Genomic DNA, 72,089 nt, shown 5'->3' with positions numbered 1-72,089 from the left:
AACAAAAAGTATTAGCTTATCTTAATCATAAGTGGACTCCTGAGAGGGAGCATTTTAAAAATTCTAAAATGGTGCTGAGTAGGGTAGAGAAGGCCCTGAGAGTGGCTTCTCCTCACAATCATACTGCCATATAAAATACTACTGCTTTCATATGAAGTGACATTTTTGTTAAATCTGTTTTTACATACTAAATTTAATGTAGTATAAACAAAGATGCTTATGTATCTAAGACCACTTTAAGTTTATGTCTTAATCAGAATTGTGTTGAATTTTCTAACATTCCACAGAGGATGTGATTAATTCTATTCAAATTTTTAACCATTAACACATTATATATATGAATATTTATATTTGTTATTCTAAGAATATAAGTGTACATGGATCTATTTGTGTGTGTTCGTGTGTGTGTGTGTGTGTGTGTGTGAGAGAGAGAGAGAGAGAGAGAGAAAGAGACAGGGAGGGGGAGAAGAAGACAGAGGGAAAGAATGCAAGTATGAGCACATGCAATCACCAAAATATCGATGAAAAATAATTGAGCCTATGGTCAAATTTTTGCTTGTCATTATTTTGTATTTCAGAATGTAATTCATCCCCTCTCTTTATCTACTTGTCACTCTTTCTCTCCATTCCTCAGTATGTTTATCCTCAGATGGTGATAATAAAAACAAATTTAAAATGCAGACATCCTGATGATCAGGATTAATGGAAGGGAACAATATTTCAGATGATCTGATATAACAGTGAATTTGCTTGAACTTGCCAATATATGAATATATTGGACTTAAGTGGAATTCTTGGTACAGATGGAGTTCTTTTTACATAGAGTGAAGCCGCTTTATTTGTATTATATAAAAAATACATTTTTATATCATAATTATGTTTTAAATCACTATACATTTATTCAAATGATTCGATATTAAATAAAAGATTGTGCTAAATTAGACATTAGATCCAGAACCCATAAAGAAAAATATTAATATTAATAAATTTGATTACATCAATTTTACCATGGACACAAGTTTTAAAAAAAAATATGAAATTAACATTTAGGTGTCAGACTAAAGAAAAACATTCAAAGTATATGACATTTATAAATTTCCAAAATATAAAAAGAACTATAAATCAATATGAAACAAACACAGATTCCAACAGAAAAAATATTCATTAAAGTTAGGAACTAACAGTTCAAAGAAGGGAAAATACTTATAGCCAATAAACTTCTTAAAGATACATAATTTTGTTAGAAGACAGAGAGTTTTGAGTTTCAAAAAATAGGGGGGCATCATTTTCCAACCACCAAAGCAGAAAAAAAATGAAAACCACTAATAGCAATGCACTAGTAGAAAAGGCATGAAAAATGAATATTCTCATATACATTGTTTATCATCTTGGAGGACAATTTGACTGTAATTATTGAAAGTTAAAATGTAATTTTTTATCCACTAATTTCATTTCTATGATTCTAATGTAGAAGCAATAATGTAAATGCCCATGAATAATCAAGTACAAAATAACTGTTACATACCATAATCTGATTTAAGTCTTCAGCTTATGCTTATTTACCTACCTCTCACAAGAAAACCTATAAACTGGTAAAAATAGTATCCCAAATTTATATTTTAAGAATGTCCAACAGGACTGAGAACTTATTTTATTGCATCCTTGAACAGAAAAAAGAAGCTATCAGTTGAAAAACCTGTGAAATCCATAAGAAATCTAGAGTTAATATTTCATCAATGTTAATTTCTTAGTTTTGATAAATGTACCATGTTTACATAAGAATTTAACATTAGAAGAAGTTGGGCAAAAGGTATACAGGAAATCTCTGTACTGTCCTTGCAAATTTTCTGTAAACATGTTATTTTTCTAAGAAAAATATTTTTAAAATATCTGTAATATTCCACAGTTAGTAAATGCAAGAACTTTTAGGCCAGCAGAAGAATAAATAAAACCTCTATCTCCATTAAGCATCCTTCGCCTGCCTCCATTACCACGTGAACTGAATTTCTTCATTTAAATGTTTTAAATTTAGTTATGAACAAATATATATAACACACCTAAGTGCCAGAAGCTGTGAAATAAAAAAAAAAATGAGAAAGTACTTAGGTAGACCTGTAGGCTAGTTAGACCTGTAAGCTATAATTACAAATTAAAAGAAAAAAAGAAATGCTCCTTGAAGTTCATAAAACAAAAAAAAGAAAGAAAGAAAGAAAGAAAAGAAATTCCATAGGAGATATCACCAGGATCCTCATTTTGTTGTTGTTGTTGTTACCAGGAATTGAACCCAGGGGGCCCTTAACCTCTGAGCCACATAACCAGTCCTTTTTTGTATTTTATTTAGAGACAGGGTCTCACTGAGTTGCTTAGGACCTCACTAAGTTGCTGAGGCTGGCTTTGAACTCATGATCCTCCTGCTTCAGCCTCCCAAGCTGCTGATATTACAGGTGTGGGACACTGTGCTCAGCCTCATGTGGTATATTAACTTCTATTCACATATCTTGATTGGATAATCAAAATTAAAAATAGCAATATTAATAATATTATTTTTTCATTTTAAAGTATTCTATATTTAGATAATTTAGGGGCTGAGGAGATAGCTCGGTCGGTAGAGTGCTTGTCTTGTAAGCACAAGGCCCTGGGTTCGATCCCCAGCACCCCAAAAAAAAAAAAAACCTCTATATTTAGATAATTTTATATCCCCATCATTATCTCTATACTTATCTCTGTGAAGCACACTATAATTTTCCTAAAGTCAATAATTCACTTTGTTTATTAGATGATGGAAATAATTTTCTTATAGTATCTTCCTTTTTTATTTATTTTATAATTTTTAAATTTGTTCTAATTAGTTATATATGACAGCAGAATGCATTTATGCATTTTGATAGATCATACATAAATGGAGTATAATTTCTCATTTTCCTGATTATACATATTGTAGGATCACATCGGTCATGCAGTCATATATGTACATGAGGTAATAATGTCTGATTCATTCTACTGTCCTTCCTACCCCCACACCCCTTCCCCTCCCTTCACTTCTCTCTACATAATCTAAAGTAACTCTATTCTTCCTTAGGGACCCCCCCATTGTGAATTACTATCCACATATCACAGAAGACATTCAGTCTTTGGTTTTTTGGGTTTGGATTATTTCACTTAGCATGATATTCTCCAATGCCATTCATTTACCAGGAAATGCCATGATTTCATTCTTCTTTAAACCTAAGTAATATTCCATCATATATACATATGCACACATATACATACACATATATACATACATATATATATACATACACACACACACCCCACATCATTTTTATCCAATCATTTGTTGAAGGACACTTAGGTTGGTTCCATAGTTTAGCTATTGTGAATTGAGCTGTTATAAACATTGATGTGGCTGCATCACCATAGTATGCTGATTTTAAGTCCTTTGGGTATAAAGTGAGGAGTGGGATAACTGGGTCAAATGGTGATTACATTCCAAGTTTTCTGAGGAATCTCCATACTGCTCTGCATAATGGTTGCACCAATTTGCATTCCCACCATCAATGTCTGACTGTACCTTTTTGCCCACATCCTCGCCAACATTTATAGTTGCCTGTATTCTTGATGATTGCCATTCTGATTGAAGTGAGATGAATCTTATAGTATCTTCTATGGAGCAAATACTTAAGCATACCTTGAATAAGCAATGCCAGTGTCTGAGATTTTCATATCTATATTATCTTTGCATAAAAATGAAAAACTAAAACCAGAATTTTTATCAACATGAATATTATTAAGTATATCACATCACATTGAAATATTTTGTGGCGATTAAAAAGGGAATATGTCTAAGATATTTTGTGAGTGGAGAAAAAGGAAATTTGGAGAATAGTATTATTGTGAGCTGGTGAGCCTCTGGTAAATAAAACTTCTAATAACTCTCACAAAGCTAACCTGGCCCAATCCAAACCTGTCAATAAGATGAAATACCCCTCCTGCAGTTATGTTATGATATGATATATGGCACAGTTAACCTTAAGATAAGATTACCCAGATGGGTCTGCTAATCACTTGAGTAATTCCTCCAGCTGACTGCAGAAGTTAAAGAGATTTAAAACATGAAAAGGACTCAACAGATGGTACCATTGCTGATGTGAAGACGGAGGGAGCATAAAGATAGAATCAGGATGTCATATGGAGGTAAGAATTGTACCCAGCAAGTCAGCAGGGACCTCAGACTTACAACTGCAAATAACTGAATGTTGTCAATGATGGAAACAAACATGCAAGATCCTGAACTTCAGGTGAGAACACACATAGCCAACACTTTGATTTGGACTTCTGAAACCATATATACAGCATCTAACCATGATGTGCCTAATTGCTGACCAAAAAAAGTGAGCTAATTAATGGGTGCTGTTTTAACCCAGTAAGTTTGTGGTAATTTATTATGGTAGCCATATAAAACTAAAACAAAGCCTATCCTTGCAGAGCATACAAAAATTTCATTTCTTACACAGAAAAAATACAAGTGGTTACTCCAAATAGTAGAAGGACTGAGAAGGAAGGGATTATTAATTTTTTTTCTAGAATTTCACATTTAAATATTTTGCATAATGAGGATGAATTCTTCATATTTAAGAAAGTTATTTTGAAACATAAAGCAAATTATGGAGAACTAATTTTAAAGAAACATAGGGTTTTCCCATTCATTCAGGATTCTGCACATATTTTATATGATTATATAATAAGAATAGAGTTAAGCTTATATGGGGCCAAGCAGTGTTAGTTCCTGAGGATAGTCAATGATCCCTGACCTGCTGGAGGTCAGAGTCTGGCAGAGGATATAAAGTAAAGTCAACTTTGTTAAGTTCTGTTTGTTAAAGGGCCAAGAATAGAGTGCTAGGCAGACAGAAAGATTATTTCTTGGGACAAGGCAAAAGAAGCTAAACAAACCAGGGTGCAAGGAATGCAACGTAAGGAGTGCTAAAGAGTATGAACTTTATTCTTAGCATAATGGGAAGATTTTAAACATTATCATGAGCAACAGCTTAATCTTACAACTCAAGTACTACTTTGGCTGCTATATGGAGAATGCATTGGGTAGGGGAATAGAACTGTGCTTGATTTATAATAACGTATTCTATTGTACAGGTATCTATATTTCTTCATTTGTGTGAGTGTGTGTCAGTGAGCTCACAGCTTCAGAAGTCTTGGTACATATATGGCTGACGCCATTCTTCAGGGGCTTAGATGAGGTAGAACATCATGGTAGAAGGGTGAGGGAGAGAAAAGGGGCTCAGAACACTGCACCAGGAAGGAGAGAGGGGAAGAGGGAGAAGGGAAGGAAATCCTTTCACCACGGACAAAATATAAATCCCAAAGGCATACCCTCAGTGACTCGCCTCTTTAAGTCATATTCTACCTGTCTAGTTACTACACAGTTAAGCCCTATCAGGGGATCAATAAACTGAGTAGGTTAAATCTCTCATAACCCAATCATTTCATCTCTAAACTATCTTGTATTGTCCTGCACATAAGCTTTTGGGGGATACATCATATCTAAACCATAACATTAACAAAAAGCAAAACTAACAATTTTAAAGTGCCATCAAAATATCACATTTTAGGTTTCTATCTCCTATACCTAAGAGGTTGGTTGGTTTGTTTTTATTCTTCTTTCTTTAAAAAAAAAAAAAAAATCCTTTCCTAGTTTCAGTGTCTTTTTGCTGCCTGAGATCCAGGCCTCATATGCAAGTTCAAAGGATGAAAAGGGAAGGGATGGTTCCATGCAACCAACAAGTTTTTCTCTTCTTTCATCCAAAATCTGTCCAACAGATTTCCCTTAATTTTTGTTGCCTTTGATATGGGAATTGGGAAGGAATAAAGGAAATTAAAAATAGTAGCTGCATCAGTGGAACAATAAAATTCACCTGCCCAAAGTGAATAACATTTCAGTTCACAGCAGAAGGTCCAGGGAAGGTGTGTAGAGTTAGAAGTTCATGGCACAATCTCCAAGAAACAGCCATTATTTAAAAATTAAACACCAATATTTAAAGATTTAGCTGAGAAAAAAATCTACAGAGTTGATTTGTAAGGAATGGTGAGAGAATTAAGACATCTGTTGCCATGAAGGCCAAAGAAAGGTAAAAAATTAAGAAAGAAGGAATTTTTAACAATATCAAATAATGCCTAGGAATCAAATAGGAAAAAGCTGAAAAAAAGTTTCCATAAGATTTCAATTTGGGTGATATTAGAAAGGGCAGCATCAGTGACTTAGTAGTGATAGAAACTAAGTTACTGTAGGCTCAGGTGTGAATGGAAAGTGAAGAATTGGACATGGGGGGAACATAGCAGAAACTTTAAGAAATTTGCCTCATGGAGATAAGGAAATAGGGTGGGTGTTGGCAAGCAGAGAGTGAACAGAGATCTTAAGATCGTACTGAGAGTTTTTAAATCTTGAAAGGGAAAGAAGCCATGAAGAGGGTAATGCTGATGATTCAGGTGAGAATGGATGACTGAGTGAGGTTTCTGAGAAAGTAAGGGCTAACAAATGCCAAAAGATGGTGAAAGATGGAGGGAACATCTTATGTATGAGCTGGGACAAGGTGAAATGAGATGTAAACATACAGATGAGAAAATACATAAGATACTTCATTTAGGATGACTTGTGTTTGTTGCATAAGAGGTGACATCTGCTAATGACCAACTGGGAAGCTTTAATACATGTGGAGGGAAAGTTTGAAACAGCTTTTATATTGGAGAAGGAAATGAGAGAGAGAAAGCTGACTAGAAAACAGAATTTGGGAGTAATACTGAGGTCTTAGTTGAAGTGTGCATACATAAATGTGTAGACATATCATTATGTGAGGTATATAATATTTCCCATTACTGCTTAGCAACCTGAATGTACATTGATTCTCTAATACTTGTATAAAATGCTATCTGCTCTCTTGATCCTCAGAGAAGTATCTAAATCTTTGCATACAAACTAAAATTATAGAGGTCTAATATTAATGTAGAATAGAATAAACTCTGCAAGTAAGATTTTAAAAAATAGTATTCTCCTCCTTCCTTTCATTTATTATTAGGGATTTTATCATTACCTTAAGTGTAGAAAAGCTTGCATATCAAGATATCTCTATATAGATTTTCTTTTCGTTTCTTTAGTCTAACTCAGGAATTCTCAAAGCTTAATTAGCATGAGAAAACAGTATTGCTATAACTGTATGCAATACTGGGTAATAGGTATTTAGTGAGAGGTGTACTGTATGCCTAAATTTCACCTTATGCTCTGACTTGGTGATTGAACCACTAAATAACAATAGAGTGTACGGCTTATTCTGAAAAAAATCTATGTGTTCTTATAAATCAGCCTATGTGTTTTATAAGTCAAACTTAACATACATTCTCTCAGGAGCTAGGAAAAATAATAAAGAGCTTAAAATTAAAATAAAATCAGAATGATAAATTATTTGGGAAAACTGAAATCAGTAAAAGGGCATTTATATGTCCATTTATTAAGATACCAATTGCTACATTTGTACTAGGCACTCCACTAATCATTGAAGAGTCAGCCTGCATTGATAACACAAGATGACAGGAACCCAAACAAATGCCTCTGGTCCCTCTTTAGTGCCAGTAACAGACATCACCAACTGATTCCAGACCTCTTTCCCACTCATGCCAAACATTACCTCAGAGTCATTATCAATGCAACCCAACAGGCCACCATAAGCCATTGATCAGAACTTGACATGTAAGATATAATATATTTGTCATTCCTGTATATATATGCCAGAATTTAATAAAAAATGTGAAGAATATAACTTTATTAAAATAATTCAGAACTCTTATTTAAATGCATAAATGTTTTAATTAAAACACAGTAATCATATGTGCATTACTACATTATAGTAGTCTCTGTCTCCTGCTTTAAGATACATGCTAAATGTGCCAATATTCTCTTTATTTTATATCCATCTATTTACAAAAATGCAGAATGCAAAGTCATCGACATGATTAATGCAGTTTAAAAATTTCCCAGAATGTATTCTAATATATATTCCAACAGATAAACAAAAATGTAGGAATATACTAGGCTTTAAAAATTACTGGAAAATATTTCTTAAATATGACTATCTTTTGGTGAAATATACTGACAGAACAGTACCAAAGTAATGCTCTTACACCCAAGTTACTGATAACCTCCTTAATATTGTGCAGGTCTTTTTAAGGTAAAACTTAGTTTCTGAATTCCCTATTTTCTAGTGTGAATCTCTGAGTGGAAATATAACACTTTACTAGTATTGTAGTGCTCTTCTGAGGAGTCAGGGACCTTCTGAAACTCCCAGGTTTCATCATAAAGAGGATTACAATAGATTTATTGTACATAGGAAGTGAGTTATGAAGTGTTTTCTGTTAGGCATCATTTTAACAGAGAATCTTTCTTGAAAATTTGGTGTTGGCAGAAAAGAACACTCTCGCTTGAATGAACAAATTATTTTTCTGAGCCCAGATTTTCCCATAAACTCAGTCTTCCTTGAAGAGTTATCGATTTACTTCTTGGCTTATGAATCACTAGTAAGACTAAGAGAATCAAAGGGAAAATTAAAAACATATACTTCAAAGTGAGCAAAGAGGTGAATCTTTTTTAATCCTCTTTGATATGACTATGGCTAGAGAAAGCCCAGAAGTAGCTATGTGGTCATTACTTAAATAATGTAGTTTGGGGAATAATCAGATACTTCCCACACACACACCCAAATAATCACTATCAATGACAAAATAAAATGTGAGCAATAATTTGTACTTATCTATGCCCAATATGGTTCTCAGAACTTAAACATGTATTAAAATGTTATTCATAATCAAATCAGGAAATGTATTTAATCCCAAGGCTATGATAGTATCCAGCCCAGAACAATTTTCATAGGCCTTAGAAATGAAGAAAAAGACAAGCACACATCTTTCATGTACAAAGCTTCTGTAAAGCAACTGCATTCATTTTATAACAGAATGGAAAGTGCACAGGTTGTTCTACTTCTTGAATATGCCTTCCCATCTTCAGGATGTTTTCAAATCTATTTTCCTCTCCCTGGAATGTTTTATGACTAAATATTTCTTGTCTTCAGGTTGTGACTTAAATAACAGATATTTATGAAAATATTTTCTAAGTCATTGTTGCCACCACACACCTAGCCCCATTCTTATCACATTCATTTTTCGCTCATGTAACTTATAATTTTGTGTCTATTCTGCTTAGTTGTTTTGCTTGTTTAAGTTCTGTGAATTTCTTTGGTATATAAGGTCTATGAAGCTATTGTAGCTCAAGTGTAGGTTGATTTATCATGAAGCTAATGATGTTTAAACTTCAGAGATGCCTGCTTGACTTACATTTGTGAGTTTACCTTGTTTGCTTCAAGAGGAAAGCCAAGTTTAATAAATACTGGGGCACAAAAGTCTGAATTTGCCTTGACCACAGACAAACACACACTAAAGTTAGCCTTAACAAATCATGCCTGTGTATATATCTTCCCCCTGTGGTGATATAAATAAATATAGGCTTTGTGGGAATTTACAGTTGAAGAGATCTGAAGTTGAACCATGGTCATTATTCTTCTGAGTTAAGTAAAGCAGTGTAATAAAACTCCACCTGGGAATCAGTTTCCACATCCACGAAATTGAGTTAATATTACCTTGGGTAGTCATATAAATTAGTTACATATGAAGAGATCAGCATTATCAAGTATTTATATATGTTGCTGTTATTCTTATTTGTCATTATTATTATATGAGTGATGAAGAACAGTTTTCTAGCACGGTATCCTATTTCCTTCTTGCTAGAGTCCTTTCTATAGAGAACGGGAACTGAATGACTAGAAAAAAACTGATACTTTTCTGTGGGATTTCAAATGACTGTAAGGCACTCTGGACTTATGTTAGGAGCCTCTTAAATGGGAGAAAATTTTAGAGAATTAAAGATAAACTTGCACACTCAAAATTTCAAGCTGTCTCTGAAAGAAGTAGAAACTATTCATCTTCACCTTCCTTCAGTATAGAACTGGGACAATATCCTGAGAGGGAAGATGTAGGACAGTATAACACAGAAATCCTATCAAATGCTTTGGTGATATAAAAAATATATTGACATATAGTATTTGTTATATTATAGAAATACAATTACTTAAAATTGAATCTCCAATTTGAAACAGTATATATTATATATATAATAAATGTCTTATCTGATATTACAAGTATATGCAAATGCATATATTAAATATGATTCATTGTTAACCTCCCCAAAGACAATGATTTATTATTTTCATTATATTATAGAAAGGACATTCTAAAAGCAGCTTCCATATAGCATATATTTTGATCAGAACCATCTTCATAACCACATCAGCTGTGCTGTTACAAAGGGATTCACATTTTTATGGATTCATGCTTCCTTTAAACATCTACTGTCACCATATTGAAATCCTTAATGATTATTCAACAAGCAACCCTATATTTTCATTTTACACTGAACCTGTCAAATTATAAAACTGATCTTGACTTAAGCATAATTTTAACTATGAAATCATAAATTTTGACTAGAAAATTTTAATATGGTTATCATTATGTATATATGAGTACATATACACATACATAAAATATTCATAGAAAAATGTCATTCAATCATTCAATAAATATTGAGGGCAGATTTATATCTTTATTAAGAATATATTACATTATTCCTTTATTATTTATTACCATAATATTATATATTATCAGAAAAAGAGAAAAATCAAGAAATTTTGTTACTCCTGAGAGAGATGTACTGAAGAATGCCTTTTTTCCACAGTACTTGGGATTCAACACAGGACCTAACGAATGCTAGGCAAGTGCTCTACCACGGAGTTACATCCCCAACCCCAAATAAGGTTTTTCTCTAAAGTTCCTTATTAACTGTTCAGAGGAGGGTTAGTGACGTTTAGAAGCATTCTCCCCATTGTCAACCCTGAAGCATTTCCTTCTCTCATTATGTGGTCAATTCAGTACTCCATGTGGCTCATCCAGTCAAAAATATACCTTTACTGTCAGAAAAATCATTTTCATTATGCAAAATAAGTGATTGAACTGCCAACAGCAATGCTGATGAAGAAAAACAGCAACTCCCTTTGTATAAATAAAGCTAAGTATAATAACACTATGTTGAGATTTAGAAATTTTGGAATTCTATTTCTTTGTGTTGTTTCAGAATTCCTTTGGTTAGCAATTTAGAGTACAAAGGATCATTTTGACATAAAACATAAGGTGATCACCAGAAACTTACATAATTCAAAACTTAAAAAGATAAAATATAAGCAAGTGATCAAATTAAGCACTTCAATAGAGGCTGTGATAGTAAGGGAAGTCTCATGTTTCCAAGTGGCTTTCAAAATAAAAAAGTAGTAAATCAAATTTCATTGTGTCCTCACAGAAAGCATCATGATATCTCAGTCCCTATGCTAGAACTGGGATTACCAAATGTTTGCTTCTAAGCAATGATGGCTCTGGCAAGAAAATTGCCAATCTTCAGCTTATTCAAAAATTCTGTGTCTTTATTAAGCCCAATCAACACATCTACAGTTTGAATTCTATTTTTGCATCTTCCTGAAAAATCCCTGATAAAAAATACAATGATTTCAAATATTATGATAAAGCAGTGGATTATAGTTTATGACTTTGAATTTCTAATATGAAAATTCAGCATCTATAGTCCTGCCTATACTTTATAAATGTTGATAAAGAATTCCATAAAAAGACTATAACAAAAATGTCTGCATTTATTTGAGAGAACCTTGATGAAACAGGTGTGTTGTGTATACATATATATTCAGATTTTTGCATAATTTATAAATAAAAACAGCTTAATATTCTCCTGATATTAATACATTTTTAACTACTATTTTCTTAGGGTAGCAACAAGTAGAAAATAGTTTGTATTCTGGAAATCCATAATAAAAATCTTAAAGGCAGACTGAATTTTTATAATGGTATAGATGGTGGATTAGATTACTGTTGTATATATCAACCCCTACATCATTCACTCGAACTTACACCAGGAGAGTATACAGTAACAATCGACTTATGTTCAGTTTGGCCATATGACTCGCTTTGGTCAATGGGATACTTGTAGACGTGACATGAGACCTGAAATGTGCTTGTGGACTTAAGCTTGTTCTCATTCATGTCATGAGAAATACATGCAATAGGTAGAACATCGTACAAAGACCATGAGAGATACATTCAGTGAATTTGGACCCCTGCATCAGTTTGGAGCCAAGCCCAACCAAACTCACTCAAGAACACAAAATACCACCTAACCTGTAATAATATGAGAAATAAACACTCACTATATGCATTGAATTGGGGTGCGGGATATACACACACACAGAGTACGGTTATGGCAATAGTTATCAACTCTTCATAGAACTACAGGTGTTTAAAACTTCTTCCAGGATAATATCTGGTTCAATATCTACACAATGTATACTAGATTGTTAGAATTGTTAAACAGCAACTATACGTTCATTCTCACATTTAGCAAATATTTAGTTATGCCGATTATAAGTTAGTAAGCACATATGAGCATTACCTATACCCCAAACCAGATGCGGACATGGAAATGACAACAGGCCAACAGACACCGCAAAAAAGGTCCACCTGTGAGCTTTCTCATTACCTTTATCTAATGTTACTATACCCTTCTCACTTGGCTACTGCAGGAATTTTTATTATTACGATTTGATCTATTTTTCTACCTCTTCTTTAAAACATTGTTTTCTTAGCATTTTTTAATAAAGTGCTATCAAGAAGAAAATGACTCTAGAAAATCCATCTTTATAAATTAAAGTACTTTTGCTCCTTGGAATAGGAGGAAATAATGTTATGATATTCAAACTTTCATACTATACTTTGTGAAAATGTGTTTTATCAACTTAAAGCAAATTCTTAATGTGTATTTCTTTCTTCATCCATGAAATGAGGAAATTACACTCACACTCTTCAGCAATGAGATGATCAAGTAATGTCTGAAAACACTAAGTAAGTCATTTGTTTTCTTTTTAATTTAGAAGCCATCTTCAGCCACACTAAAATTTGCCTTTAAAAATAAACTACCTTTTTTTATTTTAATAGTATATCTCTTTTACAGATTTTTTCCACTAAATAAAAATTTCCTATACCTTCAAATATGTACAATGTTTATGATTTTATTTAACTGTTTAAAATAACTTTAAAAAAAACTTTTAAAATTTTAAAAATTACTTTTTTAAGTTTCCTCTTTAAAAAGGCAAGGAAAAATGTTTATGTAGGAAAACATTTTAATTTAGCACTAATATTATGCATATGCTTCCAAGTGAGTTTTACACAATGGTCCAAAAAATTTCATCAATGAGCAGATTGCTTTTAGGCTTAATTTTTTCACACCAAGGTCGTAAATGTTTCATAAAATATGTAAATGGATTTTTATTTGATTTTGTTAATTTTTTTCTCCATGATGTCTTTGAAGTGGAGGGGACTAATTTAGCTACAGCTTGATTATTATTACATGAATTTTCTTTCCTGTTGTCTGTCCTTTGACTGTTAATCCAGTCATCAGTCCAAGAACCAGAGGAAAAAAAAAAGATCAAATAATTCCACTCAAATGATCATTTTTAATTTAAATTTAACTGGTACATAAAATTGTACATATTAATGGGGCAATGTTTTATTTCAATATATGTAAACATAGTGTAATGTTTAAATTGGTCCAAAGCTATCCGTCTCCTCAAATGTTTATCATTTCTTTTTGGGGGAAATATTCCTATATTTTAGTATAAGGAAAGCATGAAAAGGAACAATTAGCTAAAATAATTTTTCAAATATTCTATCCATATTGTATACATCTATTAATTTTATTATATACATATTCTATATCTCACTGTCATTATTTCACAGACTTCTTCCTTTTATTTAAATTCATGTAAAAGTGTCAAATACAATTGAATTTGGAAAATATTTGGTTGCTAAGACAAACAGATTAAATAAGAAGTTTAATAGGAAATATTTCTTTTCACCTAAAATATGAAGTCATTTATGAATAACTAATTTAAATGACAATAAATGCACACATTTCAACAGTTATCACAATTAACTTTAAATGCATATGTAATGGAACCTGAAATTCATAATCCTGACAAGAGTTTCCTAAGTTATGGAAAAGCATGACTGTAGCTAAGCATTTAAAAAGTTAATTACTTTGAAGTTTGTTTATTCATTCTGAGAAAATAATTTTTTAAATGCCATGCTCATTCTAAGGCATAGCTAGTGTTTTACATCATACATATTACAACAGACAACATAAAATATGTACTGAAAGAAAGGAACTAATGTAAATTGCAAATATTTTACATCAATAACAATAAATAGCATTAATAATGGAATTTACTATCAAGTTGACATTTATATATTGCACACAACCATTTTCTTTTAAATGAATTCTAGGTGCATTGTAAGCTGGGTGCAGTGGCACATGCCTATAATCCCAGCAGCTGGGGAGGCTGAGATAGGAGGATCCAGTGTTCAAAGCCAGCCTCAGCAAAAACAAGGTGCTAAGCAACTCAGTGAGACCCTATTTCTAGTTAAAAATAAAAACAGGGTTGGAGATGTGGCTCAGTGATCAAGTGTCCCTGAGTTCAATCCCCAGCACCCCCCATACAAACAAAATTATACTTGTAGAAACACTATATTTTTAAAAGCTATTCAAGTTAAAATCAAAATAGAACATTTCAGTTAATATCCATGTTAATAACAGCACAAAAAGACTTAGTCTAGGAAAAAACAATGAGTTATTCTATTTGGCCATTCTAATGTGCATTTAATGTGTTGTCCTTCATACAACACCAAGATGCCACCATCAGAACGTATGCTTTGTGCTGTTTTTCAAATGGTGAGAATCATTTTTTCAGAAGCAAATATAATATAGAACTCCACATGTTGAGCTATGTTTAACCAAATTCTCTAGATGCCATAGAAAAAGGAATTGTTATATAGGCCTAACACTTTATAGAATGTATTTATGTATTTATTCATCACTTTATTGCATTTGTAATTTAATAATATCCTACATGGATTAATTTATTCATTAACATGAAATGATCACATATCTCTGCTAATGAAGACTAAAATATTTATTGGATATTAACAAGGACTATAAACTCTTAAAAATGTTTATATATATATATACATATACTGTTATTGTAAATAATTTAACTCTTTTCTACATGCTCTAATTCCTCTATAATTAGTATGATTCCCTATGCATTCTTCAAATAATTGATTTCCTTTTATATTTATTATATCACTGTGTATTCTCTTTCTTGTCAATCTTATTGATATCCATTGCTTCCATTTTCAAATACTTGCTCATGACTTCACATATATGTTTCAGGCCCAGACCTCTCCTGTAATATTCAGCTGTATATATGTTTATGCCCACCTGTTATCTTTACATTCATCCAAAAATCAAAAGTGCTTCAAACGCAAATCTTTTTAAATTGAATTCACAATCACACCTCCAATATTACACCCATTCTTATTGCTCACACCTTCCATAGACTGTAAACCCACAGAATTCTCAATTTCAGTAGGTGATAAAACCAAATTCAGTCAAATGTGCTAATATACAAACAGATGACTATGACATTGTTCCCTCCTAAGCCATCCATATCAAGACAAGACCATAAGTCCTGAAAATTCCACTCATACATAGCTTTCTCATCTATTCAAATTTTCTCATTTAAGATGTCATCATCTAAGAATACTATAAGTACATCCAAATTATTTCTCCTACACAGTTGTATGTGTGTGTGTGTGTGTGTGCTTTAAATCTGTTTTCTACATTACATCTACAATGGCCTTTATGAAATGCTTTTCTAATTAGATCATTCTCCCCTTTAAAAGCTTTAGTGGATTTGTTTTGTATCTATACAATGCTTATTGGAGTCTCCTAATTTTTACTCATGCCAAAGTGTATCAGGTTAATTCTTCAATGAGACCATTCACAGACTGTTCCTTAAAAGGAAAAGTCCTCAAACCTCACCTTATCTGTGTCAATCTATCTAGGTTTAAATACTAATTTTTTAGGATGACCTACCTAAATTAGTTGAATCAGATATTACCCCATAATTCCATCTCTGTCCTTTTCTTCCATAACCTTTAACAAAATGTGTGTATATTCAATTTGCATCTGTCCTTCCCACAAGATATAAGCTAATAAACGCCACTGAAGGCAGTGTCTGCCCAAATTTTGCTCATGTTATCTTTAGCTCATGGTCTAGAGCATGGTCAAATTATATTGCCAACAAATAACTATTGATATATGGATAATTTACTGTTGACATATGGATAATTTATTTATTATATATTTAGAAAAAAAATAAATGAGAAAAAATTAAAAGGGCGTAAATACATGAAGTTTTATTCAAAGTATAGGATAAGACTGTGCTCACTTCCTATAAAGATATATTGTGGTATACATACACAATGGAATATTATTCAGCCATAAATAATAATAATAGGCCTGACCCCTCTGCCGAGGTCAGGCACCATCACTGGTAGGTCACAGTCACAGAGCGAGTGGCGGGTGAGTCAGGCTGCCTGCATTGCAGAGCTAGCTCAGGCACCCAACCTGCCTACATTGCCCAGCTAGCCGGCGGGCAGCCAACCCACCCAACCACCAGGCTGAAGTTGGACACCATCATTAAGCAACCTCGCACCAAGGTTGCTTATAACACCTGCACCAAGGTTGGGTGCCATCACTGAGAGACCCTGCCCGACCACCACGCCGAGGTAATTCACTATTGTGGAGCAAGCTGGCAGACGAGCTAGCCCACCTGTATTGCAGTGCTAGCCAGAGGGTGAGCTGCCCAGTGAAAGTTCCCCACCCAGTGAGTCTTCCCCACTGGAAAGGCTTTCCAACCAGGGCAGTAAAACCAGAGACACAGGCCCAGAACAGATGTGCCCCAATCTGCAGTATAGTCCCCTTTTGGCTGACCATCGGTCAACAAGAGGAGGCTCCACTGCCCACTGACAGAGAATATACCCCACCTTACGGCCACCACCCCTAGAGGGGCAGCTTCCTTGTGGAGCACTGCATTATCAAGTTCCTCCAAGACGTCAGGCTACTGAAGGCTAAGAGGTGAGATATTGGAAATCTACAGAGAAAATATTAGTCAATAGAGGAAATCTGCAATATATCAGAGTTTCACTACTAGAGGAGTAGATACCTGAGCAATATGAGAAGACAAGGGAAGAAAATGTCCCAAACAAACCTAGATGGTATAGCAATAAAATCCAAAGACAGCATGGCAGAAGAAATGTCAGAAAGGGAGTTCAGTATATACATAATTAAAATGATCAGGGAAGCAGACGAGGAGATGAAAGAGCAAATGCAGGCTTTGAATGATTGTACCACTCAACAGTTAAAAGAGCAAATACAGGAAGCAAAAGATCATTTCAATAAAGAGTTAGATATACTGAAAAAAAAACAGAAATGCTTGAAATGAAGGAAACAATAAACCAAATTAAGAACTCCATAGAAAGCATAACCATTAGGATAGAACACCTGTAAGACCGAACCTCAGACATTGAAGACAAAATATTTAACCTTGAAAACAAAGTTGACCAAACAGAGAAGATGGTAAGAAATCATGAACAGAATCTACAAGAATTGTGGGTATCATGAAAAGGCCAAATTTAAGAATTATTGGAATTGAGGAAACTTAGAGAAACAAACCAAAGGAATGAACAATCTATTCAATGAAATAATATCAGAAAATTTCCTATATCTGAAGAATGAAATGGAAAATCAAGTACAAGAGGCTTATAGGACTCCAAATATACAAAATTACAATGGAACCACACCAAGGCACATTATAATGAAAATACCTAACATACAAAATAAAGACAGAATTTTAAAGGCTGCGAGAGAAAAGAATCAAATTACATTCAGAGAGAAACAAATACGAATATCAGCAGATTTTTCAATCCAGACCCTAAAAGCTAGAAGGGCCTGGAACAACATTTTTCAAGCCCTGAAAGAAAATGGATGCCAACCAAGAATCTTATACCCAGCAAAACTTACCTTCAGATTTGATGATGAAATAAAATCCTTCCATGATAAATAAAAGCTAAAAGAATTTACAAAAAGAAAGCCAGCACTACAGAACATTCTCAGCAAAATATTCCATGAGGAAGAGATGACAAACAATGATGTAAATCAGAAAAGGGAGGAACTACCCTAAAGGAACAACCAAATAAAGGAGAAACTAAGTCGAGTCAAAAAAAAATTAACCAAAGGACTAGGGATACAAATCATATCTCAATAATAACCTTGGATGTTAATGACCTGAACTCAGCAATCAAAAGACATAGACTGGCAGATTGGATTAAAAAGAAAGATCCAACAATTGGCTGCCTGCAAGAGACTCATCTCTATGAAAGAGATACCCACAGACTAAAGGTGAAAGGATGGGAAAAAAACATACCATGTACATGGACATAGCATAAGAGCTAGAGTATCCATCCTCATATAAGATAATGTGGACGTCAAACCAAAGTTAGCCAAAAGGGATAAAGAAGGACATTTCATACTGCTTAAGGGATGCATGAATCAGCAAGACATAACAATCATAAATATCTATGCCCCAAACAGTGACTCATCCATATATGTCAAACAAATCCTCTGCAATACCAGAAATCAAACAGACCACAACACAATAATATTAGGTTGATTTTTAACACACTCTCTCACCACTAGACAGATCCTCCAAACAAAAAATGAACAAAGAAACCATAGTTCTCAATCACACATCAATAATTTAGACTTAACAGACATAAATAGAAATATACCATCCAACAAAATGCGAATACACTTCTTCTCAGCAGCACATGGATCCTTCTCTAAAATAGACCATATTTTATGCCACAAAGCTACTGATAGCAAATACAAGAGGATAGAGATACTACCTTGTATTCTATCAGATCATAATGGATTAAAATTAACAAATGGTGCTGGGAAAACTGGAAATCCACATACAACAGAATGAAATTAAAGCCATATCTCTCACCCTGCACAAAAATCAACTCAAAATGGATCAAAGACCTTGGAATCATACCAGACACCCTGCATTTTTAATTAATTTATTTATTTTGTGTAGTGCTGGGGATCGAACCCATGGCCCTTATGCTTACAAGGCAAGCACTCTACCAACTGAGCTGTATCCCCAGGCACCCTCCATCTTATAGAATAAAAAAGTAGGTCCAAATCTTCAACATGTCAGCGTAGGATCAGACTGCCTTAACAGGACTCCCATAGCACAAGAAATAAAAGCAAGAGTCAATAACTGGGATAGATTCAAACTAAAAAGCTTTCTCTCAGCAAAGAAAATTATCAGCAATGTGAAAGAGAGAACCTACAGAGTGGGAGAAAATAGCTTTGCCACTCATACTTCAGATAGAGCACTAATCTCCAGAATATAAAGAACTCAAAAATCTCTACACCAAGAATAAAATAACCCAATCAACAAATGAGCTAAGGAAATGAACAGACACTTCACAGAAGAAGATCTACAAGCAATCAACAGATATATGAAAAAAGTGGTCAACATCTTTAGTAATAAGAGAAATGCAAATCAAACAACACTAAGATTCCATCTCACCCCAATTAGAATGGCGATTATCAAGAATACAAGCAATAATAGGTGTTGGTGAGGATGTGGGGAAAAGGGAACATTCATACATTGCTGGTGGGGCTGCAAATTAGTGCAGCCACTCTGGAAAGCAGTGTGGAGATTCCTTAGAAAACTTGGAATGGAAACACCATTTGACCCAGCTATCCCACTCCTCGGCCCATACCCAAAGGACTTAAAATCAGCATACTACAGAGATACAGCCACATCAATGTTCATAGCTGCTCAAATCACAATAGCCAGATTGTGGAACCAACCTACATGCCCTTCAATTGATGAATGAATAAAGAAACTGTGATATAATCTATATATATATATATATATATATATATATATATAGCACTGTATATATATTATACAGGGGAATATTACACAGCCATAAAAAATAATATTATTACGGCATTGCAGGCAAGTGGTTGAAACTGGAGAATATCGTGCTAAGTGAGATAAGCCAATCTCCAAAAATCAAATGAGGAATGATCCTCACTGATAAGCAGATGATGACCATAATGGGTGGGTGGGAGGGAGGCAAGAATGGAGGAGGAGGGACTGGTATAGAGGAAAAAAGGGGTGAGAGGGATGAGGGGGAAGGAAAAAATAACAGAATGAATCAAATTCCTTACCCTAGGTAAACATATGATTGCACAAATTGTTTGCCTCTACTTCAGTTACAAACAGAGAAATAAGATGTATCCCATTTGTTTACAATAAAAATAAATTTTAAAAAATGAGAATATTATGGCTTTTGCAGATAAAGAAAGGAATTGGAGAATATCATGCTAAGTGAAATATGCCAATCCCAAAATACCATAGGCCAAATGTTTTCCCTGATAAGTGGTTGATGATATTATCATAGGGGTTGGGGAGTGGGGGGTGAGAGAAGAATGGAGGTACTTTAGATTATGTAGAGGAAAATGAGAGGAAGGAGGGAATGGGAGTATGAAAGATGGTGGAATGAGACAGACATCATTACCCTATGTACACGTATGATTACATGAATGGTATGAATCTACATCGTGCACAACCATAGCAGTGAAATGATTGTAACCCCACTTGTGTACAATGAATCAAAATGCAGTCTGTAAAAAATGAAAAATAAATAAAATTTTTAAAAAAGAATATATTAATTTGACTTTGAGAATTCCAAGACTTGTTGTAAAAGAGATTAACTGCCCACTAAATAATAACAACAGAATTTCTCTTACAAAAGAGCTAAAAGTATATGTCCTGAGAGTATTTTTTCAAATCAATGCTATGATTCTATCATAAACAATATATTTATAATAAATATCACATTAACTTTTCCATATAGTGACTTTATTACTAACTTTATAGTTTGGACAAATTTTTAAAGCATGATTTTTATTATTAAAGTAACGAGTAATATTATAAAAAAGCAAAAAATACTAAAACAGAAAGAACTGAACAGAGTTGAGAGTAATACATGAAACAAAATTATGTTATGTATGTTAAAAATCTTTCCCATTTTTGAGCAGAGATAGCTGGTAACCCTCTTCCTTATCTCTTGTTTCAGCCTTTGCTATTTTCATGGCTTTGGTCAAATTCCAGTAAATATAAACCATATGGATGAAATGAAAGCTTCCTATTTATACACTTCAGTTTGTCTCTATAATCCATTTAATAAAACCCATGCGACAGGCCAAGTAGGACAATGCACATAAAATACTTTCTTGTACAATATGAGGTCTCAACAAATTAGTTATTATTTTTTAATATTTTCCCTACCTCATTAATCTTTTCTCTGTGTTCTCATGACCCATTAACAAAAAGATACTTAGAGAATGGAATAGGAATACCTGTGGGCCCTCTTTATAATTCACTCACACCTTAGATCTCTATAAAGTAGTCTGGGGGAACTAAGCTAATTAATATTTTTTCTCCCTTAGGACTTATCTTGTCTGTGGCAGTTGCTAACTTGGCTTCCCATTACCTCTTACTGTCCTATGTGTAATATTAAATCACACAACAGCGGGTTAGTTTTAAACAGTCTACTAAAGTTAAAATAAAAGAAAACAAATGAGGAACAAATAAAAACCTCTTAGCGGAACAGATTTTAAATGTTTTCCTAATAGTATCAATTTCATTTTCAAACAATACTTCCTAATTAATTAGAATTTTATCATTTTTGGAAGGAGTTCTTACATTTTTTAAATTAAGAGTTTTCTAACAATACTCTTCCTTAGAGAAAAAAAAAATATATGCCTCTAGTTTTAACTCAATTAAACTTATCTGTTTGTTTGGCATTCTTCCCTTCCCGCCCCCCCTTAAATTCATATAACTTTCATTTTTTTCAGACCAGGAAAAATTTAGCCCCTAACCAATCACAACTTATCATTATTAACGCATTGCTAATTTTTTTTGGCAAATTATTCCTTCCAAGCAAATTAATGTCATATTACTTGAGGTTTCTTTTATATTATTTAAGTTTTCTAGAGAATGTAAATTAATATTTTTTTAGTTTTAGTAAGCATCAGTGGAAAAGAATAAATACTCAGACAAACAGGGCTAGTCCAGTAGAAAAACCAGGCCTAGGAAGGTAAATGTTTGGTCAAGTTCCAAGGCATGCTGGAGCTGAGCCACCACTGAAATTCACATGTCCTAGTTTCAGTTTAGTATTCTCTGTATCACTCTTCCTTATGTTATATTATCATTGCTATGCCTTTGAAAATACTGGAAGTAAGAGCAATTTGTTTCTTTTATGTTGAAAGTTACTGTAAATGGAAAGAAATTTGAATTGAACTGTAAACCCTGTTGATTTCCACTTAGGGCACTGAAGATATAATAGATAAGCTCATTCATACTGCATACACATTTCTAGAATGGTACTTACTTAATACATGTATTCATTAAATAATTATAAGCAGGAAGAAAGTAGTCCCTAAGTTGATTAAAAAAACAAAATATTAATGATTGAAACAACATTGTGAATTTTAATGTCTGAATGTGGCCTTGTTGGTGGGGAATTACAGAACTTAATTTTGCCTACTGGGGCAAATATTCTATTGAAGCTGCCTATTCAATGGATGCTAGCACTCAGGTACAATCATTTCAAATAGGATAAAAAAAACTATAGTATTTTGAGACTTTAAACCTTTTGCTCTAAATTAAGTACAGTATATACAACTTGGTAACTCCAGCTAATATTATGATCAGGAATTATGCAAGAATATATTTTCTAGGTGTAAATTTAAGATTCCAGCTGATGACAAATATCTCTGCATAATCCCCTCACCATTGAAAGCAGGAAGAAATACCCACTTCTATGATTAGGTCACTATTACATGTCATGTTTGGTTATAAGAAAGGAGACTGTCCATGGTAGACCCTAACCTAAGCAGATAAGCTCTTAAAAGTGACCACCAATCTTCCTGATGAAAGGGATTTAAATTTCTGGAGATTCTTCACCACATGCTTTGAAAACGGACAGGGTTATATGGTGATGAAAACTGCAAATTCTAGGAGCTAAGAGTGGTACATGTCTAGCATCTAGCAAATAAAGAACTGAGGACCTCGGTTTTACAACTATATGAAACACAATTCTATCAACAAACTGAATCCTTAAAAACAGATTCCCTTACCCACATCCTCTTGATAAGAATGCTGCACATCACACAGGATACCTTGAGCCTGAGAACCTGAACAGTAAACACAGCTAAGCTGCACCCAATCTACAGAGAGGAAATAGGTGCTATTTTGAGCTACCAAGTGTATGATAATTTTATAGAAAACCAGGCACTCAGTATCTCAAAGAATGGGTAAAGTACTTTCACAAAGTTTCATTCCAATAAATATTTACTACAACTATAATTTTGTTACAAAGTGTCTTCCTTTATGTACTTTCATTCAACTTTTCCATTAACCTCAGTAAGAAGAATTTGTTTATACTTCACCCTGAATTTTCTTTTTTTTAGAATAGGGACCCATGCAGAGTATTTTATTGCTCAAAATCATAGAGGCAGACAATGAAATAATGCCTAAAATTAAATCAAGGCAAGGTATAATTCAGTAATCATGCTTTTAAAAGTGTGAGGCCTGGACTAGTATTAAACATTTAAGATTCACCAGGGCTGAGTCTAGGATAAGGCAAATGAAGGTATTGGCCTTAAATTAAAAATTTAGAAGTAAGAAAGAACCTAAAAAGATCTCTTTTATCAAACAGAATGAAGCTCAAGAATGAGAAAGCCATCAAAACGTCAGTTGTTCATTGGCAGCATGAACATTGAAATGATTGCAATGATATTGGAAACAATTTAAAGATGGACAATTAGTCCAAATTGGACTGGAGCAGAATTGGGGTAAAATTTTTGCCAGATCTGTATGATACCTTCTTCTGCTTGAGAAGATTCTTATTATATCATTCAGGGAAGAGGGAAGATTCGTGCAAGACAGGGAGAGAGGAAATTATATCCGATATTAAAACCCTTAAATTTAGATATAATAGTTAAATGGTGATAAACCTAAGCTCCCTACCCATAATGGAGTGTCTTTGCTGTATGATATTATATATTTCCAGACATAGTAGGTCTAGAAATATGCTCCAAAAGTTATATGCTTAAGAAAGTAACTATTCACTGCAAAATCTGAACATTTAAGTTACTAACAAGTGAAGTGAGAAATTGGAAATTTTCTTTTAATAAAACTATGAAAACATTAGCATACTTTTCAAACAAATGGAGTATTTCTGCATTCACAAGTAATGAATATAATTCTGACATAAACTCCATTACAAGAATCTATATTGAATATGTTTGTCACATCAGAAGAAGAGGGCCACATTTATATTTTAGGTTACATGTGTACCAGGATAGATAATACCAACACTTATTACTTGCCAAATCATATTAGAACTTGAAGAAAACAAAATAAAACCCAATTTGCATGCTGACTCATAAGCTGTGTGGAAAGAACACAAAGATTAGGGCCTGAACATAGATTATTCTAATAATACTCATTAATAACCTTTATTAATAGATGAGTAATTCAACCAATTATCAACTGGTTTAGGTTGTTTTATTTAAAATTATAAAAATAATAAAATGTTGTTACATTTTAACAAAGAATTTATCTAAATTTTTCCCATGCCCTGAGACTTTCTGTGAGGTTGACTTTAAAGAAGATGGACTAATTAATCTGGTGGAGGAAATTTCAAAGCAGTATAACATTCAGGCAGTGGAATGAATATTGTCAGCAGTTTTTAGCCAGGTTCACTGTGAAACTGGAGAGTAGAGAGCAGAAAACAGAGGAAGGGGAAGTTAAAAATTTGCAATTTGCCCAGAAAACCACATGTAAAATGGGCCAAGAGAGGTGTGGTTGTTGAGATTACAGTCACTAAAGAGATGTTAAAATGCAACAGAGAGCACAAGAAAGATGCCTTGAAGGAATCTTGGAAATTGGAAAGACCATACCCACTGCAGGTTCAAGGATGTAAAAGTAAAAATACCTTTAAGACGAGACCATGGGAAAACCCTGTTTGCACTGGATAGTCTAGGAAGTTATTTCGCTATGCCCAGCTGCACAGGCACTCGGAGTACACTGCAGCCCTGTTCCCAAGGGACTCATCTACTGCTCAAACTGGTGGTAGACCTTGGCATTGCACACTTGGTATTGGTTCTGCAGGAATGCAGGATGCTGGAGTTAAGGCATCATGAAGGCTTCCATTGAGATTTTAAAAGGAAGACCTGGAAGGCCAGGCAAAGTGTGTCAGGGTTGAAATACCTGTAGGTTACCACTGAGAGGGAAATATGTGCAGCTCTGAAGGTAAAGCCAAGCTGAAATGGAGATCCCAAGAATTAAGATATGCCAATAATACGGACTGTGTGCTGAGGAACGCTGCTGGTTATGGAGAAAGCCAAGTTAAGAAAGAGGCCATGGTCACTGCAACCAGCAAGGACAATGGTGGGCAATGCTGGAACTATAATACTATGAGGACTCTTGGAGATGGAATAAATGCATACTTCATTGTGAAATAGACATGAGCATTTGGGGGCTGTGGTGGAATGTTATGGTTTGGATATGAGGTGTCCCCCAAAGTTTCTTGTATTTATGCAGGAATATTTAGAAGTGAAATTATTAGATCATGAGAACTGTATATAGATAGGGTGAAACTAAGGATAGGTCACTGACAGCATGCCCCAGAAGGATTCATCATCCCTGTGGCTCCTTCTCCTTACCCTCTTTGCTTTCTAGTCACCAGAATTGATCAGCTTTCTTCCACCACTGCCCTTCCATAATGGTGTTCTGCCTCACCTCAGGGGAAAACAGTGAAGTCAGTCAACATGGACTGACTCTCAAACCATGAGCCAAAATAAACTTTTCCTTCTCTAAAATGTTCTTGTCAGGTACTTTAGTCACAGTGAAAAAAAAAAAAAAACTAACTAACACAAATACAAACTGAAACTATAGTACAGCCCTGGTCACCTGCAAAATCTTCTAAATCCAGTTGTTTTAAAGCCCCTTAAACCAAGTGGTAAAGGAAAAACTCATCACTATAATAATTCTTATAAGCCACACAAGAAGATGGAAAATTACTCAACCAATTTAATGGGCTAGCTCTCCTTGATACAAAAACTAGATGAGGATGTCCCAGGAAAAGTACACGAAGCCAGGCTCACACATATGAAGAAAGATATTCTAAATAAAGTTATAGCCAATTTAATATAGCAGTGAATTAAATGAAGAAATAAGGAAACAGGCTGTGCCTAAGGAAATCAGACCACATCACGTTAGAAAAATGTGCACTGGAGTTTACTGTTAACAGAGAAGAAAAAACATTTGACCGTGTGCAGAGGTAAAGAAAAAATTTGGTTAAAGGTTCAATAATAGTTTGTGGTAATAACTTCTAGCAAACTCATACTAGAACAGAGTTTTTGTATCAACAAATCAAGGAACCCTACATAGATGTGAAATGTTAGAAGCATTTCCAATAAAGTCTGAATTAAGACACAAAAGAATGGTACCAATTGTCACTGATCAAACTTGAACTTGATTGTACAGCTAGCATATAGCTATACACAAGAATACCAAAATAAAGTAGGAATAAAAATCCTAAAATTTTTATTGAACATCAAAATGCCTGAATTCAAATTCAAAACCATCTTGATCAAAAAGAACAAAGTGGGAGGCATTATACTGCCTGATTTTTAATATACCACAAAGCTGCAGTAATGAAAACAGCATAGTTTTGACATACAAAGAAATACACAGAACAAATGAACATAATAGAGAGCCAAGAAGTAAACCCACACATCTAAAGTCAACTAATTTTTGACAAAGGTGCTAAGAATATACCCTGGGAAAAGACAGTCTTTTCAACAATGGTGCTGAGAAAATTGAATATCTACATGCAGTAAAATGAAACTGTATATTTCCAATCTCTTATCAGTTACAAAACTCAACTCAACATGGAATAAGACTAAAATCTAAAACATGGAACTACTAGGAGAACACATAGGGGAAACACTTCAGGATACTAACAGCAAGTTTTTTTTTTTTTTTTTTTTGACAATACCCTTAAAGCATAGGAAACAGAAGCCAACATAGATAATAATATTATATCAAACTAAAAAAACATAGTTTCTGTTCAGGAAAGGAAACAAATCAAGTAAAGAAATAACCTACAGAACAAGAAAAAACTTGCAAATTATATACCTTAAAAGGGGCTAATGTCTATAACATATAAGTAACTCCATATAACAACTTAATAATACAAAATCATACAAAAACTCAATAATGACAAAACAAATAACCAATTTTAAAGTGAATAATAGAGCTAAATAGACATTTCCCAAAAGAAGACTTAAAAAATGGCCAATAGTTACATAAAAAAAATTGTTCAACACCACAAATGAGAGAAATGAAAATCAAAACTACAATGCGATATCATCTCACTCCAGTAAGTATGGCTAGAATCAAAAGGCAAAGTTAAGAAGTGTTGGTGAGGAGTTAGAGAAAAGGAAACACTAGTATAGTGTTGATGGGAATATAAATTAGTATAGTCATTATAGATAACATGTAAGTTCCTCAAAAATTAAAAGTAGAATTACCATATGATCTAGCAACCCAACTACTACATATCTGAAGGAAATGAAATTGGAATTTTGAAGCAGTATCTGCACTCCCATGTTTAAATAAAGCAGTATTCACATTAGTCAAGAAACTGAAATAACCTTAGTATCCATTAACTGAAGAATAGATAAAGAAAAGTGGTACATCTACACAATGGAATATTATTCATCCATGAAAAAGAATGGAATCCCATCATTTGGAACAACACAAATGGAACAAGAGATCATTATGCTAAGTGAAATAAGCCAAACACAGAAAGACAAATGCTGCACAATCTCTCTCATAAGTGAACTATTTTTAAAAGCTGGCCTCATAGAAGCTGAGAGCAGAATGGTGGTTACCAGAGGCCAGAAAGAATATGGATAGGAATGACTGATCAAAGAACACTAAGTTATAGCTAGGAATAAGAAGTTCTGATGTGACATTGCACATCAAGGTGACTATAAAATAAATAAATATATATATATACACACACATATATACATTTATATATAGTATACATCAAAAATCTAGGACTTTTAATATTTTTATTATAAATAAATGTTTGAGTAGATATAAATGCTTACTGAGTTAAAAATTCATGTATGTTTGTGTATGTATATGTGTATATGTATATATATGACATTGGAATATCCTGTAAATGTATATAATTTGTGTATTTTAATACATCAGTTAAAAATTAATTTAAAAACAGAAACATCCAAAAGAAAAGAATAAATATTTATAAAACTTTATCAAAGCAACTATAAAAATGAACTCACTCAGGTACAAGATATATCAAATGAACTTCAGTTCTCATACCTCCTCCCCCTCACCCCCTAGACATACAAAAGAATGTGATCTTTTTGATCTTCTGTATGAATTTTGCCTTATTAAACATTGTGCCTTATTTTATTAAATTGTTGGAATCCATTTCTGTATTTTGGAAATGTAACATTGTATTTTATTCATAATTAACAAACACTTTTCTTTTAAAAATTCTAAAATCCTTATAATGTTTGTATTTGCCTGTTGTTATAACATTGCTTATCTGTTTTTTTGAATTTATTCATTACATGAATTCATAAATTAAAAAAAGAATAAGAGCAATATACTATGTTTAATAATGGTGAATATAATATTGTACAGATGTTTATTGGGCTGAAATTATTTATGTATTTAACATTTTACCTGATGGAGCTGGCCTCAAGTCAGCATTAGGGAGGTGGAGCAGCATCCATCAGTAATCAAGATACTGAGCAAGGATTGAGAGGAGCCTCTACCCAACTAAAGGGACTACAGAGATACACCAGCATGAATGCTGGCCTCAGGCTTCACCTTTAATTCCTACTCAGGACTCTCAGGGAAATGAGAGCTTTGGTCTGAGACCAATTGATATAGCTCAGCAGAGGGAGAAGCCCCAACAATAGTAAAAAAAAAAAAAAAAAACCTCAATGATAAGAGTCCTGCCCCTGTTATGCAAGCAAGATCAAGCGGGAGGGGCCGGAAGTGAATAATGGTCACTTCCGGCTCACTGGGCTGTGGATTCCAGGGTAAGGCCTGCAGAGGGAGGAGTTCTAGGAACCGCCAGGTTTCAAGGTGAATCTATGGGACACTCCTCTCCCAAAATAGAGACGGCCCCCTACTCTACCTACCGTGCCCCAGTCCTGAACGGCCCAAAGCATAGCCATTAGGCTTATCACTCTCATACTTCCTCTTAGCACTCTGTGGGATGGGAAGCTCTAGTTGGAAGCAGGCTGCCTCAAGTCAGCAGAGGAAGGAGTCAAAGTATTGCTCAGAAGTAAATTCAATATACTGAGTTAGAACTGACATAACGACTCCCCCAGAACAGGGCTCCACCCTGCCCTTGCCTTGGGGGTTCCTAAAGCATTTCTCCCAAGGGAACTAACAGAGACAGTCATTCTTGAAACCAAGGTAGAATCTAATGAGGCTGTATATATTTTCTCATTTTTCATCTTCTAGGGGTGACCTCTTCATCAATCCAACTGTTTATTACTAAAGCCTGTTGTCCCTATAGGAGTTATTATGCCTCGAGGTCAGAAAGAGTAAGCTCCGAGCCGAGCAAAACGCCGCCAGGCCCGCAATGAGAACCAGGGTCTGGGAGCTGCTCAGGCACTGAAACACAGGGAGAAGAGTCCAGACCCTCTGCCTATACTTTCTTTGAGAGTAAACCCCAGAATGTTTCTGATCCTGGCATACCTGGAACTCCTAGGTTGCCTCAGGGAGTCCCCTCCACCACTAACCCTACTAAGACAGCTGACTCAAACATGGATTCCGATGAAAGTGCCGAAAGCCAAGATGAGGGAAGTTCAGATTCCTGTCAGGTTAGTCAGGGCTGGCGCAAAGACCCCTTAAACAAGAAAGTGGTTTTACTGGTACAGTTCCTAATAGACAAATATCAAAAGAAAGAGCTGATTACAAAGGCAGACATGGTTGAAGTATGTATCAAAAAGTACAAGTATCACTTCAATGAGATCCTCAGGAGAGCCTCTGAGCACCTGGAGCTGGCCTTCGGTGTTGACTTGAAGGAGGTGGATCCCATCAGGCACTACTATGCTCTTGTCAGCAACTAGACTACACCTTGATGGAACAATGGGTGATGAAGAGAACATGCCGAAGATGGGCCTCCTGATGATTGTACTGGTGTGATCTTCATGAAAGGCAACTGTGCCCTGAAGAGGAGATCTGGAATGTGCTGAATATGATGGGTGTATATGCTGATAGGAAGCATTTCATCTATGGGGAACCCAGGAAGGTCATCACTGAAGGATTTGGTGCAGCTAAAGTATCTGGAGTCTCAGCAGGTCCCCCAACAGTGACCCTCCACATTATGAATTCATGTGGGGACCAGAGCCCATGCGAAACTAGCAAGATGAAAATCTAGAGTTCTTGGCTAAAATCCATGATACTACCCCAATGCCTTTCCATCCTGGTTATGAAGAAGCTTTGAAAGATGAGGAAGTGGAGCCCGAGCCAGAGTAGCAGCGAGGGCTCACAATGCGCTCTGGCCAGTTCACGTTCCAGGGCCATGGCCAGCAGCTTCTCCCATGCTAAGTGAAATCTGAGTCTGGTTCTTCAACTTTTCATGAAAAGGTCTGTCAACCTCCTAATAGTGGAGGGCAAGTTAGGGGCTAGAGGGAATAAGTGAGTATAATTTTTACCTTCTTGTTGTATACTGGAACTTGGAGTTTTTATCATTCTTTCCTTTATTCTAGGTTATTTTCACATATTGCAGTTGAGGAAGATTATTTTCTTTGTGGATGAGAAGAACAATGAGCATTCTTAGTGGATGGCCAGGGTGGGTCCGAAGGGAAAACAGTGTGTATGTTTGTGTTTCTGTTCTAAATGCCTAATTCACAGTGTTGTGTTGTATTTCGAATGTTTCTTTTAATAGGTTTAAATACTTTAGAATATAAATTATTAATGACTTTATTTACATATTTACTGATGTTAATAGTCTTAAGATTAGGAGTTTTATTATTTTGTAAAACAAATTGGTAAATCTTTCATAGTGAACCAGAATAAGAAAACCTGGCAGTGGAATAGGCATTTCCTTCAAAATTGAAAAGAATTTGGCAATAAACTGAGGAATCAAGAAATAAAGAGGAGAAAAAAGTAAAAGATGTTCAGTTCCCAATTCCATTTCAGTTTGTTCTCTGAAAGATATGTAGATTTATTAGCTTATTAAAATATAGAAAAAATAAATGTTTATAAACTAAACTTTGTGCTCACTGGCTCATTTGTTTTCCAATAGAGTATTTGCTCTTCGCAAGTCATTTTGTTAGAAATAGGGAAAGTAGGACACAAACACCCAGCCCTGCTTAAACTTACAGTCAAATAACAGTAATCCTATAAGGAAATGATAAGACCAAAAAGACAAGCAATGAGAAGGAAGTAGGAAGGGATTTGGAAAAAGTGAGGGAGGGTATCTGGTTACAAATAAGAAAGTAAAATACCCTGAGTAAAGGCCCTTTGAGGCTTTGGGAAACCATGGTCCTTCTGTGTAATACACAGTTAGCCTTCTGTACCAATGGGTTCCACACCCATGAATTCAATTAATCACAGCCCAAAATCATTAGGAAAAAAACTGCATGTGTACTGAACATGTATAGATCTTTTCTTCTTATCCTTGTTCCCCAATGATACATTATAAGAACTGTTTGCATAGCATTTACTTTATATTAGGTTATAAGTGATGGTGAGATGATTTAAAGTACATAAGATTACATAGGTATATGAAATCCTATGCTTATTTATATAAGGGACACGAGCATCCCTGGATTATGATATCCTAAGGAAACCAGTCCTCCAAGGATACGAAGGGATAATTGTACTTGTAAGCTGGGTATTGGTTAGATGAAGCTGTGAGACTTAAGAGCAGAGATCAAACATTCATGATGTGTCTCAAGACAGAAGGACAGAACCCTGGAATGTAAACCTGTTCTTAAGAGCTAATTTGGTATCAAAAATAAACCAGAAGGAAATATTCTCCTCAGCCAGAAATGGATGGTGTCCTGGGTTATCTCATTCACATTTAGTTGAACATACAATGCAAGCCAGTTGTTTTATGCACACTGTCTCCAGGAAATATCTAAGAATAAGAGTGGAACTGGATTGAAAAAGATACCTGGAAGCTACTGTCTTGGTTTGTTCTTACCCTGAACTGAGAGACCTAGATCTCACTGCTTTAAAGAACATTTTAGTCATCATGAGTGCAATCTGGAAAAATCTGATATGTGATGATGATGAAATGAATGAAAATATTAGTTGGTTTAGAATGGAAAGATATCTGGGTGGGAAACTGTTGGTTCTTGACATAAATTTTGGAAACTCAAAATGCATACAACTGAGGAAGATTCTCCCCCACAGTGTAAATGAAGCAACTTATCCTCAACTAAGGAAAGTTTTATTTAGATCTTAGTTTCTATGGAACATTATGAGCTAATTTGGTGTCCTGGAAAGCTATATATTCTCCTGAATAGTAATAAATAATTTTCCCAGAGTGGAGGATAGTATCATTTGTGTTTAATCATATCCTAACTGCCATTCAGTAGATACACAATATTTTTCAGTTCTCTCTGCTAATGCTGTGTACCCATTACATATATCCGAATAATCTTACAAGACAGAGTTATAAGACTATCATTGCAGAACTTAACATGTTCTTAAGTTTACATGGCTGATAAATGATATTGCTGGAAATAGATTTTTGATCTAATCTGGCTAGAATTTTTCTAGAGTCCCCACTTCCACTTCTCCTAACTCGAGTTAGATCTTTTGGCTCTTATTAACTACTATTCTCACTATTCCAACATATTACAGAAAATTAAAGTGACAGTACTCTCTAGCCAAAGTACAAAGCAAGCCTAAAGAAAGAAGGTAAATATAAGAATTAGGCCTAAGGTACAGATTGTCTCTGGACTTCATTTTCTAAGGATCCTCTGTGCCTAGCTCCCGGTGTCCTTGAGAGTAGACTTTGACCAGATGCTGGCACATGAATCCTGTGCTAACACACTCTCATACTGTAGTATATCTTCCCTGGTGTATTCTCCAGTGTGTTTTCATGTCCAAACTGGAACCTTATCTGCTGACCAGCTCTTCACTGCCTTCTGTGAATGGTTCACAGTTGCTTTCCTATAAAACTGGTGGCTCAGAATCACCTGAACTTAGAGCATTTTCAACTTCTGCAGATGTCCCATCCCACATCTCTACAATAGGTTCAAAATCTATTTGAAATGAGTTGATTAGCATGTGATTTCTTATTTTTCATGGAAAATACTTGCTCTTGGGATGTAGCTGAATAAGCAATCTAAATATTGTCAGTAAAATTTTTTTAAAGAGATATTCTGTTCAATGGTGGCACCTGAATAAATACACACATGTAAGCTACATAGATGATAAAAAATTTAGCCTCCCTCATTAAAGATGAGGAAGGCCATGAAATGGACTATATAACAAATATCTACTAAGGCTGAATTCCTTAAAACCACCCTAGAGTTCTTTTAAGAAAAGCCAACATGCTATTATTTAACAGCAAAGAAAAATAATTCACCATCCTTCTGCTGCCTCTTATTTCAGTACTTGCTCCAGAAGAGAATCCTGTAAAAGTGTCCCGCATATTCAGTCATGTTGAGGTTTGTAGGATTCACAACTTAAGATTTTCACCAGCCACATCAGAAAGAACATTCTCAAAATACTCAGACTCTTAGAATTTATTTCAAAGGTCAATATAAGAAAGGTGCTACTGAGTGAAGAGGCTGAGCTTTTCCCTACTGAAATTTTATAGTTCTTTTTGAAACTTGATGTGGTCCTGAATTACAAAGCACCAATCACTTAGTAGGCTCTCGAAATCAGTGGAGAATTTCAACCCAAATTTGACCTTCTTAGAAACCTCACCAGGAATAGAGGAAGATATTACAAATTCTAATAATTTCTCCTTTATCAAGCACCTCATCATGTTGAGCCTTGTAGAATTTGTAAGATTATGACAATGAACAAATAGGAATATATTCTCATCCTCTTAAGGCTAAATGCAGTGAGGTCAGTATAAAAGGGCTACTGAGTAAAAAAGTGAACCCCCCTGCTGATATTTCACTGAGTCTTTTCAAAAATTAATGCAGAGTCAAAGGGAGATCAATAAAGCAGAGGTAGAGGATCAACGGGAGAAAGGAGGGAAAAAGAACAGAAATAAAACAAACCAAATATGCTATATGTATGTATGAACTTATAATGATTTCCACTTCATAATGATAATGCATTAATGAAAATGTGTTTGTAAAATGCAGTCTGTAAAAATTAAATAATAATAAAGAAGAAAAATATTTGTAAACAGAAGAATTTCAGAAGAGTAGAGAAAAGGGAGCAGAGGGAAGAGAGGAGGGAAGAGGAAAGTACTGGGGAATGTATTAGAGCAAATAGTGTTATGTGCACATATGAATATGTCACAATGAACCCCACTATTATAATTATAATGCACTCATAAAAATAGAAAAAAATAATGCAATGCTGTATGAAAGCACCTGTCATGTAAGAGGCTGGCAAGGCAAATTTACCTCCTCAGAAAACTCCAAGTAAGAAAGGTATTATAACAAATTCTACTATTTGCCCTTTTATCAAGCATCTACTAGGTAACAGTTTATGGAAGTTCAAGTGCTCATTCACATTGTGTCTTGCACTCCTTCCTGGGCTCATGTGAAGACTACCTTGCCCAATCTACCTGTCATCAGTAACTGCCCTTGTCAATGAAATAGGAATCCTTTAGGTGAGGAGTCACATGTGTTTAGCAGTCTGTATCACTGGATCTTCTGTCAGTGAAGATTCCTACCTACTCACGTAAGATTTTAAAAATAATTTTTAGTTCACTCAAACATGTGGAGGAAACAAAGTGTGTCCCCCAGCTTCCATCCAACATACAAAACAATGTGGAAACAAATAAGCACCCATTAAAAAGTCAACAAAGATAAAACATACGTTTGTGTGTCTGAAGACCTGTAATGAGAGTGGCATATTATTCCCTCTGGGATGATCTCATGACCCTCCGTTCTATTTCATAGAACAAGTAGCACAGGCACAGAGTCATCTGTCTTACATATACTTACATGAAACATTAACTGAAGTATCAATAATACATTAAAACATCAATTATATATATTATGGTAAATTAGCTTGCACTGTGATGGATAAGCCTTTCACGGGACAAATAGACTCCCCTTATCTTAGTGCAACATTTCTTGCAATCTTCATATACTAACACTTACTCTGTTATTATGGCAATACTAAAAAGGTTGATAGAAATAGAATGGTCTGGAAAATGGGTCAAGATGTTAGTCTGATTTTAATACAAGGCTTATGCCCTGGCTCTAGCTTGATCATAAACCATTTATGAACCTCTTTTGCATTCTGTGTAGTTCAGTAGATAAACGGGTACCTACTCTGTAAATGAGGTACAGGAAAAGGAAAAAACCAAGAATGACCTATGCATATTTGTCTTGATAGTGCATGTACAGTGATACCATTTATTGAGCAGAGGAAGGTGGGTTGTTGGTGATGGAGGTGAGAGTTCTCATTTGGCCATGTTAAGTTATTAATACATATTAAGCTTACAAGAAAGTATTAAGTAAGAAGTTTTATAAGATTGTAAACATAGGTGAAATTCTATTCTAGAGAGAATAATTTGGGATTGATTGAAGTGTGAATGGCGTTTCAGAGAAGTAGATTGGTCTCCTTGGAAGAATAACATGTAGAAAAAAGGAAAAAGAATCAGGACAAATTTGGATATTCCCCAGGAGTAATTATCCAGCAGGGGAGAAGGCGGGCAACACAGATGACATGAAAACCAGGTGAGACAGTATTGAAATTTCCCATGAGAAGAACTTGTTCCAATCATATTTATAGCTATTTTTAAAATTTAAGATGGTGGATCAATGTGGTAAAGAAGAATATTTTTTATGCTTTTGTTCTTTAAAAAAAAGTACATTCCACATAAGAAGTTATGACTAGGAGGGAAAACGACTTTTATTGTTTTAAGTTATTCACCATCAGGTTTTCTCTGTTGCATCAGCTCTCATTTACTTTATCTGATTAATGCACAGCTACTATTTTGTGTTTAAATGTATTGAAATATTGACCTTATGATGATAATTCATATATACTTATTATGAAAAATTATAGTGCAGATAAATTACAACACCTCCCCTTTCTCAAAATTCAGCCACCTCTTCAGAAATAATCACAATTAACAATCTGCTATGTGTCATTTTAAAAGATGATCTCAGGCTTTTTTCATATATAGAAGTGCTATAAAATTATTAAATTTTTAACACACATGGGTAACCATGCACATACCATTCTGCTTCTTGACCTTGTTGCTTAGTAAAGTGAATGCAGAATATTTCCATGACAGCATAGAGATCCACCCACTTTCTGGAATTCTAAAGTATGTGCGATAATTCATTTAATCATTTTGCTTTTAATGGCACTTCAAGTATTTACCACTTGTTGCTATAATTAGTAAAACTGAAATCAACAACTTTGGACATGAAATCCTGGGTGAAAGTGTATATGTTTTCTAAGAAGTCACAGCAAAACACAAATTGGGTTAAAGTTATAGAGTATAAAGATTTAAAATATATACATTTGGAGTTGCATTCCAAAAATATTATGCCAATTCTTAGTTTAAGGTGTGTGAATGACTTGATTATAGGTATTCATCATTCTTTACAATTTTGTTAAACTTTGGGGTGAAAGATACTGTCTTGTTATTTTAAGCACATGGAGCTGGTCTTTGGTCCTTGAATTGAAGGATGTTGACCCTACCAATCTCTTTTCCCACGTCTTCTGGCTTCCTGTGTCAGCAAGTTATAACTCTACAAGAAGAGAAGTTTGGTGGTAAGGGGCTTCCCACAAGTAATCTCTTTTGATGATTCAACTGGGCATGGTCTTCCTGATGAGCAATCACCTTCCTGAGGAGGAAGTATGTGAATTCCTGATTATCACAATGATGCAGATTGAAAGGATGTATTTTATCTAAGGATATCCAGGAAGCTCCCAGAGATATGGTACAGGAAATATACCTGGAGTACCAGCAAGTGCTGAAAATTGATTCTCTATACTATGAATTTTTGTGGTTGTCCCAGAACCCATGCTTGAAACAAGCAAAATAAGAGTCCTAGAAGTTTTGACCAAAATCAATGTTACCACCTCTGGTTCCTTCCCAAATCTGTATCAAGAGGTTTTGAGAGACCAGGAAGAAAGCAGGACTGAAACTGGCAATACTACCATGGATAATACATGTTCCAAGATATGATCAAATACTTCTCCCACTTGTAATGAGTCTGAGACAATTATTTTGTGATTGAAGCATTCTAAACATTCTAAGCATTCTAAGTAGTGGCATATTGGACTGAAGGGAACACAGGATCTATCATTTTGCCTTCCTGCAGTTTCTTGGAGATTTTTGTCTCTTTTTTTTTCTTTCTTTCTTTTTCAAGCATTTCTTCATTCATTCCTTTACTCATTGGTTCATACTTTCTAGTTAATTTGATTGTTCTTCCTTTTAATAGGAATTTTAAAAAGCTTTAGAATATAATTATATGAATCATCACTTTAATTATGTATGTCACTGTGTATCAGTTTTAAGAGTAAAAACTACGCTATTTTTAAAAAGCAAATTTGGAAATCTTCCATCCTATTTTATTATACAGAACAGGATAACACAGTATCAAGTAGGTGTTTCTCTGGAAATACAAAGAACTCAGTAGTAAAGATTAAGGATTGAGAAAATAGATGTAAATAAAATGAAATATTACATACTGAATAGGACAGATGACTTGTCTCTTCTGTTTCACAGGTTCACATATAGGGAGTATATTCATCTGGTGTGCTTAATAAACTATCCTACACCCTAGCAGCCTGCAGCTGCTTGGAATTTTAGAGGATGTTGTAATGGAGTCAGACTTCCTGGGATATTGGAGGAAGGCGAATACATTTTGCATAAGGTAAGGAGAGGACACGTTGGGCAACAGAAGATAGACTGGCTAATAATCTCATGGGGTTCCCATTGGCTCTACTTCAGTGTTCATGATTTTGTATGCTCCTATCTTGAGTGTGGTTAGTCCTGTGACTTGCTTTTAACCAGTAGATTATGGGGAAGTGATAAGATATCATGTCCATGATTATATTACATGTGTTAAGAGATGATTAGAAACAAAATATTATGATTACAAAAATCCTCTGCACAAAATATGACATATAAAAACAAACTCAACCTCAGTAAGGAGAAGTTTTTGTTTTTTTTTTTTCTTAAAAAAGAATTAATGCTGGTATGGAAAGTGACTTTTACCATAAGGGGAAGGGGACCTCACTGTAATAGGGAGAACACAGAGGCTATAGGATTGACAAGTATCTCAAGAGTTAGCAAAATATTATTTCTTTAAAATGTAATTGTAAATATTTAGGAGATACAGTATAGCATTTCAATGATAAGATCAGAGTAACCTGAGACATATATCATTTCTTCATGTCGGGAACATGCAATACTCTATAAATTACATGGAAACATTCAAATAATTGTTGTCCACTATAGTAATCCTACAGTGCTATAAAACATTATTTTAAAGGGAAGAGTAAACAAAAGCTAGAAAGATCCAGGTGTGTGAGGAAGTAGGGTGAAAGTGTTATGTGTAGATCACAGAATATTTTATTCCAAAACCAATCTATTCTCAAGAAGGGTTTTATGCTGGCTTAGATGATATTATGACAAAGTTCGGGAGCCTGGAGAAAGAAGAAATGCTTAACAAGTTTGGTAAAAAACATTTTGTTTTCATTGAACATCAAGACCAAGTGGTTCAGTTAATCATGTATAAGACAAAGACAGGGAATACTGAGGGTGTATCCATAAATCTTATATAAGTCAGGTGGGCAGAAATGTTTCACTGCAGTAAGCCTTTTCCTGGAATATCAAGAAAGTAGGGGGATTTTTAAATCTTCACTGGTTTTATAAGATTACAGGTCTTAGGTAAAATTCAACATTATCATATAGGAATGAAAAAAGTTTTATTATTGAATAATCATTAACCTGGAATATGATGCAGATTATAGGCAATTTGCAGAAGAGATAGCTAAAACAGAAAGAAATTCCTTTTATTTATATATCCAAGCAAACAACCTATGTCATGCTGATCCTTAAGATAAAAGACAACCAGTCTTAAGTGAAAGGGTTGGATGACACCATTGGTCACACTCAGTTATTCCTAAATTCATCTAGTAATTTGGGTGGCTAATTGTGTCACCCAAAGGGAAAACATTCCTGGGTAATAAAACTGGCAAGAGGTTTATTCAGCTTTTAAAAGAGAAAAGTTTTACATTTACAAGTTTTCTAAAGTAAAAACCCTAAGGAAAAAATGGTGGGGAAAAAAACTCACTCTTCTTGTTTTGTATTTTTTTTTATAACAAAGTATCAGCTTTTCATTGCTCTTAAGTCTCTGAGGATACCAGCAGACCACAAAAGCATCTACATACAAAATAAATATAAAAATCTCCAATTTCTCTACATTTTCCTACAAATGATTATAGAAATTGGTGGGAGTCACAAAACCCTTGAGGAATTCGTTGCCATAAATAGTAGACTCCTGTGTAATAAAATACAATTAAGAATATAGTTCTATGATTAAGAAAACAGAGAGGAAGGCTAGGATTGTAGCTCAGTAGTAGAGCACTTGCCTCGCATGTATGAGGCATTGGGTTCAAGTCTCAGCACCACATAAAAATAAATAAAGGTACTATGTCCATCTATAATTAAAAATATTTTTAAAAAGAGGAAAACAGAGGGATTAAAAATCAATCATAGATTAATGATACAAAACATTGGAGATAATGATATTCAAGTAACAAGTCAGCATATATGCATGGTTATAGGCTAATTGGGTTAATGGAACAATGCATTTAATTCATTTAATTTCTAGATGATGGTCAACCTCTTTTATAAAAATCTACATCAAAAAGTGTAACTTCTGCTCTTTTCAGCTAGAGCTGAACAATGGGCATTTCACAGGACAACTGGTACAAGTTGTACAAGACAAAGTCCTAACACAATAAGTAGTAGTATGAGATAGGATGCCCTGCTGCCAACACTGAAATTGGTCCCTGTTGCGTTAACAAAGTCCAGGTGGGAGAAGGTACCAAGACTCACTGTGCCCTGAGGCTGGACTTGAGGAACTTCTCTTGGGCCTCCGAGTGTTGACTCACAAATGAGGACCACTGATGTTTGTCTACAATACATCCAATAATGATCTGGTATGTCCCTAGACCCTGGTGAAGAACTGCTTTATGCTCATTGACAGTACACCATACCTATAGTGGTATGAGTCTGATTACTCACTGCCCATGGGCTGCAAGAGGGTGGCCAAGCTGACACCTGAGGAGGAAGAGATTTTAAACAAACAAACTAGTAAAGAAAATTCAAAAGAAATGCAATGAGAGGAACAGTTGGAAATTGAGTAGTCTTTTGGAGGAGCAGTTCTAGCAGGGCAAGCTTCTTGCATACATTGTGTCAAAACTGGGTCAATGTGTCTCAGCAAATGTCTGTGCACAAGAGGGCAAGGAGCTGGAGTTCTTCTATCTAATGAAAATCAAGTCAAAGAAAGGAAATGAGTCCTCCTCCCTCCTGAATTAGCTCATGTAAAAAAGGTGTTTATTATTCTATATCTAAAATAATATAAAATTACATTCCTTCTTTATTGGAAGTATGGGAACATTACAAGGCAACAGCTCTAGACTTTATTTTTATAATCCTCCCTTTTCTCATTATTTTATAATCAGTTTTATTCCTTTTAATGAAGCTCTCAACAAAAGACATTGTGCCCATGGCTAGGTCTTATCCTTTTGGTAAACTATTTTTATTAGTCTATGCCAAAAGTAAATAAGTATCATTATCTCCTTTGGATCAAAGTAATATGTAGATTTGTTTCAGTTGGGTGTGCTTTTCCAGCATGGTATAATACTGTCATGTCCTCCCACATTTTTTTTTTCAGAAAGTATGGTATAATAATACTTGATGCCTTCTTCCCCAAGGAATTCCTCAGACACTCCATTTAGAAAACTGAATAAAGACCAGAATGGAAATAAATAGAAAATTTTTAAAAAAATCAACAAACCAAAGAAGTAGTTCTTTGAAAAGCTAAAACAGACAAATGATTAATAACCCAAAATAAAAAGACTCACATCAGGAAGAAAATGAGGAAAAATTATATTTGATACCATGGAAACACAATCATTAGAGATTATTCTGAACAAGGATATAACAACAAATTTGATAATCTAGATAAATGGATAGTTTTCTAGGCACATATACCTTACCAAATAAGAATCATGAAGAAATAGAAAACCTAAACAGATGAATCACAAGCAATGATGAAATAAATACTTGTGAATCATTAATAAAAGTGTCCCATCAAAGAAAAGCTCACATCTGAATTCTGCCAATATTTAAAGAAAAGCTAGTACCAATTCTCCTTAAGATATTCCAAAAATCAGAAGAGGAAAGAATTCATCCAGCTCTTCGCTGAATGTACCTTATTGGACATCTAGTTTTCTCTGATCCTAAAGGTAAAGCCATCTTGGATTCCACAATTTCTGAGTCAATTCTTCGGGTTCTATCTTTAAAGAATATACTACCTCCATGGCTTGCTAATTGCCACTGTCTTTGTAAACAACAAAAAAAGTCAAACAAAAACACTAGCATGAAATTTATACTTTAGGTCTTTCAAGATGGTGGAATAGAGGTCATCGCTTTCCTGGCTACTCCATGGTGTGAAACCAAGGAAGAAGAAAGGGAGTTTCTCAGTAAGGTGGGTGAACAAAAAAAGGGAGGGATTTTACTGGAATTTAATACTGGAGACTCAAAGCAGATCAGGACTCAGGAGGTTGGATATAATATGGAAGAAATACCCACTGCCACAGCCACCCCTGCTGTGACCACAGGCACCAGAGCAGTCCCTCCATGAGCAAAGTGGAGGGATAAGGGAATTAAAGGAACCCACATTTTTAGGAGGACTAAAGTATGTCTGAGTAGAGAGTATAGAGACAAAAGATAACTAAACTGAAAGATGCTACACAATATCCTTGTGTGGGAAGGTATACACAAACATGAAAAGAAATCAAACTATCCCTATTTGCTGATGACATGATTCTATATTTAGAAGATATAAAAAACTCCACCAGAAAAACTTCTAGAACCCATTAATGAAGAAGAAAGCAGAATATAAAATTGTCACCCATTAATCAATTTCTTTCCTATATATCAGTGATGAATGCAATAGAACAGAAATTAGGAAAATTACCCCATTCACAGTAACCTCAAAAAATATTTGGCAATCAATCTAAAAAAACAAGTGAAAGACCTCTACAATGAAACTACAGAACACTAAAGAAATAAATAGGAGAAGACCGTAGAAGATGGGATAGGCAGAATTAATATTTTCAAAATGGTCATACTACTAAATGCACTATACAGATTTAATATAATCCCTATTAAATTGCAATGATGGTCTCCAGTGCCACCCATTAACCAGCAAAGGCCATAATTTCATTCTTCTTTATGGATGATTCATATTACATTGTGTATGTATACCACATTTTCTTTATTCATTCATCCGTTAAGGCACCTAGGTTGGTTCCATAGCCTGGCTATTGTGCATTAAGTTTCAATAATCACTGATGTGGCCATGTCACTATATTATGCTGATTTTAAGTACTTCGGGTATAAATCAATGAGTGGGACAACTGAGTCAAATGGTGGTTGCATTCCAAGTTTTCTGAGGAATCTCCATACTTCTTTCCAGAGTGGTCGTACCAATTTGCAGCCTCACCAGCAATGTATGAGTGTATCTTTTTCCCCCACATCTTTGCCAACGTTTACTCCTACTTGAATTCTTGATAACTGCCATTCTGACTAGAGTGAGATGAAATCTCACTACAGTTTTAATTTGCATTTCTCTAATTACTAGAGATGTTGAACATTTTTTCATATATTTGTTGACCAATTCTATTTCTTCTTATGTGAAGGTGACATCCTTCACATAAGAATTGGAGACTATCATGCTAAGTGAAATAAGCCAATCCCAATAAACCAAAGGCTGAATGTTCTACCTAATATGTGGATGCTAAGTCAAAGTAAGTAGGGAAGAGGAAAGAATAGAAGTTCACTGAATTAGACAAAAGGGAATGAAGGAAAGAAAGGGGGGATAGGAACAGGAAAGACAGGAGAATGAATTGGATATAACTTTCCTATTAAGAATATAGGGGCCTGGGGATATAGCTCAGTTGGTAGAATGCTTGTCTTGCATGCACAGGGCACTGGGTGCAATCCCCAGCACTGAAAAAAAGAAATATATATACATATATAACTGGCCAGGTATGGCAACACATACCTGTAATCCCAGTAGCTCAGGAGGCCGAGGCAGGATAATTGTGAGTTCAAAAACAGCATCAGCAATGGTGAGGTAATAAGCAACTCAGTGAGACCCTGTCTCTAAATAAAATAAAAATAGGGCTGGGGATGTTTCCCAGTGGTTGAATGTCTCTGAGTTCAATCCCTGGTACCAAAAATACAAAACAAAACATTATCAGTGTAACTCCACATCACATACAATCAAAGATATGGGAAGCCATACTCTATGTCTGATATATCAAAATACTACTGTCAAGTATAACAAAAAAGAACAAATAAAATTTTCAAAAAAATTCCAATGATATTCTCATAGAACTAGAAAAGGCAGTCATGAAATTCATTTGAAAAAATAAGAGACCTAGAATAGCAAAAGCAGTCCTTAGCAAGAAGAGTGAAGCAGAAGGCATCACAACACCGGACCTTAAATTATACTATTGGGCTATAGTAACAAAAATGGCATGGTATTGACACCAAAATAGACAGGTAGAGCCAGGATACAGAATAGAAGACACAGAGACAAACCCACATAAATATATCTCATACTTGAGACAGGTGACAAAAACATACATTTGATAAAAGATAGCCTCTTCAACAAATGTTCTAGGAAAACTGGAAATCCATATGCAGCAAATGAAATTAAACCTCTACCTCTTATCCTGCACAAAACTCAACTCATAGTAGATCAAGGACTTAGACTTTAGATCAGAGACCCTGTGCCTACTAGAAGAAAAAGTAGGCCCTATTCTCCATCAAATCAGTGTGAGAATCGAATGCCTCAACAAGACTCCTAAAATGGAAGAAGTTAAATCAAGAGACAACAAATGGGATATGAAACTAAATAACTTCTTCACAGTGAAGAAAATAATGAAGAATGTGAAGAGAGAGCTTATAGGAGAAAATCTTAGCTACTGGCACTTCAGATAGAGTGTTAATCTCTGGATATATAAAGAAGTCAAAAAACTTAACACCAAAAAGCCAAATAACCCAGTCAATAAATGGGCAAAGGAACTGAACAGGTGCTTCACAGAAGAAGAAATACAATCAGTCAACAAATATATGAAAAAATGTTTAACATCTCTAGCAATTAGAGAAATACAAATAAAAAACTGCACTGAGATTTCATTTCACTCAACTCAGAATAGCAAATATCAAAAATAAAAGTAATAAATAAGGTAATAAATGCTGGTGAGGATGTGGGGAAAATGGTACATTTGTACATTGCAGGAGGGACTGCAAATTGGCACAACCACTCTGGAAAGCAGTATAGAGATTCCTCAGAAAACATGGAATGCAACCACCATTTGACCCAGCTATCATAATCTGGTTTATACCCAAAGGACTTACAATCAGCACACTATAGTGACACAGCCACATCAGTGTTTATTAGCAGCTCAATTCACAACAACTAAGCTATGGAACCAACCTAGGTGCCCTTCAACATATGAATAAATAAAGAAAATGTGGTATATATAATCAATGTAATATGACTCATCCATAAAGAAGAATGAAATTATGGCATTTTCTAGTAAATGGATGGAATTGGAGAATATCATGCAAAGTGAAATAAGCCAATCCCCAAAGAAACAAAGGCAGAATGTTCTCTCTGATATCTGAATGCTAACACAATAAGGGGGAGGGGATAATCAAAATGCAGTAGATTAGACAAAGGGGAATGAAGAGAAGGGAGGGAGGGGGAGATAGGAATAGGAAGGACAGTAGAATGAATCAGACATTCCTTTCCTATGTTCATATATGAATACACAACCAGTGTAACTCCACATCATGGACAACTAAAAGAATGGGAAGTTATACTCCATGTATGCATAACATGTCAAAATACATTCTACTGTCATATACACCTAAAAAGAATTTTTAAAAAGAAATTTAAACTCTAGGCCAGAGCCAAATTTGAGGGTGATTTCCAAATATACCTTAAGTATGAAATTAAGCCAAATGGTCAAACTGATATCCACTTTCAATATGTTTATTCAACTTAGTGCTAGAAGTCTTAGCCAGAGCAATCAGGCAAGAGAAAGAAACAAAGGGAAACTGTTGTCACTTTTTGTTGTCATTGGTGGTGGTGTTGCTGTAACATTACCTGACAATACCAACTTGAAGGAGGAAAGATTCATTTTGTTTCATGGTTTCAGGGGTTTCAATTGATGATCTGCTGGCTCCATTGCTTTGGGTTTAAAGTGAGGCTGCACATGAATATGATGTTGGAGAAAAGCTTGTTTCTGATGGCCAAACTGCAGGAAGAGAAAGGGACTCTAGAGAGGATAAACTCTTCCAAGGGATATAAACAGTGTCCTACTTCCTCCAACTAGGTCCCACCTCCCTGTAGTTCATGAAGTCATCAATCGATTAATCCACTCATGAGGTTAGAAACCTCATGATCTGATCACTTTCCAAAAGCCTGACTTTGAACACATGAGATTTTTGACATTCTAGATCTAAACATCCAAATTGAAAAAGAAGTCAAATTGTCACTGTTTGCAGTGACTCAGTAGTTCTATAAACATAGAAAACCATGTTTATATACCACAGTTTCTTTATCCATTCTTCTGTTGAAGGGCATCTAGGTTGGTTCCATAGTTTATCTATTGAGAATTGAGCTGCTATAAACATTGATGTAGCTGCATTACTGTAGTATGCTAATTTTAAGTCCTTTGGGTATAAACCGAGGAGTGGGATAACTGGGTCAAAAGGTGGGTACACTCCAAGTTTTCTGAGGATTCTCCATACTGCTTTCCAGAGTGGCTACACCAATTTGCAACTCCACCAGCAATGAACATGTGTGCTGTTCATTATTATTGTTTGAGTTCTTGATAATAGTCATTCTAAGTGGAGTAAGATGATATTATTCAGCCATAAAGAAGAATAATATTATGGCATTTGCAAATAAATGGATGGAATTGGAGAATATAATGGTAAATGAGATAAGCCAAGCCCAAAAAACCAAAGGTTGAATGTTTTCCCTGAAAAGTGGAGGATTATATATAATGGGGGAGGTGGGGTGGGGTGTGAGAGAAGAATGTAGGTACTTTAGATTATGTAGAGGGAAATGAGAGGGAGGGGGATATAAAAATGGTGGAATGAGACAGACATCATTACCCTATGTACATGTATGATTACACAGATGGTATGAATCTACATCATGCACAACCATAGAAATGAAATGATGTACCCCATTTGTGTACAATGAATCAAAAAGCAATCTGTAAAATATAAAAAATAATTTTTAAAAAACCATGTTGACTCCATGATATAAGCTTTTAGAACTAATAAATTAATTCAAAGTTGCAGGGTACAAAATAAACATAGAAAAATCAATACCATTGGAATATGCCATTAGTTAATTTCCCAAAATTATGAAAGAAATCCCATTTACACACTAGGAAAATATGTAGGAAGGAGGCACTTCCCACTTGCTCTGCTATTTGTAATTTGAAGGACAGGAAGACGGCTTTATAATAAGGTAGGTGTGTGAAGATAATCATCATATGTATCATTATTTATCTATCAGAGATTTGGAGAAGCCTAGAGATACTGGTATAGTTGAGGTAGTGAAGAGAGAGCATAAGGAAATTCTGTCAGGAGGGTAAATGGTTTCATATGACCACAAAGAATGGGGCAACATAAGTGAACAAAGAAACATAGCAGAGAAACTTGTCACACAAACTGTGTGTTATTCAATCTATAAGTAAAGAAGATAGGGGAAGATCCAGTCCAAAGTCTTCACACAAAATCTTTTTGGAGGAGATAGGGATTGAACTCAGGGGCACTCAACCACTAAGTCACATCACCAGCCCCTTTTAGTATTTATTATTTAGAGACAGTGTCTCACTTTGTTGCTTAGTGCCTTGCTCTTGCTGAGGGTGGCTTTAAACTGGTGATCCTCCTGCCTCGGCCTCCCAAGCAGCTGGGATTACAGGAATGAGTTACCACACTCAGCCTTTATACTGAATCTTATTCCTCTGGGAACCCAAGAGTCCTTAACAAATACTTATAATCTCAGCCTGTGCTTACTGCATGACCAAAGGTGAACCCGGCAAATTATGATCTCAAAAAGTTATAAAGAAAAGTAGATCCATGTGGGTTCAAGACAGAAGTACAGAGAAGAATGCAATCTGCTCTTACTTTGAGCTCCATAGTGTGTGAATAACCAGTGGAAAATGATTGAGGAAATTGTGTAGGCAGGCACACATGATTACACTGTGGATAGGAGAGTGTAAATTGATTTTCTTTAGAGCTCTATTGCAGGAATAGCTCTATTGAAGCTGAGAAGGATAGGAGGGGAGACCAATCAGGTGGATGTAATTAAATTCATACAGAGACTTAGAAATTCATACATGGGTAGTAGGCAGGCTATAGGAAACCTGCCTTTCGCTATATACTCAGACTGCTCTGTCACCTTGCCCCACAAATAGAACTCAAGGGATATGGTAGAATTTTAGATGCCCAGCTGAGATTGACATCTATTCAGCTGGAAGGGTGCAAGGATTTAAGTGCTCCCAAATACATGTCCAAATAAAGGTTCAAAGTTCCCTTTAGAACTTGATCCAAGCAAATGTAAATTTCAAAATACATTTCTGTATCACTTCCAACCAGGAAAAGCAGTGATCAAAAACATTGGGAAAAAATCCCAACAGAAGGTATTTTCAGTTCTATCCCTCAGCACCGGGTAAGCAGGAAAGTCACTTGAATGACTACACTTCTGATCTACTCCAGTAGGGGTAGTGACAAAAATCACAAAAGGATGTTGGGCTTAATATCATCCAGCCCTGGCTCCCTCTAAGAAGCACATAGCCCAAGAAGTAAGGGATAGAAGAACAATCTGTAATAGGTTGTAAATGCTCAACTTCAGCTACATCAGCAGAACAATTTAAACACTTTTAATTAAGAATTTTTCTTTTTAATTATTAATATTTTTTAAGTTTTCCTGACTACACATGATAACTGATTCATGTAAATACACACACACATTTCTGGTTTTTTTCCCCTATTTTATCATGTATTTTCCTGTTATTAATCACTATTTTTCCAGTTTCTCAAAGATGTATTGACTTTTTTTAAATTTCTATTTGTTTTGGGGAGCTTTGGTGCTTTCTAGTTTTTTTTAGTTTTGTTATTTGAAAGAAGAGGAGTAGATATTGCTTTACTCATTTCCTTGTTTTATTATTCTTAAACTCTTCTCGCCTCTTCCTTTAATAGCAAAGTATTTTATTCTCTTTCTTCTACTTCTTCATTTCTTCCCTCTTTAGGACCTTCATGTATGACCTTGTTTCTACTTTCTCTCCTCTCACCTTTTGATATTCCAATCTACCTACTGCCTTTATACCCCAACTTCTTTACTCTTAACGAACTGTATCATTAACATACTTTTAATTAATCTAATCTATCCCTTTGGGAAATGTAATAAGGCAGTTCAGAGGAAGTCACACTATCATAGCAGCTGCATAAGAGTGAATAAAAACAGCGATCTGCACTGGAAAATTGAGTCTTCAAAGCTTAGTAAAGCTAATAACTCTTGTACTTGAAACATCTTTTCAAGCTCTGGGATCAAAGGCCTGGCTGCCTCTGGGTGTGGGGTAGCGAATGAAGGCCAATAAAAATCAGGCCAAAACTGGTGAATTCTGAGTCATCCCATCCAAGCCTAGAAAGGGCTGGAAGATAGGCTTCCACATTCTATTCTCCTCCCCTCAGCACATGATTTGAGACTCCCAGAAAGAGGCGGGCAGGGTCAGAGAAGTTCATCCAAAAATGAGTGTAACACTTCACACAACAACTGAAACCCAGAAAGCAAGCAACCAAATTCTAAAACCTGACCAATAACAGCAGTTTAGTGGGCCTCTGAAGGACATTATTAAAAAGGAAATTTTTTAAAGATTTATTAGTATAAGGCATTGTTCTGAAGTGACTATAATTATTGGGGACCAGTATCTTTTATCAATGTGGTATTAGAGACTGGGCATAGTAGCTACTTCAAATTGAGTGAAAATACTCATATGAAGACAGAGTGGTAGAAAATCTTTACCACACATACTTCAGATAGAGCACTAATTTCCAGAATCTATAAAGAACTCAAAAAACTCTACACCAAGAATACAAATAACCCAATCAACAAATGGGCTAAGGAAATGAACAGACATTTCACAGAAAATCTACAAGCAATCATCAGATATATGAAAAAATGTTCAACATCTCTAGTAATAAGAGAAATGCAAATCAAAACTACACTAAGATTCCATCTCACCCCAATTAGAATGGCGATTATCAAGAACACAAGCAATAATAGTTGTTGGCGAGGATGTGGGGGAAAAAGGTACACTCATACATTGCTGGTGGGGTTGCAAATTAGTGCAGCCACTCTGGAAAGCAGTGTGGAGTTTCCTTAGAAAACTTGGAATGGACCTACCATTTGACCCAGCTATCCCACTCCATGGGCTATACCCAAAGGACTTAAAATCAGCATACTACAGTGATGCAGCCACATCAATGTTCATAGTTGCTCAATTCACAATAGCCAGATTGTGGAACCACCTAGATGCCCCTCAATTGATGAATGGATAAAGAAACTGTGATGTGTGTGTATATATATATATATATATATATATATATATACACACACACAATGGAATATTACTCAGCCATAAAGAATGATAAAATTATGGCATTTGCAGGCAAATGGATGAAATTGGAGACTATCATGCTAAGTGAGATAAGCCAATCTCAAAAAACCAAAGGACGAATGATCTCACTTATAAGCGGATGATGACACATAATGGGGGCTGGGAAGGGGGCGAGAATGGAGGAAGGAGGGACTGTATAGAGGGAAAAGAGGGGTGGGAGGGCTGGCGGGAAGGAAAAAACAACAGAATGAATCAAACACCATTGCCCTATGTAAATGTATGATTACACAAATGGTATGCCTCTACTTCATGTACAAACAGAGAAACAAGATGTACCCCGTTTGTTTACAATAAAAATAAATTTAAAAAAAGACATTTGCCCAACCCAGAAGACACAGTAAAGAGAAAGAATATCACTAAAAAGTCCCTTATGTGAAAGTAGAAGAGAGAATCATCTCAGAAGATCGGTAGAAATGCTATCAATATAAAAAACCAAGGGAACAAGCTACCCCAAATTACTCAAAACACAACTGACTCTATGGACACCACAGTAGAGGAAATATCAGAAAACAGTCATTTAAAAAAATAAACAAATTCTGAAATTAAAGGCTCAGTAAATAAAATTAAAAACTCAGTTGAAAGCATCACCAGTAGATTAGATCACTTTAAAGACATATTCTCAGGCCTCAAAGACAAGGTATGCAACCTTAATGTAAAGTTGACAATAAAGAAAAGACATTAAGATGCTGGGCACAGTGGCACATGCCTAGAATCCCAGCAGCTTGGGAGGCTAAGACAGGAGGATTTTAAGTTCAAGATCAGCCTCAGCAACTTATCGAGATCCTGTCTCTATATAAAATGTAAAAAAGGGCTGTGGATGTAACACAAGTAAAGTACCCCTGGGTTCCATCCCCAGTACCAAAAAAAAAAAAAAAAAAAAAAAAAGGAAAAACACAAAAAGAAGTCAAGAGACCAAGACCAGAATATTCAAGAAATCTAAGAAAACAATAAGGGATCGAATATAAGAATCATTGGCATACATGAAGGAACTGAAATACAAAATAAAGAAATGTAAAACATTTTCAATGACATATCAGAAAAATTTTCAAACCTTTGGATTAAGACAGAAATCCAAATATAAGAGGCATTGTTTTTTTAGTATTTCGTAAGTGTTTTATGGATCAATTTTGATGATACATGTAAAGTTTTTACATATGTTTTAAAACTTTCTTCATTTTTATTTGGGTATATTTTACAAAATGCGTAAAATTAACAGTTCAATTATTAAATTTTGTATCAAACATCTATATCTATTTGAGATGTGTCCTCAAGATTGTTATGGATGAAGTGAAGAATGGATCTTAGAATTTTCCCAGTAAAGCAACATCACTTGCAACTTATAAGAGGCATTTAGAAACCCAAATAAACAAGATAAAAAAGATAATCTCCAAGGAACATTATAATTAAACTACCTAATATACAAAAAAGGGTAGAATTCCAAAAACAGCAAAAGAAAAATGGCAATTAACATTTATATGTGAGTCAATTCAAATTTGTACTAATTTCTCAGCATGATGCTAAAAGCCAACAGGATTTGGAATAATCAACCTTAAAGGACAACAGGTTCAAACCAAAATTACTGTATCCAGCAAAAATATCCTTCAGAATTGAAGATGAAATTTTCCATGACAAGGAAAAAATAAAGAATTCATAATCACTAAGCTAGTATAACAAAACATATTTGATGAGATATTTCATGCATAAAAATGAAAAATATTGAAGTCAGCTTATGGAAGAATCTCACTAGAAGAAGAATTAGAGGAAAATCAAGTGTGAATGAAGCACCAGAAATAAATTGGAATGGGAGGAAAAGAAAATAATCTCTTTATAATAGTGAATATAGATAGTCTAAATTCTACAATCAAAAGAAACTGATTGGCAGAAGGAATCAGAAACAAAACATACAATATGTTGTTTATAAGAGACATAACTTACTGGTAAAGATATTCACAGGCCAAAGGTGAAAGGCTGAAAAGGATATACTATGCAAATGAGCAAAAGCAAGTAGGAGTGGCTACTCTCATATCTGACAAAGTAGACTTAAGTCATAATGAATCAGAAGAGACAAAGAAGGTCAGGTAATACTGGTTTAGGAAATCATCCAAAGAAAGATGTAATTATTGTAAATATTTATGCCCCTAACATCAGTGCACCTATGTATATAAAATAAACCCTACTTATTATAAAGAATCAAATAGACCCCAATATAATAATAAAGGGTGATTTCAACACCTCTCTTTCAGCAATAGATAGGTCATCCAGACAAAAACTAAGTCTCTTCAGAACTCAAAAAATATTATTAATCAAATTGACCTAAGAGACATCTATAGAATATGCCATCCACTGACAACTGAATTCACTTTTTCTCAGCTGCACATATAATCTTCTGTAAAGTACATTATATTATATGACACAGGTCTTAGCAAATATAAAGATAATTCCTTGTATCCCATGAGATCATAATGAAATAAAATTAAAAATCAACAACAAAATTAAAAACAAATATTTTTAACATCTGGAGATTAAATAATACACGTTTAATAAGGAATTGGACATAGAGTAAATCAGGGAAAATAAAAAAATTTCTGAGAACAAAATGAAAACAAAAACAATATTTCAAAACCTCTGGGATAATACAAAGGTGGTTCTAAGAGGAAATATAGCATTGAGTTCCTACATTAAAAAAATTAGATTCCAAATAATTTAATGTTATACCTCAAAGCTGTGTAAAATAACAAACATTCTAAAATCAGTAGAAGACTAGAAATAATTATGATCAGAGCCAAAATTAATGAAACTGACAATTACAACAAAAAATACAAAGGATCAATAAAACAAAGAATTGATTCTTTGAAAAGATGAACAAGATTAATAAACACCTAGTAAAATTAGCCAACAGAAAGATGGAGAACACCTAAATCAACAAAATTAGAGATGAAAAAGGAGTTATTGCCAGAAACTTCTGAAATCCTGAGGATCATTAGAAGCCATTTTAAAAAATTATACTACAATAAACAGAAAAATCTAGAAAATAAGATTAATTACTATACACATGTGACTTACCAAAATTGAACCATGAGGTTATAGAAAACCTAAACAAACTCATTATCAGTAATGAGACTGAAGCAGCAATTAAAAGCCTTCAAACAAATAAAAGCCAAGGACCAGATGGATTATCAGCAGAATTCTACCAAACTTTATTTAAAAAAGAATTAATGCCAATCTTCCTTAAAATTTTTCAAGAAATTGAAAGGGAAGGAACACTCTCAAATTCATTCTATGAAGCCAATATACTCTTGTACAAAAAACATACAGAGACACATCAAGGAAAGGAAAACTCAGGCCAATATCCCTGATAAATATAGATGCAAAAATCCTTCATAAAATATTCAAAAACCACATTTGAAAACACTTTAAGAATATAACACATGTGGTTTCATCCCAGGAATGGAAGGTTGGTTCAACAAATGTAAATCAATAAATGTAATTCACCACATAAATAGAATTAAGGACAAGAATCACACTACCCTCTCACACATGTAGAAAATGTGTGGAAAAATCCAGCATCTACACGTGTTAAAAACACCGGAGAATTCAGGGATAGAAGGAACCTAACTAATATTTTAAAGGCTACATATGAGATATGTAAGAGAAACCCCAAAACCAACAGCATACTGAAGGTAGATAAATTGAAAGCATTTCTCCTAAAATTAGGAACAAGACAAAGATGTACCCTCTCACCACTCCTAGTCAAAATAGTTCTTAAAACTCAAGCCAAAACAATTAGACAAGAGAAGTAAATTAAAGGGATATAAATAGAAAAGAATTTAAATTATTTGCTTCCTGATGATATGATCTCATATCTAGAAGACCCCAAAACTACCAGAATGCTTCCAGAACTGATAATTTCAGCAAGATATTAGGACACAGAATCAACATACAAAAATCAATAGATTCCCTTTACTCCAATAATGAACCAGCTGAGAAAGACATCATGAAAACGACCCATACATAATAACCTTGAAAAAACATACTTGGGAATAAATCTAACCAAGGAGATGACAAACTCTACGATGAAAACTATAGAACACTAAAGAAAGAAATTGTAGAAGACCTTAGAATGTGGACAGACATCCCATGTTCTTGGACAGGCAAATGAAATATTGTCAAAGTGGTCATGATACCAAAAGCAATATATAGATTCAATGCAATTTCCATCAAAATACAAATGACATTCTTCATTGACCTAGAAGAAAATTCTAAAATTCACTTTGAAGAATAAAAGACCTAGAATGCCAATGCAATCCTGAGCAAGAAGAGTGATATGGAAATCATCACAATCCCTGATCTTGAATTATACTACAGAGCAATAATAACAAAAACAGCATGTTATTAGCATCAAAATAGACATGAAGACCAATGGAATAGAAGACAGAGACAAAACCACATAGATACAATCATCTGATATGTGACAAAGGTGCCAGAAACATATATTGGAGAAAAGATAGCCTTTTTAACAAACACTGCCAGGAAAACTGGATTATCCATGTGTGGAAGAATGAAAGTACGTCACTATATTTCACCCTGAACTGAAAGTAAACTCAAAGTGAGACAAAGACCTATAAATTAGACCAGAAACTTTGCAACTGCTAGAATTAAACATGGACTCAACATTCAAACATATTGGTCCAGGCACCAACGTCTTTAATAAGGTCCCTTGAACCTCAAGAAATAAAACCAAGAATCAATATGTGGAACAATATCAAATTTAAAAGCTTCTGCACAACAAAGGAAGCAAGAGTTTAAAGAGGGAGTTTACAGATTGAAAGAAAATCCTTGTGAGCTACTCCTGAGATAGATTAATATTCTGAATATATGAAGAACTCAAAAAACTTAACACCAAAACATAAAAAAAAATCCCAATGAAGAAATGGGCAAAAGAACTAAACAGACATTTACCAAAAGAAGATGTAAAAATGGCCAAAAAATATATGAAAATTATCATCAACATTCCTAAAAAGCAGGGAAATGCAAATAAAACCTACAGTGAGGTGGGTGCTAGAGAGAATGCTTGGAATGCTGAGGCAGAAGGATTGTAAATTTGAAACCAGCCTCAGCAACATAGTGAAGCCCTAAGCAATTTACCAAGACTCTGTCTCAAAATAAAGAGGGGATGTGGGGATGTGGCTCAGTGGTTAAATGCCCCTGGGTTCAATTCCTGAGAAAAAACTACACTGAGATTTCACCTCACTCCACTTAGAGTGGCAATCATCAAGACTATAAATAATAATAAATACTTGCAAGGATTTGGGCAATAAGGTACATACATTATTGATGGGACTGCAAATTAGTACAACCACTGTGAAAAGGAAAGACTAGGAATAGAAACACCATCCATATGACCCAGCTATCATTCCTAGGTATTTATCCAAAAGAAATAAAATAAGCATAGTATAGTGATATAACCACATCAATGTTTATAGTAGCATAATTCACAATGACCAAGTTATGGAACAAGACCGAGTGCCCATCAACTGATGAATAAAGAGGTAAAATATGTTCCATGTTTGTATAAATATGTCAAAATTGACTCTACTGCCATGTATAACTGAAAAGAATTTTAAAAGAGCAAAAATTTAAAATATTAAAAGAGAAAATGTACACATACACAATGGAGATTTTTACTCAGCTATAAAACGTCTGAGATTATGGCATTTGCCAGTAAATGTATGAAACTGGAGAACATCGCACTAAGTGAAGCCAGATTTGAAAAAAGTTGAATGTTTTCTCTCATATACTGAGGCTAGGGGAAATAGAGGGGAGGACACCATGAAAACAGAAGAATATCAGAGGAATGGAGAAGGAGGTTGAGGGGAGGTGGGAAAGGGAAGGAACAGTGGAATGAGGTTGATCATATTATGCTACGTGTGTGTGTAAATATTCCAAGGTGAATTCAACCTTCATGTCTTCCTAACAAGTATCAATTTATAAAAACAATAAATAGATGGGGGAAAGTAGAGGAGAGGGAAAGGTGGAAGGAGAAGGGGAAGGAAGGAGGAGATACTAGGGAATAAAACTGAGCAAACTATATTCAATGCTTGTATGACTATGTCAAAATGTACTCCAATACTACATATAGCTATAACGTACTAATAAAAACATAAAAAAGAAATCCAATTTACAGTAGCAATAAAAAATAAAATACCTAGAAATAAATTTAATCAAAGAGATGAAAGAGTCTATACTGATAATTATGAAACATGAAGATAGAAATTGAAGAGAACACAAGAAATGGAAATATATCCTGTGTTCATGGTCTGGAAAAAATCGTTATTGTTAAAATGTCCATATTACCCACAGAAATCAATAGATTCAATGCAATCTTTATCAAAATACTAATGACAAAAAAATAAAAAATAGTAATGACATTCTTTAAGGAACTATGCAAATACTAAAATAGTGAAATTTTACAATAGTAAAATATATATTGAAATTTATATGGAACCACAGAAAATACCAAATAGACAAAGTCATCTTGAGTGAAAAGAACAAAGCAAGAAGCATTACATTACTTGATTTCAAAATTTACTGCAAAGCTATAATAATCAAAAGACCATGGTATAGGCATAAAAACAGACACAAGATCACTGGAACAGAATAGGGAGTCTAGAAGTAAACCCACATGTTTACAGACATCTGTCTGTCAACAGAGCTCCTAAAAACGTGCATTGGAGAAAGTATAATTTGTCAGTAAATTTTGCCAGGAAAACTGAGTATCTATATGCAAATAAAAATGAAACTACATCACTACTTTCTACCATTTACAAAAATCAACTCAAGATGGATTAAAATTGAAATGTAAAATCTGAAGCTCTGAAACTACTAGCCGAAAACTTAGGGGAAAGACTTCAGGATATTGGAATGGGGAAATAGTTTTTTAAGAATGACTGACAGGAAAGAAAAGCAAAAAAAAAAAAAAAAAATGGACAAGATGGATTCCACAAAACTGAAAAGTTTCGGCACAGTAAATAATAAACAGAGCAAAGAGACCACCTATCCAATTTTTTAAAAAATCTTTTTTAAACTCTACATCTTACAGTGTTAATATCTAAAATACATAAGGAACCCAAAAAGCTCAGTAACATAAAAATAACCAAATTAAAACAAGGATACAGACCTAAAAAAAATTTCTAAAATGAAGACATACAAGTGACCAAGAGTTTTATGAAAAAAATCTCAAATTCACTAATCATCAAGGAAATGCAAATAAAAACCACAATAAGATATTATCTCACCCCAGTATAATGGTAATAATCCCAAACACAAATGAAAATAAGTGCTGGTGAAGATATATAAAAAAAGGAAGCCTTTGTATTCCACCGGTGGGTATGAATATAAGTAAGTAAAGCATGATGGAAAATATTATGAAGGTTCCTCAAGTACCATATGATTCAGCAAAACCCACTACTAGGCATATTTCCAAAGGAATTAACTCAGTATGGAGAAAAGACATCTGTACTGTAATCTCAGCAACTACAGAGGCTAAGGCAGGAGATCACAAGTTTTAGGACAGATGGGCAATTTCATGAGACCCTATCCCAAAATAAAAAATAAAGTGGCTGAGGTGTGTGTAACTAAGTGGTAGAGGTTTCCTGGGTTCAGTTCCCAATATCACACACACAAAATAAGATGCTTGTACCCCTATATTTATTGTAGCACTATTCACAATAACCAAGAAATGAAAATGACCAACGTGTCCATCCATCAATGGAAGAATGGATAAAGAACCATGGTACATATATATATATATATATATATATATATATATATATATATACACACACACACACACACACACAATGAAATACTATAAAATAGTATAAAAATGAATAAAATATTGTCATTTGGGACAACATGGATGGAACTATTTCACAACTTTCCTAGCCCTTCTGTTACTCAATGAACTGATTTTACCACTGTCTTTCAGTTCTTTTTTTTCCAGATGCCCTACTTAACCCATACTGTTGTCTAATTGATGCAGTATTTCTAAAAAAAAAAATCTTTTTACTCTTCTATATACAAGTTTGTAATTTTTTATAAAATATTTGAAGGAAAGTTTATTACCTCTTGGGATTGATTTTTGTTTCTAATGTGAAGGAATGTTCCAGTTGCTTTATCTTATTTAATTTTTTGATTTGGATATCCAGTTCTTCCTTTAACCTATCTTAGTTAAAAATACTATTTGTTATGGTTTAGATGTGATGTGTCCCCAAAAGCTCATGTGAGAGGTAATGCAAGAACATTCAAAGGTGAAATTACTCGGCTTTGAGAGCCTTAACTCAATCAGTGAATCAATCCTCTGATAGGAATTAACTAAGTGGTAGCTGAAGGTATATAGAGTGTGGCTGGAGGAGGTGGGCACTGGGGGGTCTGCCTTTGGAGTAAACATTTTGTATCTGGCTAGTTGAGTCTCTCTCTGCTTGCCAATCATCATGTGAGCCACTTCCCTTGACAAAGATATTCTGCCTCACCTCAAGTCCCAAGGAATGGAGCCAAACTTCTATGGACTGATACCACTGAAACTGTGGGGCCCCAAAATAAAATTTTCCTCCTCTAATTTTTCTGTTCAGGTCTTTTTGTCACAGCAGTGAAAAAGCTGACTAAATAAATATTCTTACCCTATTAACCCAAAATGGCATTTTTAATCATCAGGGGACCATGTATAAGTGAATCTGCTTGAGGATACTGTATTCTATTAGCCTATTTGCTTAATATGTGAAACTATAACATAAATAATTTCTAGTTTTTACAAAATAATTCTTAATACTAGTAGAGTATATCCTCATTTTTTTCTTTCTCAAGAGCATACTCACACTTTGGGGACATTTGCAAGTAAATTTAAAATCTAGAATAAGCCTAAATAGTTTCATACACAAAATATATCAAGTTTCTTTTAGGGGGAATGGGTATTACCATATACTATAGATTAAATCTGAGAAGAATGACCCTATTTTTAATACTGAATATTCACACAAGTAAGTAAGTGGTTTTTATTACGTGAAACCATCCTTTCATTTCAGGAAAACACTGTAAATATGTTTGTCATTACATCAAAATAACAAATGGTAAATAAGAAAAAATTCCTTCCTACAGAATTATTTTAGCTAATAAACACAAAGGAATGATAGAAATATTACTCCGCAGTTCCTCAACTGGGATGATGATCCTCCATGACTATCAAAATCACAAGAGATAGCAGATATTTATTCTCCTAATGGAAGTGCACAGTATCACCTGTAGACCTCTGGAGTGATCTTTCCAATAAACACAATTAAACCTTCACCTAATCAAGCTTGTTTTAACTATTGAGAGCTCTTGATTCTGTGTGCCTGGTGTACTGATTTTATGATTTTACTCTCTGTATTATTGCATATTTTGAATTTCAATGAAAAATTATGTTATTTCAAATATTCCTATAAATTTTAAAACCTAGTTGAATTAGAAGACAATAAACAAAATATAAAAGACCAAATAGGTTCATAAAAATAGCAAACATAATGGAAAAGTTAAATTAAAACTGTAATCGAAAGCCAGGCATCCTCAAAGAATTTCCAAACTGGCCAGGTTAATGAGTTTGTGGGTTCCTTACAATAAATGTTTAATGAAAAATTAATCAATTAAGTAAATTCTTCCAAACCACACAAAAAGCGGAAAATTACTCATCTCTTTTAACATTGTAGCTCTCCTTGATACAAATATCATCCATATTAGGTAGTTGTATTAAGGATGCTACCCAGAAGAACACTCCTGTCAAACTCAGATGAATATCATAACTTCATAGCATATTCAACATAGTGGAAAATTAATAAGTAGCCTGTACCAATGGAATGAAAAGATACCACATTAGAAAATAATAGTGGCCCCGTGTGGTAGCACAGGCCTGTAATCCCAGTCACCTGGAAGGCTGAGGAAGGAATAATGCAAGTTCCAGGCTAGCCTCACCAACTTAGTCTGACACTACCTAAACAAATGAAACAAAACAAAAACTGGGTATATAGCTTAGTGGTAAAGCACCCAGGGCTCATTCTCTAGTACCAAAAAGAAAAAGGAAAAGGAAAAATATAGTGTAGTATTATTTAGTAAAATAATAGATAGGCAAGAAAAAGTATTTGATTATGTTCCAGGGTAAAAGAAAAGTCCTTGATATGAAATTTTCCACAAGTTCATTGTACTAACTTTTAGCAAACTTTTATTAGAATGGATTCTCTATATCATAAAATCACAAACAAACATAAGTAAATGTGAAAATTACACATTTGCCCAAAAATTTCTGGATCACAAAGAAATATGAAAATCTAGATTGGAATGTACAAGAAAAAAATGCACAAAAATACCTAAATAAAGAGATGTGAATAATGAAAAGAAACCTAGTAACAATATGATCCTATTATTAAAATATCAAAGTAATTGACATTCAATTATACAAGGAAAAATTTTCAAATAATAAAATCACTATAGCATCACTTGGAGCTTAGTCACAAAAATCAATGACTAATTAGTAAATGTACTGAAAAATACACCACTTGCAACAAGCAAAATATTTAAAATGAACCTAGTAGAATCTTCAAACTATATTTATGGGCTTAAATCTAAAAATTTACTGATAGAGTTAGGGGAGAAATGTCAGTATACTAGAGCAGAGCAGTATACCAGGTTTATTCAGGGGAAAAATGATAAACATGTTAATTATCCTTATTTACAGAGACAATTTTTATCAGTATGTTCCAAGATGACAACCAAGTTGGGTTTGCTTCTTCCCATGCCCCAAAATCAACCATGGAACAATTAATGAAGGAATAAACAAAGAACAACAACATACACATGACCAAAAAAAAAAAAAAGGAAACCCTAGAGGAAAACTCCGACTGTTAACTAAAACTTGTGTGAGGCTGTGACCTGAAGTGGGAAAATATGTGTAAACAGCAATACAAACTGGATGAGAGGAAGAGGTGGAGAAGGATTTTGAAGTTCAGTATCTGATTTTTTTAAAATGTGCATTAGAGAAACATTCAAGTTGAACAAAATCACTAGAGGAATCCTCGTTACCACGTCAAAAATAGGTGCTAGTACTATCAGTAAATATCAGTAGAGCATGAACTTTTGGATTGGTGAAAGCACAATAAGGTCAGATGTAGTACTACTATCCACCTAAAACCTATTCAGTGGTTGATGACAGACTTTTAAAGTTATCTTAACATAAGAAATGAACTAAAATAGAAGCAGAAAAATGAAAGTAAATCACACAGAATAAGAGTATGAATTCACTCCTGAGACAATCAGGAAATACCCTTGATAACAACAAAGAGAGGAATAAATGAAGTCAGGATCTTCATTTTCTACTTTGTGATGTTTCAGGCGATGGTTGGAAAAAGGGGATAGACTCTTATCAGAAAAGGAAGAAATGCTGGTGTCTTATACCACTCAGTGTAACAACATTTGTTAAGATTGAGGGACTTCACACAACACTGCAAAGAGACCACCAGAGATTCCTCTAAAGAAAACCCGCCTTTCAACCGATCTTACCAGAAATGGCAAGGTCTGGGAGGTCCCAAGAAGTAGTGCACAGAAGTCCATGTACTTTTCATCAGGAATTGAAGGAGGCCCTGGGCAGTACTGGAGATTATGTCACATCAACAGTCCCAGAAAGTTGAGTTCTTTGGTACGAGGGGCTGGACTCAAGACCTTGGAAGGACAGTGGCTGAGCACCTAGAGTAACCAAGAAAAAACAGGGAGTGAGAACTGAGGGCACCATCCCCCCACCCCAGGAGAGAGACCACACAGATCAACTCATACTATCTACCAGTCTTCGGAGGTCCAAGGCGTGGATGCTGGGCTCAGACTCCACCTTACTCCCTACTGAGGACTCTCAGGGAAAAGAGCTCCTCAGTCTGAGCCCTGATGCCTGACGTAAGGAGAGGGAGAATCCCCAGCACCAGTGCAAAGTCAACGAGCTGAGTGCCTGGCTTCTCTAGGAACTCCTCTCCTCCAGAACAAAGACGGACTGCCACAGCACCACCCCTGCAGTTATACCCGGAGAGCCAGGTGGGCAGGACGACAGGACCGGAAGCACAAACCCTGACTTCCTCCTCACCGACCTGTGGTGACTGAGGCCTTGGACTGAGGGGTGTAGCCTCGGGCCGCTGAGAGAGACGTGCCAGGTGGTGACAGGTGTCTTCCTAGGTAACCCAAGTTCAGACCCCCACACAAAAAACGTGAGTCCCAGACAAGCGCAGCCTGCCCTTCCCCTGAAAAGGAGGCCCCACAGGGACCGGCTCTCGGGAGCTCCTGGACACGGCCGTTAGGCCCAAAGGCCATTCATTTCCCCGCAGTTCTCAGGGAACAAAGGCTTGGTCTGAGGCAGGTGGACTCGAGTCAGCAGAGTGGGGCATCTCAGGCCCGGTGGAGTTAAGGAGAGAACCTTTGTGAAGATCGAGGGGCATCGGTGCCCGGGAACCCAGAACCCCGTGGGGCGGGCTCACAGAACTTGGTCCCTGACGTCGGCAGACGTAATCACTGGGGCGCCCCCTCCCTTTGTTCTCGGGAGATCCAGGGAGGTGGGAGCTTTGCTGGCAGGGGCCCGTAGGCTGTCAGAAGTTGGTGATTCCCCAGCCATAGGCAGGATCGGGAGGAGGACTCTGGTCACGGTGGAAACCACACTCACCTAAACAACACAAGGGACGTCAGGTGTCTCTGCTGGAGTCCTGGGTGCCTCTAATGAAGTGGTGGGTTAGCCCGCCTCTGCTCTAGAGCACTGCCCTCTAGGAAACGGGCAGAGGAGGCCTTGGTTAAAGCCAGGGTGCTCCCTCCCCATGACCTTGCTCACGTATCACCATTCTCCCCAATCCAGGTACCAGCTTGCCAGCTCTTGTGCCACCACTCGTGCCTGCTGTGCCTGGCAACAGTCATGCCTAGGGGTCAGAAGAGTAAGCTGCGTTCCCGAGCCAAACGCCAGCAGGCCCGTGATGAGACCCAGGGCCTCAGGGGTGCTCAGGTCACTGCAGAGGAGGAAGTGGAGTCTCCCTCCTCCTCTCCTCTTGACCAGGGTTCTCCCCCCAGCTCCCCTGCTGCTGGCAGTAGCCAGGTGTCTCAGAGAGCCCCACCCACTAGCTCCCCTGGCACAGGTGATTCCTGCGAAAGTTCTGAAGGAGGTGCCCAAAATGCTGATACAGGTGCCCAGGAGAGAAAGCCAGGCAACTCTCAGGCAGCGGCAGCAGGCTCCGCTCAGAGCTCACGTAGAGATCCTCTCACCAGGAAGGCCAGTCTGTTGGTGCAGTACCTGCTGGAGAAGTATAATACCAAAGAGCCCATCACACAGGCAGATATGCTGAAGGTGATCAACAAGAAGTACAAGGAGTACTTCCCTGAGATCCTCAGGAGAACCTCCGAGCGCATGGAGCTAGTCTTTGGCCTTGAGATGAAGGAAGTCAATACTAGCAGTCACTCCTATGTCCTTATCAGCAAGCTAGGGCCGTCCACTGAGGGAACTCTGAGTGGCACTAGGGGCTTGCCCAAGACCGGTCTCCTGATGACCCTCCTGGGTGTGATCTTCATGAAGGGCAACCGTGCCACTGAGGCAGAGATCTGGGAATTCCTGAATGTGTTGGGGATCTATGCTGGGAGGAGGCACTTAATCTTTGGGGAGCCCCGGAAGCTCATCACCAAAGATTTAGTGCAGGAAAAGTACCTGGAGTACCGCCAGGTGCCTGATAGTGACCCTCCCATCTTTGAATTCCTGTGGGGTCCCAGAGCCCATGCAGAAACCAGCAAGATGAAGGTCCTGGAGGTTTTGGCCAAGATCAATGATACCAACCCTAGCTCCTTCCCCAGTCTGTATGAAGAGGCTTTGAGAGATGAGGAGGCGAGAGCAGTGGAGAAAGCTGTGGGGAGAATGGGCACTGCTGCCAGGGCCAGGGCCGTTTCCAAGGCCCTGCCCCGCAGATCCTCCCGCATCTAGTTGGGTCTGAGGTAGAGTGTTCACTTCATGTTTGAAGAGCACTCAGCTTTCTGTGGGATGGAGAGCAGTGGGCTGGAGGAGGCAACATGTTGGTCTTCTTTTCCTGTTATACACGAGTAAGGTAGACATATATCTTGTTTTGTTTGTTACTTTGCAACATTGTTCCTTTTCATTGAAGATTTAATGTGCTTCTGATTAGAACCTTGTCAACGATCTGGTTCTCACATTCATTCTTGTTACATGGGTTTGAAGGTTACAGTTGTAGTAGTACTAAAGCAAATCACAAACCGTGTTTTCTTCATGAACCAGAACTTGTCAACATGTTAGCAATGCAGTGGTTTTCATGGGAATGTGAAAGAACCCCACATTAAAGAATGTGTATAACATTATGAAGAAAAAATGTGAGAAGTGTTATGTAAAAGATGTTTTGACTCTTGGTATTCTTGTATTTGTTTTAGTAAAAATAAAATTACCTTGATTTATTTAATTTTTGAAGATTTTTTAAATTTGTTTTGTCCTAGTGTACAGCATATTCTCTACTCTCTACTTGATAAAAAAGAAAGAAAGAAAAGAAACACAAAAGAGGAAACAAGACTTCTCTGCTGATGGTATTTCCTCAGTTTGTTATTCATATGCAATTCAATTTTCAGTATATAGCCACAGTGAGTTCACCAAAAAAATATTTAGAAAGCAAGGCTGCTAAATTCCAGGATGTCTAAGACCAAATTGTATAAATATTTGTACTATAATTGATCATTTTTGTATCATTACTAATATAACAATAATATTTAAAAATAAATAATCCTGTGATAATTAACTTCTCAATATTTCCTAACTTTATATCACATATTTTTTTAGGAGGTATTGAACCCGCTTAACTACTGAGCCACATCCCCAGCCCTTTTTTACTATTTTATTTTGAGACAGTGTCTCTCCGTGTTGCTTAAGGCCTTGCTAAGTTGCTGAAGCTAGCTTTGAACTTTCAGTCCTCCTGTATCAGCCTTCAGAATCACTGGAATTACAGGTGTGTGCCACTATACCCAGCTGTGCTTTATATACAGTATATACATTCCAATATTACTTGAAAACAGGTCTGAGCAGAGTCACTTCACAGATGAGTAACTTACAAGTTTATTAAGTTCACAGACAGGTAGTTGTCAGCTTGGACTAGGCTCATATTCTGGATGTTTTTGGGTCCTGCAATTTTCCAATCCTTCTGGCCTGAGTCAGATTTTGTGTCTTGTAATTCGTTTTTCTTCTCGTTGCTCCAAAATGTAGCTCAGTGGATAAAAAGGACCCTGTAACCAAAGCACTGTTTTGGAATACCTAGCTATAGTGATTATAATGCTGAATATATGTGCAATGTTAATAAAGAATAGTGACAATACTATCTTCTACATGGGTAATGTCAGATAACATAAAAAGATCAAGACCTCACAAAATCATTTTGCTTTACATTTTCCCTGTGAAAAGTAAATCTATTCAAAGCAAAAATAAATAATAGGCTAAGGCTGGCTAGTGAAACAAAGGTATGTAGCAGTATTTTTTCCTCTGACAGTACAATATCTGTCCTGTGCCTCCTATCTTTTGCTTCTCTGTCTCACATGTAGCCAGAGACCACAAGCCATTTTCTGCAAGGTTTGCAGTGTGGAATACAAGCAGTTATTTGCAGGTATAAGACATTTCCCATAAGTTTTTTTAATCAATGAGAAAGGAGGCAACATGAGGACCCCATAAATGAGGACTCTGCAGGTCATTACCCCCAGAAAAATAAGGGTCACTGAAAGAGAAGCCACTGTCTACTCGAAGATCTCAAGGTCCTCAGGCAGAGCTGTGATCTGAGAATTCCATTCGTTCTCCAAGATTCTCATAGACCAGGCATGATGGCACATGCCTGTAATCCCAGTGGCTCAGGAGGCTGAGTCAAGAGGATCACATGTTCAAAGTCAGCCTCATCAAAAGCAAGGTGCTAAGTAACTCAGTGAGAACCCATAGAAATGAAATGCTGTACCCCATTTGTGTACAATGAATCAAATGCAGTCTGTAAAAAATTTTAAAAAATAATAAATAAAATACAAAATAGGGCTAGGGATGTGGCTCAATGGTTGAGTGCTCCTGAGTTCAATCCCAGTGCCCTTCCCCCAAAAACACCCTTGGTCTAAAGGTAGAATGCCCATCTCAGCAGAGTATGAGTCTCAACCTCTGACAAATATCAAGATGAGAACTCTGAATAAGGAGTGGAGAATGTCCTATTCCAGAAGAGTAAGACTGCAATAAATAATCTTACTTTGTAGCTCGGATGGTCATGAGCAGACCGTTTGGCTGAGGTGCCTTCTTATTTCCTATTAGGCTCCTCATCTAAGGGAGGTAAGGGTCTTGATCTCATGGAAGTAGCTCCAATTCTGCCCAAGTAGGAGATTCTAACAGACCCTTATTGGATTTAAAGTTAGGACACTGTTATTGAGTGCATTATTCTACAGAGGGGGCCACACAAAGGTGACAGGGAAGGGTAAAAATGGAATAGCACTTGGGTCTCCCCCTCTGGCTCTCAGTAAGGGGAAAAACTTTGGTCGGAGGAAGACAGATTCATATCAGTAGAGGGAGGAGTCCCACAGTTTACCCTGAATCAAAGTTAGGAAACTGGGTGAGGACTGAGGGAACCACTGACTCCAAAAGAATGTATTCTCATAGAATTCTGACCATGCCATAACCCTTCAAATGATTCCCAGCAGCTGTGGCCATATTTGGTTCCTTCAGACTTCCAATGTGAATATTCCAGGAAGGTGATGTCCTTGATCTGAGAATGGTCATGTATCAGTGAAGTATGTTCTAGGTCTGTTCAGAGGTCAAGGTGAGGGCCCTGACTGAGAATACAGAGTCTAATCAACCCAGAACAGAGAGAATATCTCTGTCCTGTCCCTGTTGCCAGCTCTAGGATGTCCAGGGAAAAGCTATCAGGCTGAAGGTCCTCTTCATTTCATCCGAGAATTGTTGCAGGCAGGTGAGGGCCTTGGTTTTATGGGAGCAGCCCCATTCAGCAGAGGGTGTAAAACTTGTCCCAAATAGGAGTCAAGTTAATGATCATAAATGAGGATAACAGTGTCTTTCCCAGATGAGGCCACATAGAGTCATGCCACTGATCTCTCCCTCTTGACAAACCTGGGAATGTGGGCATGAGGAGTCTCATTCATTTACGTCTAGGGCATTTCAAGGATGTAAGACACTTGATATAAGGGGCCTGCCTCAAGTTATCAGAAATAAGATTTCCAGGTCATGCCAAGAGTCAAGCTGAGAACTCTGGGTACTAAAAGAACCCCTCAATTCATAAAGGCAGAAGAATCACAAAATTCCTCCCCTATTGTCAGCCATGCTTGACCACAGGCAACATAGCCAGATTCTGTCTCAAAATAAACACCTGAGTAGATGGGTAGCCCTCAGCAGGGTTTCAACCAGGAAGTGAAAAAGGTTTCACCTAGATTTTCAAGGGATCATTAGGAAGAGACTGTCTATGTGTCAAAAACCTGCCTTTATCTTACCAGGAGTGAGGCAAAGACTTTCTTCATTTGTTGAAGGGCCACTTGTATTTCCTGTTCTGGGAACTCTGTGTTTCACTTTTCTACCAGGTGGTTTATCTTTTTAGCATTATCTAGGGGTTCTATCTGGGTTTTTTCCCCCACGGGTGAGGGGTAGTGGTATGTAATCCTTTGTTCATAATGTGAGATGTAAATATTTTTCCCCAGTTTGTCTTTTAACTTTGTTTGTAGTGTTTTATTTTAAACTTTTTATTTGTAAAATAAAACTACATCAATTGAACAGAAAAAAAAGTGCTAGTCTAATTAATGGAAAATGTCATGCACCAGATTCAAGGTAACTACTTAAGGAGACTTAGGAAAGAAAAAAAGGAGTAGCTGAAGATATAATTTCTAATTTTAACCTGCCAGAAACTTCAGGCTGACTTTCCAGATCACAGAGTCTGAATTTTTGTCCCCCTACCTGTAGGAACTAACTCAGATAAGAAAGAGAAAATTCTAGAGAGCAATGGTGGAAAAAACAAACACAGATGCACTAAGACCAAGTATGCTCATTCTTATTGCCTTTCTCTGTGGCTGTACGTTATCAGAGTCCTTCACTGCCCAGAATTTCAAATCCCTGACTCAGGGTCTCTTCAGCACAGAGCACAGATCTACTACTCTCTGAGGGCACTAAGCCCAAGGTGGATCTCCTTCCAGATGTGGAGTTGGTCCTGCTTGCTTCAAGGCACTTCCTCTACCACAATAATGCCCCTCTTACTCCATGGAATCACAATACCATGGGACTTTTGTCTTCATGTTTTAATATATAATGGAGGAGTAAAGAGACATTAGAAGCTATTGAATGTCTATCACTTTAGAGACCTGCCATGGAGTAAATATCTAAATTGGATGGGAGGTAATTTCCCAGTGGTATAGGCTTTCTTTTTGCTCCTGACATCTCCTTAACGTTAACCCTAAAATGGTACACAAAGGCAACACTAATCTTGCTTACTACATTAAGGAACAGGGTTAGATGGGTGAAACCCCATATACTGAGGAAGACAAGGAGAAACTAGTGATGGAGAAGTTGGTTTGAGAGCTCTCTCCCTGGGTAGAACACCATCTCTTGTGCAGACTGATTTACCATTATGAAACACTTAGTTTTGGATGTGATCTTACTATAGATCTGTGGATTTCTGGTTTTGTAATTATGGTTAGCTCTCAGAGTAACATGGGGTATCATGATGAAAAATTTAAAAGCATGGATCAACAGATGAGAGTTACTGAAGTCTCTTTTTAAAAATCATGTTAGTGTTCTTTACAAATCTCTTGCTCAGTTCCTAAGTTTTAAGACCTCAGGGTTATGCCTATTTCTATTATTGCTCCTTAGCGATATGCTAAAGTTAGACTCATTTCCCTAGATTCACAAAAGAAAACACATTTGCTTGAAAGCATACGACTTGACTTGTCCCCTTGGAAAACATCCCCATCTGATTGTCCCAGAATTTGAAACAACATGAAGCTGTCAGATCAGCTTCACTAAAAACTCTCAACATCCCAAACACCAAGAGGTTTCTCTTTAACTAGAATTTCTCTGGTGGCATGGAATAATTCTTCACAACATTGATTTTTAAGGCTTTACCATGGAATTTTGCAAGTCAAGAGCCTATGTTTCAATAGGCAAAGGACCATTAGGAAGGGTATTTACAGGAGGGGAAAATGATAGATTTAGTAAAAGAACAGCAGTCAAAATGTTGATGTTCAAAAAGGGAAGATAAAGAGAGAGATTTTATATATATATATATTTATATATATATATATATATATATATATATATATATATATATATATGAATTTGCATTCTGTGTAAGATTTTCATTTAAGGAAAGCCAAAGGTCCAGGGAAGGATTGGTTGGGGAGCAGTGATTTGTATGCACTCAAATGATTAAGACATATCAAATTAATTTAAAAGGAGACGGATTTCCAAGAGGGCTTCAGGCAAATTTGAGAAACTAGTGTACAACCCCTTGTTTAGCCTCATACATTTCACTCAGTTTAAAAAGAGGACAAAGAAATAACCTATTTGCCTAGCTATCTTTACAGAATCGCAAGAATCAGTTACTTCTAACTTCATTGCACTGATCATGAGGAGGGCTCAGAGGTCAAGGGAATACTACATTAAAAAGTTCTTTCCTGAATTCTTTGGTTCGAATATGTCCCCCCAAAAGCACGTATTAGAAAATTAATCCTTAGTGCAATAATCCTGGAACGTAGAAGCTAATTGGAGATGATTATGCCACAAGAGATTCATCATTATTGTGGGAGTAGATTTGAGTGGATTCATTATTATCAGAGTGGATTCCTTATAAAAAGAGCCTCCTTCTCCTTCCTCATTCCCCGTCTTTTAGACCTCTGCCATGGGATGACATAGCAAGAAGGCCATCACCAGATATCAACCCCTTGATCTTCGGTTTCTCTGGCCCCAGAACTGTGAGAAATAACTCTCTGTTCTTATAAATTTTTCAGGCTCAGTTATAGCAGCACAAACAGACTAATACAATGATCAACCATAATAGTCTTCTCTGTGGTGCTGGAGGAGATGAAGTTGCTAAAAATCAAAAAGAGCTGAAGAGGGTCCTTAAGGCTTGCTCTAGTCGGTTTCAAAGGAACAGATTTTGTATATACTATTCACCAAGGAATTAAGTGGATTTTGATTTTGAATCAAAATTTCAGCTCTTGTTCTTTCCTGCCACCTATACCTGGGTTAAATATGATTGAAGAAGGATTAAGAGTTTTACAATGTAAGTATCAACATACAATCAAGAGAATGGACTATTTCCTCCTATTTAGAGGATACCAAGGGATCCTACCACCAGAAAGAAAGAAAGAAAGAAAAAAGAAAAAAAGCAAGCAGCAGTCAAGAAAAGCCAGGCTCAAAACAATTGGAATGTTTTTAAATGATCCTGTTGATCTGGAAATCCATTGCATCAAAATTTCCATAAAGCATGAACCGCAACTTTGTTTTAAATGTCAACTGAAACAGCTCACACAGTAATTAAAACTCCAAATAGCCACAGAGAACTAACTCACCACTAACTTTGGGAATGAAGAAAATACAAATTTTTATCAAATAGGGCCAAATCTCCAAACACAGGTGTATGAGACTTCCAAATTCAAAAATTTAGGGTATAACAACTGCCCATCAGCAGTCAAAGTTCGGACAACTGTATTCATGGTGGGAGAGGCACTGTTGTCACTGTCTTCAAAGATGAAACACATCACCTCACTAGGGCAGAGGTCTTTGCCTTATCTGGAAGAAACAGATTGCTATTCACATATACCCCACCCTTAAGAGAAAGAAGAGGTAGTAAGGGGAGACAAAGAAGAAAAAAAGAGATAGGAAGACAAATGGAGACTCTTCGAGAAGTAGCCAGGGAGAAGAAACAGAAATGTTTTGATACCATTTGCAAATAATGGATTTACCCAGAATGCTCTTCACCTCTTGGGAAATCAGGATGGGTACATTTGCCCCACGCTTCCATATCTAGCCAGTGCTGTTCCTAGATCTATTAAGAAACTCTGTCCCAAGTTCCCTCAGGAATCATTGGCTGCCTTATGAAATGACAAACATTTTTCTCACCTATAAGTTATCCCCAGGAATGGCAGGGGATCAGACAACCATATCCTACAGGTTTATTGAAGACTTGGGCTTCAGAGGTGTAAGAGGCTGTTCTTGAGGATTTCCAAAAAAAAAAAAAAAAAAGGACAGAATAGAATGGAGTTTCAGAGGTTCTTAAGATTTTGGAAAAGAAACATAACTAGCAAGTGAATAAAAAGGACAAGGCAGACCTTATACTTTAATACTTAGCATTCGACATTTCTGTCCAGAGTTCCTGGCCTTGAAGGCTCACCTCCACAAAAGACTTTCAGTAAGGCTCTTCCTATGAACATTTAGACAAAAAAAAAAAAAAAAGGAAAAAGAAAAAGTGCTTGTTTAGGTGGAGTTGCAGGGTGAAAGGAAGAGATGAGAAGGAAAATAAATTACTCTTCATTTGTGTTTTTTCTAAAGTCAACTTGGAATAGCTC

At 35.6% G+C, this 72,089-nt stretch overlaps 1 pseudogene across 1 annotated transcript; it reads left to right on the top strand.

The window, feature by feature from the left end:
• Positions 1–30,106: 30,106 nt before the first annotated feature.
• LOC306651152 (melanoma-associated antigen B4-like) lies at positions 30,107–64,491 on the top strand (annotated as a pseudogene). Its single transcript has 2 exons — positions 30,107–30,817; positions 63,285–64,491. The product of its transcript is annotated as a melanoma-associated antigen B4-like (transcript).
• Positions 64,492–72,089: the final 7,598 nt, after the last annotated feature.

Source organism: Sciurus vulgaris (assembly GCF_902686455.1).
Source record: "Sciurus vulgaris genome assembly, chromosome: X".
Classification (NCBI taxonomy): Eukaryota; Metazoa; Chordata; class Mammalia; order Rodentia; family Sciuridae; genus Sciurus; species Sciurus vulgaris.
The sequence above is the reverse complement of the archived record's forward strand: the minus strand, read 5'-3'. Positions and strand labels throughout refer to the sequence as shown.